This window comes from Babylonia areolata, chromosome 7 (assembly GCF_041734735.1).
Source record: "Babylonia areolata isolate BAREFJ2019XMU chromosome 7, ASM4173473v1, whole genome shotgun sequence".
In the NCBI taxonomy this organism is placed as follows: domain Eukaryota; kingdom Metazoa; phylum Mollusca; class Gastropoda; order Neogastropoda; family Buccinidae; genus Babylonia; species Babylonia areolata.
The window spans coordinates 53928484-54000572 of record NC_134882.1 but is presented as its reverse complement, the minus strand read 5'-3'; the positions used below and the strand labels follow the sequence as shown (position 1 = coordinate 54000572).

Sequence of the window (72089 nt, the reverse complement as noted above, 5' to 3'; positions counted from 1 at the left end):
GTAGAGTTGACTCTATCAAGATTTTGCGCCTTTTAAATATTAGTAGTAGTAGTAGTAGTAGTAGTAGTATTTTTATGTATTTATCTCTTTTTTTTTCTTCTGTTTTTCTTTTTTTTAATAATTTTTTTTGTTATTTTTACTTCTTTTTTATTATATTATATTTTATTTTATTATTATTTATTTATTTATTTATTTTTATTTATTTATTTATTTACTCCTTTTTTTGTTGTTGTTATTTTTACTTCTGTTTTTTCTCAAAGCCTGACTAAGCGCGTTGGGTTACGCTGCTGGTCAGGCATCTGCTTGGCAGATGTGGTGTAGCCTATATGGATTTGACCGAACGCAGTGACGCCTCCTTGAGCTACTGATACTGAAACTGATACTGATACTGATATTCGTGAAACCTGTTATCTCATTCTTCCTTCCTTCCTTGACAAGAATAAGTGACCAGCTCAGATTGTTAGCCATAGATGTTGTGCTATCCATCAACACTATACTATGAATACTATACTAAGTATGAATAGTTTCAAATGGCAAAGAGGCGTTTCTGACATTTCTACACATTCTGGGTTAGTTGTTGGTGCATTTTGTGCTATCTGAATCTTTTTTTTTCTGTTCAGATGATACAAGCATTATTTCGTTTACTTGATTACAAGTCATGTTCTGTGTAACCTTGCCACGGACATTGTCGCCATGTATTGTTCTGCCTTTTGCCCACTTTGCTGTGTTGTTGGTGGTGTTGTGTGCCCCCATGGGACTTTCTTTGAATAAATCTTGACTTGACTTGACTTGACTTGGCATTATATTTTCCTCCATGAATCAAACGAGGCATATAGTCTGCTGATAATGCCCTGTGAAAGTCTGTTCTTCCTGCTTTGGAGCCACTGAAGCCAAACTTTGAGCCGAATGTAACTGTGTGAGGGATTGGCTGTGTGATGTGATGTATTCTTCAATGACTGGACGGATCGACAAAATGGTGGATGCGGACTGGGTAGTCTGCTTTGTGAAAAGCAATGAAACTTTTCTTTATGTGCCTATGATCCGAAAGGCTTTTTTTCTTTATGCGCCTATAATCCAAAAATGATAAGCTGACGCTGTTAATCAAAGATGGGGTGTTAGACTAGCGATGTGACCAGCTATGTGCGAATACTTTCATCATATGGCAAAACGAGCTGGCACAAATCCATGTACTTATGCTTCTGATAAAACGAAATAAAAACGAAGAGGACAGTTCTCTTCACATTACGCTCATTGTGTCGTGCACACACAATCCAGGCATGTGATGGAGTCTTGTGTGATTTTCCTTCAAGATGAACGTAGTTAGAGAACTCTCGATGTTCAAAACGGACAGGAAATTCTCTCCTGAATGAAGAAGACATCACTGACCTGACAGCAGACATTCTCGCTTTCTTCTTCTTCTTCTTCTTCTTCTTCTTTCTTCTTCTTCTTCTTCTTCTTCCTTTTTTTTCTTTTTTTCTTTTTCTTCTTCTTCTTTTTCTTTTTTTTCGTCTTCTTCTTCTTCTTCTTTTTCTTTTTTTTCTTTTTTTTTCTTTTCTTCTTCTTTTTTTTTCTTCTTCTTCTTCTTTTTCTTTTTTTTTTCTTTTTTTCTTCTTCTTCTTCTTCTTTTTCTTTTTTTTCTTCTTCTTTTTCTTCTTCTTCTTTTTCTTTTTTTTCTTTTTTTCTTTTTTCTTGTTTCTTCTTCTTCTTCTTCTTCTTTCGTTTCTTTTTTCTTCGTTTTTTTTTTTTAACCTTCCCTTCTACATGTGTTGTCACTGCGCGTGACTGCCAGGGGGACTGACAGCAGACATCCAGTCATCGTCAGCAGTGTCAGGTGTGTTTGCGGCGCTTTGCGTTTTTTGTCGGTTTTTTTTTTTTTTTTTTTTTTTTTTTTTTTTTTTTTTTTTGTGGGTTTTTTGTTCTTGTTGTTGTTGTTGTTGTTGTTTTGGGGTTTTTTTCTGTTTTTTGTTGTTGTTTTTTGTTGTTTTTTTAAGAAAGTTTCCGAAGTCAGGTCTTAGATATCAGAAGCAGGAACGTACTTGACGCTAAGCAAACTTAGCGCTGCAAAGATAGCCCCTTATCCTTACAGCGCTAATTAAGTTTGCTTTAACGTCAAGAGAGTTCCTGAATCTGTAGAATTGGTGAACAAAGGCAGGGTCGTCTGTAACGCTTGATAAACTTAGCGCTGCATAAACCTTAGCAGCACCGAGTGTGCTCAGCGATTAGAACTTTCCAAACTCGACGCTAATTCTTTCAAACCCCATAAGTCCTTGGTCAGATATCCCTCGTATTCACCACCCCCATCCAGTGGAATTCCTTGCCATATGAATCAAGACACTCCTGGTCCATTTCCACCTTCAAAACCAACCTCAAGACTCCTGTGTCTAAAACTGCCGTTCATTGTTCTCCTGTGACAGCGTGAACGTGTGCTTGTTTCTGTTTTCGGTGTGTGTTGTTGGGGTGTTGTTGTGTGGAGGGGAGGGAGGAAGAGTGGGACCCTTTTTTTTTTTTTTTTTAGTGTTGTAGTTGGGTTTTGATTGTTTGGACGTTGTGATGTGCGCGATTGGTTTCGGGGTGTTTGAACTGGTATTTGAGGTGTTTGCTGTGGATACTATTGAGGTGTTTGCTGTGGATACTAAGTTAAGTGTGTGCTTTTTGATGCAATGGACTGTCATAATTCGTCATGATTGCTTCTTTGTTTAGACCAACTTGCATGTTTTGATGGATGATATATAGATATAATTATATGTATGTAGATAGATAGATAGATAAGGGGGGGTGTGTGTGTGTGTGTGTGTGTGTGTGTGTGTGTGTGTGTGTGTGTGTGTGTGTGTGTGTTTTGATTGGATCTATTGCAGTTGTAAAAGCGCTCAGCGCAAAATCATTTGATTAGGCGCTATATAAATAAACTTATTGTCATAATCAGTTCCACAGGCTATAAACATTCTCAACGCTAAGCAAACTTACGGCTTGCCACGATCGCACTGTACTTGCAAGCCAGTGTGTGTGCAGTGCTGTCATGAGAGGCAGTCAGACGGGAGAGACGTGACAAGAGAAAACAATTCACTTTGTTTCAGCTTCGTTATTAACCCTCCAGCCTGAGCTTCTGTCCCTGTCCTCTCGCTTTCTGCCAGAACTGAATTAGTGATGATGCTGGATGAGGGGTTGTGTTGTTGTTGTTGTTGTTGTTTTTTTCTTCTTCTTCTTCTTCTTCTTCTTCTTCTTCCTGCAGTTGATTTCCCTTTCCATCATAGGTTTTCTTTCCGTCTTTGTCTTTTTTTTTCTTCTTTTTTTTGTATTATCTTTCACAGAACAATAAATACGCTTCAACTGGCTGGATGTAGGGTGTGGTCTAGTGTGTGTGTGTGTGTGTGTGTGTGTGTGTGTGTGTGTGTGTCTGTGCGTTTGTGAGTGTGTGTGTGTGTGTGTTTGTGTGTGTGTGTGTGTGTATTTGTGTCTGTGTGTTTGTGAGTGTGTGTGTGTGTGTGTGTGTGTTTGTGTGTGTGTGTGTGTGCGTGTGTGTTTGTTTGTGTGTATGTGTGTATATATATATATATATGTGTGTGTGTGTGTGTGTGTGTGTGTGTGAAATGAAACAGAGTGGAAGGGTTCAAACCCCTTAAGTTTTAGTACAGTTCGGTGCTGTGCTGTAAGTCCAGGTTTGTCGCTCCAATATCACAGATACTGGCTCGAAACCTTTGAGGTCTTTTCATATCATTCCCCAAATGTTATTTGTGAAACACTGTCTATTGATTCATTACCAAAATGAAAATGTCAGTAGTGGTTCATCCGCGAAGTCGCAGTTCCCCAAAGTATGAAAACAATCTGTTTTGGAGAACAACATCCCTGACAAATCAGACAGTCACCAACCATTGACGTAGACTGAAACAAACAAGGCCAACAATCTATGGTGAAATTTGTGTATAGCCATGTGTACTTGAATGAAAGTTCGAAGTATAACTTTTTTCTTTCTTTATATATATATATATATATATGTATATATGTGTATGTATATATATATATATCTCTTTTGTTATCGGCATAGTTTTCGGTACGTGTGTGTGTGTGTGTGTAATTCTTGTGACACCTGTCAAAAAAATGACACACCCACAGAAATGGAATGTGGCATCTTAGACAATGCGCCTTATTGGAAGCGATGAATCAGGGTTCGATTCTTATATGGACCGGGATTTTTACCCCCCCTCTCCTTCCTAACCCCACCCATAACTGGTGGTCTCAGGAGACGGTATTTCGGCCGGGTGAGAGGATAAACCGAAACTGAGTATCGATTTTTACATTTAAGTGTTATTGCTTACGAGAGGAGGGGAGGGGAGGGTGGGGGTGAATGGTGAGTTGGGGAAAACGGGGCAGATGGAGGGTGGAATTTGAAATGAATATTTAAACCGAAACCCCGTCGCACCGTGTTAAATGAACACTTACCTTACCTTACCTCTCTTGTCCCGTGACCCAGCGGGTCGTGGGGGGGGGGCACAAGGGATGCAGCGGACGTCACTCTCCTCCAGCCTGGTCTGCTCTCGGCCTCTGACACCAGCTCTGGCATCTTCAGTCCAGGTCTTGACGTCATCTGTCCAGCTTCTCCTTGGTCTTCCCCTCTTTCTTCCGCCCTCCACGGTGCCCTGCAGGGTGGTCCTGCACAGGGTGTTGTGGCGGGTCACACAGTTAACGCTCGTAAAAAGGACCCATGGTAAAAGACATGTCCCAAGAAAATATTCTGCTAAACGCCTTTCATACATACTTGAGGGCACAGCTTCAAGCTCCAGAAAAACCGACACAGGCTCAACATCAGAGGAAAATTGTTTTTTTCAAACAGGGTTGTTTCCCTCTGGAACAGTTTGCCCAACAACGTTGTAACTGCACCTTTCATCAACTCTTTTAAGAATCGACTCGATTGCCACTGGAAAGATTTGCCCACTTTGTACTCACTGCACCAAATTGTTATTAGGTGGTTTTTTACTACAACTATTTCCCCATACGCCAGCCACGCATGCTGCAATGCATATAGTTAATATCCACAGAACGACGAACAGGCCTTTTAACGGGGCCTCAAACGTCGTACAAGTCAAGTCAAGTCAAGTCATACATCGATATGGAAACAAACGCATGCAGACAGGAAAAGACAAAACTGGAACTCGCCGAGGACAGCAGAACAAAACATTGCATACAGAAATCAGTTTGGACAACAAGACAGTACAGGACGTACAATGCACTCGTTACAAAACAAAGCTATTCCACTTCAGTGGGAAATAAATGGTGTTGAACTGTGGCGAGGCGTTCTAAATAGCCACAGTTTCACACGGAGACATCTTTTTGCACAGAAAGTAATAGAATACAGAACTAATATCTACTTTTTAGAAGAAAAAAAAAATTTTATACTAGACATTTCTTCTTTTTTTTCTGTTTTCCTTTTTCTTTTTCTTTTTTTTATTTCTTTTATTTCTATTTTCTTTTCTTTTTTTTGGGGGGGGGGGGCGGCGTGGCGGGTGGGGGGTGCGGGGGGGGGTGGATGGAGTGTGGGGGGGTTGGTTTGTCTGCTTTTTGTGTTCTTGTTTTTTGCTCTCTCTCTCTCTCTCTCTCTCTCTCTCTCTCTCTCTCTATATATATATATATATATATATATATATATATATGTCTGTGTGTGTGTGTGTGTGTGTGTGTGCGTGCGTGTGTGTGTGTATGTGTGTGTGATCACTCTAAAACGTAATTCAAAGCGTTAGTCCTCCTACATTGTGTCTATGGTGAATCTGTAACTAAACCCCAGAAAAGGGAGAAAGGACGCCTGACAGACAGCACAGGGAGAGAGGGAGCGAATCAACTGTCCGCACATCTGAATAGGAGACCTTAGGGGGGTATACAGGGATCATGGTGTCTGACCTCCAATCCGGTCCGCCTGCTGGAGTTCGAATCCCGACAGACCCATAAGACAGACTGATTGTCTTGGGCCTCTAAACAGCTCAAGTACATCACGTGCTTTGTTTGGAAGTTTCTCGGAATTGCTTCCAGACCCTTGTTGGCTGGGAAGGATATATGATGATTATACTCACATAGAAAATTGCTGATACTGCTGCTGCTGCTGTTGCAGATGATAATGATGGTGGTGGTGGTGGTGGTGGTGACGATGATGATGCTGGCGACGACGACGACGACGACGACAGTGATGATGATGATGATCATCGATGGTGAAGATGATGACTGATCAGTAATCGATGATGAAGATGATGGTGAGTGATGATGATGATGTTAGTGGTGGTGGTAGTGGTGATGATGACGACGACGACGACGATGATGACGACGATGATGGTCGATGATGATGATGATAACGATTACCATAATCATCGTCATCAACATGAACGCCTTGCTGAAAGCTGAAAGCGCCGACGGGATCAGGGGAGACAACGATGAGCCATCATGGGATTTATTTCCCTTCGCAATTAACCACGCCCCCTGTATGTGTTATACGATCCCAGCTGTTTCCATTACCATGCGCGATGAACAACTGAACTCGATATAGGGGAATTATGTGTGCAGCCCGTGTTGCTGATGGTATCATCCAGGACTTTATGTGCGGAGGTTCCTTCACAGATTCTTCGCCGGCAAACGGGGGGTTGTGAAACTGAGCTGGCTGGCTGTGGTCAGTTGCACAAGTGCGCGCGCACACACCCGGCTACACTCCATTGTTTTGATGGTAGCCGACCGCCCTAAAATACACACAATTAGCAACAACAAAAAAGGGAGGGGGGTGCGGGGGGTGAGGGGGGGTTATTATGTGTTGTTGTTGTTGTTTGTTTCTTTGTTTGTTTTTTGTTGTTGTTTTTTTTGTTTTGTTTTTTGTTTGTTTGTTGTTGTTTTGTTTTGTTTGTTATGTTTTGTTTTGTTGTTGTTGTTTTGTTTTTTTTGGGGGGGGGGGCTTTTACACCAAAACTTTCTTGGCACAGCCACATAGATCATGTTAGTAGGCCTAGTTATTGTCTGTTATATCAAGTTGCCCCTTCAAAGGGGTGTTTAAAAAAAACACACTTGCACATAGGTTATATTCATTATCCTCGAAAACAGTTATATTTTTTGTCCTCTGTGTGTGTGTGTGTGTGTGTGTGTGTGTGTGTGTGTGTGCTTAGATAATTATAATAACGCTTACATCTGTCTTAGTAATTGTTTTAATGCACGATTTTTGTTATCCAAGTATTAGCAATGATTTCGTTTCTTTTAATGATAGTATTATACTTTTACTTCTCTTATCATTCGTTTCATCATTTTCTTTCTGATTCTTGTTCTTCTACCTATTTAAATTATCCAAATCTTTTTTCTTAGAAATTCAGACATATTTTAAATTGAATACACATCCTTACAGACACTGACGCACACGCACGCACGAACACACACACACACACACACACACACACACACACACACACACACACACACACACACACACACACACACACACACACACACAAGTGTCCAAGAATAAGCCAATTCGTCTTTAACTCTCTCCATACGAACGGCGAAAGAGAAGACGTTAACAGTGTTCCACCCCAATTACCACCATCAAAAATATTGCAAGCGGAAGGCTCTTACACTGAAGAGGTGAATGTTGACAAAGAACACCACAATTCTGACGACGGAAGCTAAAGGTTGGGTCATTCAGACACCCACTGGACATCCGAGGGGTCTGTGCAGAGGAGAAGAGAGGACTGGCCGTACTGAGTGAGTTAAAAAGCGCAATGACCAGTTTCCACAGAACACGTATTTGTCTTTGGAAGATGTTTTGAATAATTATCCATTACTCTGACAATTTTCTGAATGTTTGAATCAAAGTCCAGTTTGTATCTACCTTTGATTGATTATGTTTGTCAAATTATAATAAGCATGATTTATCCTGCCATAGGAATGGTTGAGATAGTTATACTTTACTCTCGGTCAGTCCAATCTTTCGCAGCTCTTCCTTTTAACCTCTGATGCTCGATGTTTCTCTCCTTCCCAGTCTCAGTCATTCCACCATCTCTTTTCATCACCCCCGGCCCCAACACGGCACGCATACACATACTACATTCCCCCCCCCCCCCATCCCCCGTCTAATATCACTTAACAATGAAAAGACGTTAAACTAAAGAAAGAAACACACACACACACACACACACACACACACACACACACACACACACACACACACACAGATGTGCGCGCGCGCGCGCTCACGTACATTTTTATTCTTCCAGGTCAATGCTGTTTATTATCTCCACACCAGTGTTCTCCACTCTGTACTCGGCCATGTTCTGAACCATTTCTACCGTGTCTCTGCCTGTCTGTCTGTCTGTCTGTATCAGTGTCTGTCTGTGTCTGTGTTTGTGTGTCTGGGTCCGTGTGTCTGTGTGTATCTGTGTGTCAGTTAATGTGTCTGTGTGTTTCTTTTCACTACTGATTGACTTGTGATATTTGACGAGGGAAAACAAAGCAACTCACTGGGGAGGGAAAATACATTCTACGCGTAAATAAAAAGACTTGTGTACTGAAAAAAGACTTTTGTACATCTAAACTATAAGAAACGTTATCACAAATCATATTGCTCAGCATAGTTGAACACACACTATGTTTCGTGTGTGTGTGTACGTGTGTGTGTGTGTGCCTGTCTGTCTGTCTGTCTGTCCGTGTCTGTCTGTCTGTGCGTGTACGTGTGTGTGTGTGTGTGAATATGTGTAGCTTACATGCATGCCTGCGTCAGTGTGTGTGCGTGCGTTTTTCATCAGTGGCAAAGCTTATGTTCGTTGTTCATGATCATGAAACTCAGAAAAGCGGGCTTCGGTCTCAGTAGCAAAGTTGAATGCATTCTGCTAGATCACGTTGACGCGCTGATACCGTTGTGGTCAGTGCACCGAGATAGCGCAGCCCGTCTGGCGCCTACAACAAAAGCGCAACGCTCTTCGCCATTTCTGTTGCATTGCCACGTGCATCTCCGTCGTCTGTCGGCCGTAATGTCACCAGCTGTGCCATCAAATTTGATCTGTTCCTTTAGCGATTGTGACGGTTTTTAGGTCTTCAGTTGCAAGCGAGCACTTGCGCACTGGTGTGTCTGTGTCTGTGTGTGGAACTGAGCTGTGCAATCACATTTTATGTGTTCCTTTATCGATGTTGTTGTTGTTGTTCAGTGTGTGTGTGTGTGTGTGTGTGTGTGTGTGTGGAGGGGTGGAGGGGTGAGAGAGAGAGAGAGAGAGTGCAGTTGTGCACGTACGTGTTGTGCGCATTTTATGTGTGTGTGTGTGCATCAGTGTGTCTGTCTCTGTGTCTGTGTCCCCCTGTCTTTGTCTCTGACTTTCTCTCTCTCTCGATTAGAAAGGACTGATTGGACTGAAGAACAGGCAATGTCTAAAATCTTATTCGTTGAATAAAAAACGTTTTGTGTTCTGAGTTCTCTCTCTCTCTCTCTCTCTCTCTCTCTCTCTCTCTCTCTCTCTCTCTCTCTCTCTCTCTCTGTGTATGTGTGTATATTTCTCCGTGTGTGTGTGTGTGTGTGTGCCTGTCTGCCTGTCTGTGCGTGCGTGCATGCGCGTGATAAAACAGAAACTCATATTTTGTACACGCGTGTTGTTGCACCGTCAATCACACGCGATTTTCTTTTTTTTTTCTTTAATTTTGATTTCCTTTCCCATCATTTGTAGCTGCCGGCGTTCTTCAAAGATGACATTTCGGCAATATTTATAATGATCATTGTTGTTGCTTTTTGTTTGTGTGTGTGTGTGTGTGTGTGTGTGTGTGTGTGTGTGTGTGTGTGTGTGTGTGGCTGTCCGTCTGTCTGTCTGTCCGAGTCTGTGTGTGTGTGTGTGTGTCTGTGTGTGTGTGTGTGTGTGTGTGTGTGTGTGTGTGTGGCTGTCTGTCTGTCTGTCTGTCCGAGTCTCTGTGTGTGTGTCTATCTGTCTGTCTGTCTGTCTGTCTGTCGGGTGTGTCTGTCTGTCTGTCTGTCTGTCTGTCTGTCGAGTCTCTGTGTGTCTCTGTGTGTGTGTGTGTGTGTGTGTCTGTGTGTGTGTGTGTGTGTGTGTGTGTGTGTGTGTGTGTGTGTGTGTGTGTGTGTGTGTGTGTGTGTGTGTGTGTGCCCGCAATGGCGGACGATGCGTTCTCACCGCCGAAGTAAGCGGCCTGAAGTTCATACAAAGATACCGAGGCCGATATTATAAATATGCTGTTTCAAAAAGTAATAAATGTGTGGCTCGCTTTTTGTGTTTTTTGAACATGTTCTCTTACAGCTTACAGCTGGGCCAACAGCACAGTGAGAGCTGTATGATCGATGGCTTATCCACTGCAATGGGAAGCCCTTTACAGCTAAGTAGTACTATGTGAAGGACTATGACTCAAACTAGGGACACGACTGCACTGGCTCTTAGTGCTGCTGCCTTGGAGTGTAGTTGGCCTTTGGGCAAGACATCATCTCCACAATCAATAATCAAATTCTAGAACAGATAGTTGGGACAACAGTTGCCTCTTCTGCTGTTCTGATGGTCATAGTCGGACACGACTTCCAATCATGCAAAGCTGAAGGCACTCATCGTTGTTATACGGCCTGAAGAGCAGCGAATTCATACTTATTCATATGTGTCAGGGGCTCGATCGGTCAGGTATAGGAAGGCCGCGGGGCCCACTCCGCTCCTGCCGCCGCTTACAGTTAACCTTCTCCAGACTCTTCTGCTGTGCCCCATGTTAGCATGATAATAATAATAATAATAATAATAATAATAATAATCAGTTTTCATATAGTGCTGAATCTTGTGCAGAAACTTTTTTTTCTTTTTCTCTTTTTTTTTCTTTTTAATCAAAGCACTTTCACCCCAATCAGCCACACGCATGCATAACTCTAGACATATGCACTAGATATTAGTGCCGATGCTCCAGACTAAAAAAAAAAAAACACCTGAAAACAAGGAAGAGGCAAGGAAGGGGGGTTGTCTTGGGAAGAGGTGGGTTTAAAGCCAGACCTGAAAGAACTGAGTGCGGAGACCTGACGAAGCAAAGAGGGGTAAGCTCATTCCAAATGCAAGGTCCAGAGACAGAGAAAGAGCGGCAGCCGACAGTGGAGTGTTTGAATCTGGGTATGCGTAAACAGAGTGGATCGTAAAGAGCGAGATGGGGTGTAGATGTGAAGGCAGCCACAGAGATAGGAAAGGGCAGATTTGTGGATACATTTATAACATCTGATCTTGTACTTTATTCTGTGTGAGACAGGGAGCCAATGGAGATGTTGAAAAAGAGGAGAGATGTGCTCAGATCTTTTCATTCTGAGGACAAGTCGGGCAGCGCTGAGAGTTTTGTATACAAGCCCACATTTTTAAGTATACATGTCGAACTCAGAACTGACACACTGACTTCATGCAACAACTACAAGGTTTGTGGGATATTTCAATGCAGCTGATCCCTTGTTTCACTAAAACAAAATAATAATAATAAATTACAGCTGATGAGTTCAGTTTCGAGGTAGTGCCACGAAAGCTGTTGCATGATTACTCAAAGGAAGAGATCACAGCCGATGAGATTTAAAACTACATGTCTCAAGAGCTGACAGCTTTCAGGACAGGTGGTACACGATGGATGTGTGTGTGTGTGTGTGTGTGTGTGTGTGTGTGTCTGTGTGTGTGTGTGTGTGTGTGTGTCTGTCTGTGTGTGTGTGTGTGTGTGTGTGTGTGTGTGTGTCTGTGTGTGTGTGTGTGTGTGTGTGTGTCTGTGTGTCTGTCTGTGTGTGTGTGTGTGTGTCTGTGTGTCTGTGTCTGTGTCTGTGTGTGTGTGTGTGTCTGTGTGTGTGTCTCTGTGTGTCTGTGTCTGTGTCTGTGTGTGTCTGTGTCTCTGTGTGTGTGTGTGTCTGTGTCTGTGTGTGTGTGTCTGTGTGTGTCTGTGTGTGTGTGTGTGTGTGTGAGTCTGTGTCTGTGTCTGTGTCTGTGTCTCTGTGTGTGTGTGTGTGTGTGTGTGTGTGTGTGTGTGTCTGTCTGTCTGTGTCTGTGTCTGTGTGTGTGTGTGTGTGTGTGTGTGTGTGTGTGTGTGTGTGTGTGTGTGTGTGTGTGTGTGTGTGTGTGTGCTCCCGCGTGTAAGTTGTGTTCTTGTCCTACTGAACTAAAACAAAACAAAACCAAACCAAACCAAACATGATTTCACGTCTGTGATGGAAAACAGGAGAAAACCAAGGAGAAAGGAAGCTGCTTCTCCTCCAGGGCACATTGTCAGCTTGAACACAGACATGATGTCAACAAAACACAGCGATCACTATCGTCTGGAAAGTTTTACTGTAGGGAAATGATAGTCCCTTGCATCCTCGTATTCAGTCTGTGTGTGTGTGTGTGTGTGTGTGTGTGTGTGTGTGTGTGTGTACACGTGTGTGTACACGTGTGTGTGTGTGTGTGTGAAACAGCACAAAAATCTTTACATGCCATGAAATGTGTCTATACACACGCACACACACACACACACACACACACACACACACACACACACACACACACACACACACACACACACCTTATATCACACTGAAACTTCAGAAGAAAGAAAACAGGTTCTGCACTGAATAATGTTACCTGACAAGAAAAAAGAAACAAACCTCCTGCGGAGATGAGAACATGTCCCTTTTCCCCAGACTTCGTACCTTTTGGTGCTGTTGCTTTTCACCTCATTTCAGACACCAGCAACGGGACGACATTTCAACAGTCTTAGTTCTTTTAACGTCATCATATGTTGTTTTGGGGGGTTAGAAAATATATATATATTTGTTGTTTTTTTTCTTCTTTTTTTAATCATGTTTTATCATGTTAAAGACTCCCCCCCCCCCCCCCTTTAATTGATGAAGAACAGGAGTCAGAGATGCCACACTGTGCATGGCACCATCAATCATGAAGGGAAGACGGGGTTGTGTGTAAGATCGCAGTGTCGGTCGTTTTTGTTGTTTTTTTCTTTTTGGGTTGCTTTTTTCTTTACTTTCTGTTCCCCGCCCCCCCCCCCCTCCCCGCCCCCATTGAACACCAAATCCTATTATTGCATTTGACTCTATTGTATTATGTTTCATCATAACAGAACTCTGGTGAAATTCGGGCTGATCTGAGTCCTCCGGGGAGAGGGCTTCACCACAGTGCAGCGTTACCCGTGTGTGTGTGTGTGTGTGTGTGTGTGTGTGTGCTTCCAGTCTGTTGTCTGCATCTGTGTGTCTGTGATGGAAAACAGGAGAAAACCAAGGAGAAAGGAAGCTGTCTTACTATCAAAGTGGTTTCTTTTTGTTCTTTAATAGGATTTCGCCAGGGACAACCCTTTATTCTTTTTTTTTTTTTTTTTGTTTGTTTGTTTTTTGTTATTTTTTGTTGTTGTTGCTGTGGTTTCTAACTTCTTTTACGTGCACCAAATTCCATGCTACACACGAGACGTCACTTTAATATCATCTCATCCGAAAGACAAGCACACCGACCACCGAGGGAGAGGGGGGGTGGGGGGGTAAAAATCCCGGTCCATGCTTAGGATTCGAACCCATGGACACTGACTTCCTTGTGCGGCGCATTCCCACAGTCCACTGCCTCACAACCCCAATCCACAGTTCTGAACTCGTCCACTGCCTCACAACCCCAATCCACAGTTCTCAACTCGTCCACTGCCTCACAACCCCAATCCACAGTTCTGAACTCGTCACGCTCAAAACGCGTCAATGATAATTAATGATTGACTTGTCGCGAAGTGTTCTAGCTTTGAGGCAAACTTGCATCCGATTCCGATTGTCTCACTAAAACAAATTACAGCTTAGGCAATGAAATTTTGACGCAATGTTAATTGCTTGAGATGTCCTTTGGCGCTGTGGTAAAAAAAATAAAATAAATAAAATAACGGTCAAGCATTAAGTTACAGGGATTGTTGTTATCAACTGTTGGCATGGGCATGTTTGTTGTTGTTGTTGTTAATGTGTGTGTGTGTGTGTGTGCGTGCGTGTTTGAGAGTGTGTGTGTGTATGTGTGTGTGTGTGTGCGTGTTTGTGAGTGTGAGTGTGTGCGTGTGTGTGTGTGTGTGTGTGTGTGTTAGATTAGGGGGTGCAAGGGGTGGGAAGTTATGGGGTTCACATTTTGTTTTTTCTTCCTTATCATTTTGGGTTGGGTTTTTTTCCTACAGAAGCAGCATGTTGGGGCAGTTATGTATTTTGTTTCTGATCTGCTCTGTCTCCGTATCTTTGTTTCCATTTGTGTTGTCAAGGTTTTTCTCGACATCTTTCTCCCTCCTGTCACCCCCCCACCCCCCCTCTTCAACTCTCCAACCTCCCTTCCCCCATCCTCCACTCTACTTCATTCGTTAATATTGCTCAAATCTTCGTTTTGATGTTTACTCACATACTTTTAGAAATGCGAGTGTAAGCTTCGTTTTCCACTCTTTATACATTAACTGTCTTTTTCTTCTTGTGCTTCTGAGCCCTCTCATCAGCAAGGTCAGTATTTTTGTCATTTTGTTTTCATGTCCAAGCTCTGTCTACAGAGCACCATCACATAGCCTCTTGCACTCTGGCCCAAGAAAGATCGTTGGCTTCGGAACAGGCAGTCAACTCGTCAACTGTTTCTTTCTCTCATTTCTTTATTCTAACTACAAAATTTCTCTTTCTTTTTAGGCGGCAGTGTTGGGGAATGCAGGGGGATGGTGGTGGCTGGGTTTCCCCATGTCATTACATTCATATAACGTTTCTATGGTGTAAAAACTGCTTGCCTTTTGACATTGTGGGTGATGGTGAGTTTTATTTATTAGTGACAGTGCAAAGTGTGAACGTGCTACGTCCAGTTGACGAGTGCAGTGGCTGAACGATCAGAGCTGTGGATTCTTTCTCCAGTGTCTGAATTCGATGTATACCTGGTTTCAGTGCACCTGGTGGGTGAAGGGTGGACATTTTTCCGCCCATCTCACACGTCATCATTAGTCCTAGAACCGATTCACCCATACCTCATTCTGCTCACGAAAATTTAAATAAGAATTAAGTTCTGAATATTCATTATTGGAAAAGGAACACACACACACACACAAAAGAAAAGGACAAGGTCTTCCCACAAGAAAAAGTTTTAACATTTTAGTGGTATGTGTGAAGATTCTCAACACTGACAAGTTAAACCGTCCTGCAACTTTCTTTTCTGAATTTCTGTTTGTGGAGGCAGCTTCCTGGGTTCAACGAGTTGTTTACTCTGTAACTGAATGATGTATGCATATGGAAAATCTTGTTGGCTGCTTGTGGAAACCAGCTGCATGCCAGACAGTACTGGCATGAGATCATGATTCTTCATGCTATTGTTTCCTCAGGCAGAGGCTCTGGGTATGTGTTTCCCCCCCTTCTTTCTAACTGAATACCACAGAATTTTACAGAAAGGCTGAGGTGACTGTATTGTATTTAAGATAGTCACATCTGACCGACCATCACAATAGCAGCAGAGAAGGCAACTGCTGTCCAAACTATCTGGGCTAGAATTTGATTATAGGTGTCTTGCCAAAGTTACATCCTCACTCTCACCAAGAGGCTTTTAGGACAGTAGCATTGGGAGCTGAGGCGATTACTACGTTTTAAATATAGGACTTTTCATCTTGGAATTCTAAGGGACTTCACTCCTTGATCTTTTCATCTGGAGTGCTTATCTTGCAGCCCAATGATCTGTGCTCAGCTCAGGAGAAAGAATCATCTTTCCTGACTCTGAAATAACTCATCTCCTGCAGAGCCTGTTTAAAGTTCTCACAGACTGATATGTTATATACAATATAGTGAAAAATTATTTTTCACAATATTTATAATCATTCATAACAGGCAGGCCTCTTATCTAAATATTACAGCAATGATGTTGAAGATAGAATCGATCACAAGCGACAGAGTAACTTATTATATTTGGCCCTGTTTGATGCCGTATTAGAGGGAAGGAAAAAAGTGACAAGTCAAAGACACAAGAGTCAGCTGCCCAGGAAAAGGCCAGAAGAAATGGAAATAGAACAAAGTGGAAAAATGGCCCCCAAAACAAAGTATCGAGGTAGAACGGACACCCGACATGCATTCTCCATCAAGAGAACACAAGCCCCTTTCAGAAAAAAATATGTATTTATTTGTTGTTCATAAACATTACACAATAGACAATACAAACCATACCAGCTTTGCACAAGTGAGAGAAAACAGTTATGGATAACACAAAAACAAAAAGCGCACACACACACACACACACACACACACAAATCAGCCACACATCATTCACAATGTTGTATGTATACACTTGCTTAAAAAATAAATATCTAAAATCAAATAAAAATGAAAGAAAACATTTAATGACAAAGACGATGCACCATAAAAATCAGTGAAGTTACAATAACCTACCACTCTTTCCCATGTAATTTTTACAGCATGAGATGACTGTTCCTCTTGATGGCCAACAACAAAATAAAACAAACCTGTTCCTCTTGATGGCCAACAACAAAATAAAACAAACCTGTTCCTCTTGATGGCCAACAACAAAATAAAACAAACGTGTTCCTCTTGATGGTCAACAAAAAAACACACACACAAAAAAAACAAAAAAAAACGACGATCACACCACATCCTCACTATTTATGAAAACAAACACTGGACACCGACACAGAACTTCACAACTTACGTTGGTCACATGCTGATAATCGTCACCAAGAATAATGAAAACATCTGCAGAAATGACCTTGTGGGCGTATCTATTTCCATGTGGTAGTGCACCAAAATGCAGTCAACACCATAGATGTCTATACACCTATCAAACGGCACCCACAGCATAGCCTTTTCATGCAGCTAACCCAGCAAGACCAAAAGAGAGAGTCTGGCACTGTACAGTCAACAGTCTCTAGAGGTGATGACGGACACACAAGCTGATGACTGAGTCCTTTATGTCTTCTTCTTCTTCGGCCGTCCACGGTTGTCTGGAGTACCGTCAGCTTTGCGCTTCTGAGCACTCTGCACAACACAAAAACAGACATTTAACTCTGTGTTCATTATGGCAGACAGTGTACACATACAAAGAACATTATGCTACAAGGGGCAGGGAGAGGTGAAGACTTATGTACAATATATATGAGATGAACCTTCAGGGCGCGGATTGGCCTGACCAGTCATCTGCGCACCCACAGAGCCCAACCCACCCACCCCCAGGATGACTAGATGGTCCTCGTCGATCCCAACGGACGAACCACACATGAGATGGTAAATTCCCTTCACCAACTCCATTTGAAATACATATGTTCCTAATACATATGTTCCTAAATTGTTCAACAACACAAACAGGAGACGGGAATTAAAATTAAACGTTATGTACGAGACTGTTTTCACTGTTTGTGTGAATGAAATAGTTTTTCTTGCTAGATCTTGAAACAAATACTTCTCACTTGCTCTTTTCCTTTATCAAAGACTGGTATTCTGATAACAAATAATCAAAATAGGGGGGAAAAAACCATCCCTGTGACCAACTAAAAATGCAAATATTCTTCCAGGCTCTCCATTTTTATAAATGTCAGCTTTATCATACACTGCTCCATAACTCATTGACCAAATGCCCAAGAAAGTGATTAGACATCAAATCCCAATTCATCTCAACTAGGGAAGGGAAGTAACTCTTGTTAAACTATGCAACTTATAGAGTTTGGGTGCAGTTCAAGCACTTTGCAAGTTCTATTCATGCTCATAGCAAGAAAGTTGCGTTTCATATATCAGGCATGAGATTGGGAAATTATGACTGAGTTTGAAAGGTGGGGGTCTGGGGGCGAAGCTCCCTGAAGCTGAAGGTTTTTCTCAATTTTAAACCATAAAACCTGCACTTGCAGGCCACCAATGCTGCTGAGGTATTCCAACCCACAGAAGACAAAAAATCAGTCCAGTTCTTCCTAAACTGTAAAAGTCAGCCTTGGGGACATGATTTTAAAAATCTTGTCTCGTGTGTGTGGGTGGTGTGTGTGTGTGTGTGTGTGTGTGTGTGTTTTCAATGCAACTCTCTGTGTGTATGTGAGAGAGAGAGACTGACAGGCAGACAAAGAGACTGAGAACGGGAGTCGGGCGGAACATGGGAGGAAAGAGTTAGTTCATGTGTGTGCATGTTATGTGCACTGCTTTAAATACAACTCTGTGTGTGTTAAACTCTTTGTGCAAGTGAGTGAGTGAGTAAGTGTGTGTGTGCATGTGTGTGTGTGTGTGTGTGTGAGAGAGAGAGAGAGAGAGAGAGAGGCTGGAGAACTGTCCAGGAGAGTTTCCTCTGAAAATTGGCCAGGGTCCTGGGTGGCAATGCCCAATGGCCAAAAACGAAATTTGTGATTTTTAAGAGGTTTGGGGGGCCTTTCTTGTGTGTGTGTGTGTGTGTGTGTGTGGTGTTTTCAAAGAAAATGTTTTCAGCACACAAGTTTGCACTGTACCGATATAACTGACCATCTGGTCTCTTCAGCTGTAGTCTCTGTTCCATTGAAAGGCATGTGTGTTGGCTGAGGAAAGAAAGGGGGAAGTGGAATGACTGGAGGGACGAGGGGGTGGGTCTGTCACTGGTTATATCACTTTCAGCAGTCAAAGATTCTCAGCTGACACTGTGGTCAGTGTCTTGGCTCAATGCCAAAGTTGCCACAGTCATTAACAGTAGTTTTATCTCTCCCTCCTCCCTGTATGTATGTTCAACTAAACTGTGTGTGAGGAAGAAAGAGAGAAAGAGAGAGCAAGCCAGCATGAGTGCGCACACACTTGCATGTGTGGTTTCATTTCAACTGGGTGTAAACAAGAGAGAGAGGGGGTGGCAGACAGAGAGAAAGAGAGGGAAGATGGTGGGTGGAAAGAACGCAAGTTGTATTTTGCACAAGTATGCACTGCTTTCAAATTCAACAGATCTCTCTGCGCGCGCACGTGTGTGTGTCTTCACGATAATTCTGTGTGTATATGCAAGAAAGAGACTGAGAGAGAGGGAGAGACAAAGAGGGAGAGAGGGACAAAGAGACAGAGAAGGAGGGGGGGGGGGGGAATGTGGAAGGAAAAAGTGCAAATTTGCATGTGTGCATATAAGTGTATTGCTTTTAATACAATTATCTGTGTGTGTGTGTGTGTGTGTTTTCAATCTCCATGTGTGTGTGTGTGTGTGTGTGTGTGTGTGTGTGTGTGTGTGTGTGCAAAAAAGAGAGAGTGTGTGTGTGACGTGTGTGAGTGTATGCGTGCATGTGCATATTATTAAGCTCTGTGTGATTATGTGAGCGCTCATATGTGTGCACACGTGCAATTGTGAAGGAGAGAGGGATAAGATAAAAAAAAAAAAATTAAAAAAAAATGAGTATGTGTATATGTGAGTGTATTCATGCGATTTTTTTTCAAAGAGTGTGTGTGTGTGCGCGCGCGCGCGCATTCAATTCAGCTCTGTGTCTGTGCGTGCATGTGTAACTTTGTTAATCTGTAGGTCTCAAATCTAAATAAACTGACTCTTGCCATGAACTGTATGTATGGCAGTGTCGGCTGTGTCAGAAAAAGCACTGACGTCAATTGCTACAAAGTTTCTGTTTCAATCACAACAATGTTACTTGTGTAAAAGGTGGCAAACATTTTAGCTTTTGCTGAATGAACAGAGGGTCAAGCAGATTTACCCACGGCCCTTGTGGTTTGACAGGATGTGTATCTGTACGTGCGCGCAAGTTTGTGTGTGTGTGTGTGCGCCGGCGCACGCGTGCACGCTCGCATGTCTCTGTGTGTGTGTGTGTGTGTGTGTGTGTGCGCGCGTGTGTGATCAACTGCATGTATGTGCATATGCACGCATGCATGTTTTTCAGTGATATCAATGCGTGTCATGTAGGGATCGCCTTTCGCTATCGGCATTTTGACAACTTCAATCGACCGGTAGGAAACTTTCTGACTTCGATTTTGCTGCTCAGACAAGTCACTGGATCGCCGCTCAAGGGGTCAACAAACGACGCTTTCGAAAGAGCATTCCGTTTTCATTTTTGACAGATCATCGGTAAACGATACAGAACGGCCCATCAGCCCTTCTTTTTCTTTTTTTCTTTCTTTTTTTTTCTTCTTCTTCTTCCAGAAAACGAACGCTCCGTTTTTAATGTAAATCTCAAAACAGATTTCTGTAGTATAACCAAAATTGGTTCGGCGATGAACAGATCCAGATCCAGATCCTGTGCCTAGACTGAACAGTTGCACCCATACAATCTGACACCAATCGCACTTGGCTTTGCCTGCGGCGTCGATTTTGTCACTGGCGTCGCCTACCCATGAAGTTATTTTTTGTTCTTCAGTTCTGTTTTCACAGCCTCATCTTGCCAGGCCCAGTTCCACTTATTTTTCACTCCTTTATCCATCTCTGCTGCAAAAATCTGTTCCTTTGTGAGTTTTCTCATTTTGTCAATGATTGAAGACGGTCAACGAAATCAGGCATCTTTGCAAGTTGTGAAGCCCGCGAGCAAGTTTTGTAATCCTGACCGAATACGGATAAACTGAATGATGACAGAGGAGCAACGGAACACTTATTCTCAATTGGTTCACTTATCCAAACATGGGGCATTTTAGCAAACGCTGTGGGTCTGTCTTGTTGATCGGTCGGACAACGTTCGTGCAACTTTCGTCAGTCGGAACCCCACCCCCCACCCCCCAATTTTCTCAACAGATTTACGCAAATGTCAAAAATGGCCTCTGGAGCCAGTTTTCGGTGGGAAATCTCATGCCTGAATATGTGAAGTATCAAACAAACTGTTCCAAAGCGAATTCAGTTCTTCTGATCCTGACAATGAAAAACAGAACCATCATTGTAAACACTGAGGCAATATAAGTGAAAGATCAACGCGAACTATCATTCTTGTAGTTTATAAATCATCTAAAAATTTCTGTTGATACCTCCCAGACAGGGAAGGCTGCACAAGCTGTCATCCTGGCAGTGCTCAAAGTGTTCAAGGCATGCATGGTTAATCATCTTTTTTTTCTTTTTTCCCTTTTACCCTGAAACCCACCGTTGAATCTTGACACATACAAACTTTTATTTGTTCACTGCAACAAACCCCACCCTTGAACTGTGACGCACGCACACACACACACACACACACACACACACACTATTCCACCCATTCAAACATTCTTTCATTCACTGACACTTGCCTTGGGTGTGAGGGACTTGGGTCCACGCTTCTTGCGCTCCGCTTTCTCCCTCTCCTCCAGCTCCATGTTTTCACGCTCGATAAGTGTGATGAGGGTGTTGCAACGTCGCTGAAGCTCCTGTGCACAGACAATCACAAATATGTATTTTCCTGCAACGCAGAGCATGGGTGGGCACTACAATGAGACACAGCAAGCATGTTAATGTGGTCTGTTATCTCCCGGTCATCTTTTTTCTCCCGTCATAAAGCAAAATATCAAGGTGACATTCCCATCAAAGCCAATGATAAAGACATGAATTATACTTATGAAAAGAAAAAAATCCTCTGTAGGGTCTGGCATGAATCTTATCAATTCAGTCAGAAAGTCACTTCAACCAGGTAACATTCAGGAATGAAAAAGTAAAATGACACAAAACAGATTGATTTGCAGATTCATTCTAAATAAGATCATTCCTTCTCAAGTATTCCCTTTAACAACTGCTCAAATCAAGCTGGTTAAAAAGAACCCAAAAGAGCTCACAAAAACAAAAATGTTGAGGACTGGATTTTTTTTCATTTCTTAGGGCACTGTCTGGAAACACTTCCAATATTGTCAGACTGTTCACATTATCCAACAGAACATTGTTTCAGTGCTGGTGCCAGCATTTTCCTGGTTTATGTACACAGGAACACACACACACACACACACACAGATTTAGGGAATAAGAACATTCAGAGACACAGACACACAGATTTAGGGATAAGAACATTCACACATGAACAAAGACACATGCAGAGGAAATAAAAACAATCTTTTCTCATCACCAAAGTATCGGCAGACAGACAGGCAGGCAGGCAGGTCTTTACTAACCATGGCTGTTCTGGACTTGATGAACCAGTCGAAGCGGAACTGCGGGGCCTGTCGCACCGCCTGCCTCAGCTCGTCGTACACATTCTCCTTGTCAAAGCCCAGTTTGTGCAGCATGCACACCAGGAACCGGTCCTCTTCCTCCGTGTAGTTCTTCCCTTTGTTGGTCCCATACTGGATGCGAAGCTGGTAGAACGGCGCTCGATAGCGGGCCATCTTGGGAAAAGAAAAAAAAAGAAAAACATATCAGTATCATCTACAAATTCATACTGATGTGTTAATGTAAGCAACTTGTCTACACAACAACATTCTGTTGTCTGCTGATGCTTGTATGAAACAGAATGAAGTTTTAATCTGTGTGTAATTATATATTAAACATAATAATAATAATAATGGATACTTACATAGCACACTATCCAGAAATCTGCTCTAGGTGCTTTACAAAAACGATTTTGATAACATAAAACATTATATTTATGTTACATACACACACCAAAATGTGACCACACACACACACAAACATCTGCAAATATAAGTACCAAGCATGAATAATTTTTTTTTTTTTTTTTAAAGAGGAAGAAAAACATCACACCTGAAAATTATACAAACTCCTGATTTCATTTCCTTCAAAGAAAAACATACCAGTATGACTTTTTTTTCTCCACATAAATAACAATCTCCTGTGCACAGATACTTGTGGAATGACATATCTATCAACCACCCACTGGCATTGTATTGTACTGTATTTCTCTTTTTGTCATAACTGATTTCTCTGTGTGAAATTCGGGCTGCTCTCCCCAGGGAGAGCACGTCGCTACACTACAGCACTACCCATTTTCTTGTATTTCTTCCTGCATGCAGTTTATTTGTTGTTCCTATCAAAGTGGATTTTTCTACAGAATTTTGCCAGGAACAACCGTTTTGTTGCCGTGGGTTCTTTTACATGCTCTAAGTGCATGCTGCACACGGGACCTCGGTTTATCGTCTCATCCGAATGACTAGCATCCAGACCACCACTCAAGGTCTGGTAAAGAGGAGAAAATATCAGCGGCTGAGCGATGATTCATGGCAGACGCGTTACCTCTAAGCCATCACTCCACTTGAGCATCCACAATAACATTTCACCCATCAAAACTTATCAACAAACACAAAATAACTTACTTTAGCATCCAGCGCTTTCTTGATGCCAATGCGTCGCTGGATACGCGTCTCTCCACGTTCAATCTGCGTCATGATTCGCTCGATGTCCTGAAGCTCGTTGCAACGGTCCCAAAATACAGTGGAGTACTGCATCACCTGCCATCCACAGTACAGGATTCACGATCACAGTTGTCATCTTCACAAACATGCTCACAGAAAAACTGTCAAATACGCACATAAATGTGTAATGACTAGACTTCAAAAAGTCAACATTAATGCTGCTGTGTGGATAGTTTTTACACACACACTGATGTCAGTATGTCTATGGGTCAAGCAATAAACTAAGACACAGACACGTATGCATGCATTTGTGCTCATGACCAGCTCAGTTCTTTCAAATTCTGTCCCGAACCCACAACAGCCACCTCCTCCCAATTCCTGATATATACTTTAATCTCCCTCTCTCTCACCCCCACCCCAACACACACACAGACCTAACTACACACACACAGACCTAACTACACACACAATACACAGAGAGCTAAGGGGAAGTGATGTACCTCTTCTGGTGTCTTGCCTTCCACCTCCCTGGCAATAGCCTCAATGTCATCACGCCCAAACTTCTCGTTGGCCTTGATGAACTGCTGGAAGTCACGCTTGGTCCAGCTTGTGAAACCCTTGCAATACAACCAAAGAAAAAATATTCACTTTTACACTTATAACAGGAGACAGAACGGATTCACATTCACAAGGGCAGTAATCTGTACAGTGCAGAAAAAAAAAGATACCTATTTGATCTTAAACAGGAATTATTTAAAGCATATATATCAAGTTGTTACTATTTTTTTCAACTGTTACATTTTATGGTTCACTGAGTGTCTCTGCTGTTACAAATATGTCTACCCTGTTACATAGGGAAAATCATTTACCAAAATTACTTTTCTTTGAAAAGAAAACAGAAAAGAGGGTTATTGTCATAACTGACTTTGTGATAAATGTGCTGAACTGATAATGCTGTTTTAATAACCCTTGCTTTTTCAGAGAAAAGTGTCATGTTTATAAGTTTTTAATATTTTTTGCTTCATATTTATAACAATTATGTATTTTTCTTTGTTCAACAAGCAAAGTAGCTATTTCTAAAGAATATTATGCAAATTTACGTTCTGGAAACAGCAAAGACAAATTTGTCATCTTAGTCAAGTTCAAGGTCATATAGTTTCCTTGCACGTTTCATTTCTGGGTTACCGTGTTTTCTGGATACTCAAATGAATGCCAAATCCATCCCAGATAATAAACACTAACAAAAAAAAAAAAAAAAAAAAAAAGTTTCAAAAGTTTTCTTCAGTGTGATTTGCAGACATTTTCTGAAAATGCCCCACTAATCAATGTTCAGCTATTGTCCAAAAGCAGACAGGTGTCTGACAGTACTGTGGCCTACCTCTCTCAGCAAGTCCTCCTTCTCTGTCAGCTCCTCCTCTGCCAGGGGTTCTGCTTCGTCGATCCTCACCTGCTCCTCCTTTCTCACTCTGTCGGCATCAGCACCCAGGTCAGGGTTTTTCGGTACCTACACGTAGGACAAGACACACTGACAGGTCACTTAGCATTTGGAGCTACCTCCACATAATATGGACATCGGTACCTACACGTCGACAAGACACACTAACAGGTCACTTAGCATTTGGAGCTACCTCCACATAATATGGACATCGGTACCTACACGTCGACAAGACACACTAACAGGTCACTTAGCATTTGGAGCTACCTCCACATAATATGGACATCGGTACCTACACGTCGACAAGACACACTAACAGGTCACTTAGCATTTGGAGCTACCTCCACATAATATGGACATCGGTACCTACACGTAGGACAAGACATACTGACAGGTCGCTTAGCATTTGGAGCTACCTCCACATAATATGGACATCGGTACCTACACGTAGGACAAGACATACTGACAGGTCGCTTAGCATTTGGAGCTACCTCCACATAATATGGACATCGGTACCTTCACGTAGGACAAGACACAATGACAGGTCACTTAGCATTTGGAGCTACCTCCACATAATATGGACATCGGTACCTACACGTAGGACAAGACATACTGACAGGTCGCTTAGCATTTGGAGCTACCTCCACATAATATGGACATCGGTACCTACACGTAGGACAAGACATACTGACAGGTCGCTTAGCATTTGGAGCTACCTCCACATAATATGGACATCGGTACCTACACGTAGGACAAGACACACTAACAGGTCACTTAGCATTTGGAGCTACCTCCACATAATATGGACATCGGTACCTACACGTCGACAAGACACACTAACAGGTCACTTAGCATTTGGAGCTACCTCCACATAATATGGACATCGGTACCTTCACGTAGGACAAGACACTGACAGGTCACTTAGCATTTGGAGCTACCTCCACATAATATGGACATGACAGTCTCCCATTTCAGGTCAATTAGCAATGGGTTCAAAGTGTCAGATATTTTTTTTCTGATACTGAAAAGTTTGCAGCCAGTAACTAGGGCCGCCAAAATTGAAGTGAGTACCTCATTACTGAAACATAGTAAATCAAAGGGAAACACATTAGACAAAAAGAGAAGTCAAAACTGCCAACCCATAACTCCATAAAAAAAACACTGAAATACTCCTACCAAGGAGAGTTCAAACTTACATCCAGAACAGACTCATAGATGCACACACAACTTGACTCATCCTTGCTCACATGTTTACTCACCCTGTATCCAATGGACTTGCGGTAGAAGTAGATCTCCTTGTCCAGCAGTTCAAACAGGCGTGGAGGGTAGAACTGAAAGTCCTGAATGTTGGGCTGCTTTGGGGGGCGTGGCGCTTTGGGTGCCTTGGGCTCACTGACACGCAAGGCCTCTCTGAAGTAGGCGTCCACTGCGTAGTTGGCTTTGCGCTCTCGCTTTGGGGGCTCAATCCACCCACCTAGAGCGCCCAGTTTCTGTTTCTCACGGTAATCTTCCCCTTCAAACTGGTACACAGAGTCCTGCGTGTCCATTGTGAAGGTGCGAAGACTGCTCTCTCCCAATGCATCCATCTTCTTGTTCAGCTCATCAGTCTGCACAACACAGTTCATGGACAGAGCTTGTTATCGCTATGACCAAACTATTTCTATACACACTACCTTTTTGTGCCCATCAATAACCAAATTACAGTTGTGCTCAGGTACTAGTAGCAGTACTTATTTCTATGAAAAACAAACAATACTTTTCGGCTGACTGATAATGCATGCTAAGTCCTCTACAAAAGGCAGCTGTAGTTTTTAAATTGTCAATAAAAACCAAAAAAACAAACTTCAGTAGCGTTGAACCAGATAGTTTTTGTTTTGCTTTTCTTGTCACCAACATCTTTTCAAATGGTTGTTTGACACTATTTCTAGCCACCACCACTACCCCTTCACTTCTTATGGTCTTATACATATATTCCCAAGACCAACAATACACAAACATACACTTCAAATCCAGATCAGTGGTTCGTGTCAGAACCCAAGAGGGGCAAAACTGCCAAACCTTTTGTTCTCCCTTGGCGATGATGGACTCAATGTCCTCCTCAGTGATCTCACTGTCCTTGGAGGCAAACACATGACTGGCACCATGTCGGATCATGTTCAGCACTTCATCTTTCCCCAGTTTGTTTGTGGTGTTGTCTACCAGTCGACCTGTCACATGAAACCACACACTTCAACATCAATGTGTCTTTGTCGCTTACAAATTATCATGAAAAAGTGTTTATGTACTATCTTCGTCTGTAATAATAAGTTTTGAATGCTCATATGTTGAACAGAATGCAGAACAGAAATGAGTGACAGCAGAGAGATACAGCAGAGTTCAGACACCCCATACCTGCCACTCTGCATGTATGTGGAATGAGAGGTGAGGAAGCAAGGGTGGGAGGGGTGAGGGGGGTGGGGGATAGAGAAAGTGGTCATGAGTGTTTCATATAATTTGTAACTTTTCCTTTCATGTGAAGTGCCTCAGGCTCTAAGAGAGAAAGAGGGCGACAGTTTTTGTTTTGTTTTTCTTAAAGGACATTATTTCACATCATTATCAAATTTCATCGTACCTTGCTGTATAACAACGTTGTCCAGGCGGAGCTTCATCTCGGCCCGCTCCACGATGCGCTCCTCCACCGTGTTGTCGGTGATGAAGCGGAACACCCTGACCTGCTTCTTCTGACCGATACGATGGGCACGGTCCTGCAAAACAACACACCCCGTTATGATCATGCAACAGTTCTCATTATCATTTCTACAACCCTGTAATAGCAGCCTCTAAATATTCCTCTGACACAAGATCATGAAACAGAAGCCCGATTTCAATGAAACTTAAATCCTGTAACAAAATCATCATTGTAATTCCCACAATCCTGCAACACAAGGAACCTTGTTACAATCCGCATGATCCTCTAATTCAACAAACCTCATTACGAGGAGCCTTCATCTCATAACGATTCCACTGTATCTTCTACTATATATATATATATATATATATATATATATATATATATATAATAATTCCCATGGGTTCTTTCTTCTCAAAGCAAGTAAGTCTTCATCACTTGTTAACTGTCAATGGTCAATTGAATCTCAATGTTCAGCCTGGCACACGATCAGTTCTTATGTAAAGGCTGGGGGAAGGTTAATCAAAACAGTGGAAGAAAACTGAGCCCAGCATTCCAATGCCAAATCCCAGACACAATGGATGTGAATTACCATGGCCTGCAGGTCCACCTGGGGATTCCAGTCCGAGTCGTACAGGATGACAATGTCAGCAGTGGCCAGATTGATTCCCAGACCACCCGCACGTGTGCTCAGCATGAAGATGAACTTGCTACTGTCAGGGGCGTTGTACTCCAGAATGGATTTCTGCCACACAAAACATGATCTTGTCCCATGACTACATGTTCAAAGTGAAAATGAAGTAAGTGGGAATCATTCTGACTGACCTTCCCATACACAGCCTCCGACTTGCACTGGGAATGAAATGTATGATGTACAAGGAACATGCATTTCTCAGTCATAAAAAATGGTGAAAGAGGTGAATGAAATGTAAGTGAGGCTTAAGAGATAAAGAGTGAGAGAAACAGCAAGTATAAGCATGTGCATGCTTTTATGACCTGTGTGAACAATCGACACATAGTTGCCGCACACCACAAGAAGACCCTGCCACCTTCCAGAGACAAGGAGAGAAAAAAAAAACATTGACCACACCGCATCCACATGTCTTGCTTCATAAACTGAATGGTCAAGAAGTGAATTTGACTATGACACAGTTTCAGTTTCAAGGCATAAGATCGCACAGAGCCATATATTGAACACATCTGCTGTACAAAAAGATAATAATAATAAAGAAAAAAAAAAGGAAAAAAAGAGCAAATACCTGACCTTTGCATGATAAACCAATGCCCTGATCAAGCCTTGAGAGCCTGTCCAAGATATGTATAAAATAAACTAAAATGAAATTAAATAATATGGCCCCCCCCCCTCCCCCCAAAAACAAAAACAAAAATACCCACAGAGCATTTTAAAGCACAGGTACAAGAGTAACCTCAATTAAAACCAATGAAACATGTCTAGACCCTTCCTTCTGACCACGCACCTGTCTGTCTTCATGTGGCGTCGAGCCATCAAGTCGGCAGTAGTCAAAGCCCCGCCAGAAGCAGTAATCTTCCAGAATGTCCAACATTCGTGTCATCTGACTGAAGATCAGCACTCGGGAGTCTGATCCACATAAAAAACAACAACACATTATAAATCAATAAAAACAAAACCCCACTTCGCCAACATTTATGAAAAAGTTGACAGACTTTTCTTTTCTGTTTGCAATTTTGACAGCTTGGCTTTCCGTACGATTCTTATCTAAACTTCCACAGTCAGTCTCACTAGTTATAGACAGTCTGACAGACAAAAAGATGAATCTGGTCATTCATTCCATTACCTCCCATTCCCTTAAACCTTCATGTGGAGAGTCAATAGTCATTATTTGTCTGAACTTAGTATTTTCACAATGACAAAATGACACCATCAATCATTTTGTAAGCTTATGAGTTAACTGTATGTGCATGCAAGAGAGAAAGAGCCTTTTTTTTTCAGGAGACATTACAAAGAAAAAAGTTTAATTTACTCTCTGAAGTAAAATCAGCCTCTGTTTGAAAAAGAAGCCCTTTATGGCACAAGCAATAGGGCGCAGTACATCCAAACACCATACCTAACAAGTTAATCTTACAAGAAGAATTGCAGCCAACCTGTCAAAAATTGTCCATGACAGTTTCTCCTTTTTTTATGCAGACATCAATGTGATCAAATCTAAAATATTTCAAATCAAGCACAATGCTGGTGATATTCCATGTTTGTACAGTCTTATACCTTAAAAACCTTAAGGTTTCATGACAGTAAGTATTCTATCCTATTCTGTTATATTCCTACACACATACATTGACCTACACCTTTACACATGTACTGACCATTTTCCTTGAGGCGTGGCAGCAGTTTGTCCAGAATGGCCATCTTGCCACAATTCTCCACCAGGTGATAGTCTGTGGTGTAGGGAGGCCCTGATAACAACAGCCACAATCAATAACTCCATTAAAAATAAATCACTCAGTGTACTGGGAAAGGACGCTGCATGATGTGGGATGGGGTTGGAGGTGTTTTGTTTGGGTTTTTTGTTTGTTGTTTTCTTAGAAAATAATTTTAAAGTTGAAATAAATGTTATCACATGTACCGAAATCATTTGCGGAAGAGGTTAGGAGTGACAGGAAACACCCTCCTAATTTAGCTCAAATGTGTGCAGAAAAGCTGGTGTCCTGGACTGACTGACCTGGCTCCATGCCATCAAAGAGGTAAGGGTGGTTGGTGCACTTCCTCAGCTGCATGAGGATGTTGAGCAGGCGCATCTTGTCCGACTTCCCTGCACCGTTGACAACGTCTATGTCCTTCATCAGGATCTTGGTATACCTGTTCAGAAAAAGACATTTCAATTTCCATGTCTAGATGTTTGCCTGTTTTTTTTATTTTGTTACTAAGTTTTAAACCACATTTCCCTCACTGAGACCCCAATGACTGTTTTCAGTTTACATTTCAGATATAAGGATATAAGGTAAGGTAAGGTAAGGTAAGGTAAGGTAATGTAAGGCAAGGCAAGACAAGACAAGACACACATAGCTGTAAACATATAAACATGACCAATCACTAAAATGTGCATCACAATAATTTAAACAACAAAATTAATGTTGACTAGATTATAAAAAAAAATATTCATAAAAAAAAAAAAGCAATAAAGCGAACAAGACTGATCCAAGTATCCTATACCTGCTGAAAATGGGCACACAAGTCTGGTCTACGCACACACACCCATGCACTTGTCAGGCCAAAAGAAAAACTTAACTTTCACAAAAAGCAAGTTTAACGTTAAGTTTACAATGCAGAAACAAAAGACGACTCAGAAGCACACCACATCGACGCATCCACCCATTCATAAGCCCTAACGGCAGACAGCCCAGACAGACACTGCTCACTCACAATTCTCTCTGCATCTTGCTCAGGCCCACGAAGATTTTGGTCTCCTTCTTCGGTGGCAGTTTCTTCTCCACATCGGCCTTGATACGACGCAGCAAGAAGGGGCGCAGCACCTGAATATTCAAACTTCAGTGCTACAATCATCATTCATTCCCAATATCTTGGAAGCCTCGATTCAATAATGTGGAATAAAGTCACTCTAACAACCTATACCTGAGAAAGTAATAAATAACAGGTCAGTTTGACAAGAGGAAGTTCTGAATGATAAATACGTCTGACGAACCAGAAGAATGATAAATGCTTGTCATGAAAGAATCTTTTAATAGGGAAAAACATTTCAAAGATAAGTGCAATTCTGTGCATAGTCAAGCCAAAAAAACCTAATTATCAAATTTTCATAGCATTTGACTCTGACATCTTCACAAATTTGTATCTGAACAATCCCAAGACAGTAGTTGCATATTTTGTGAAGAGACAGACAGAGAGAGTGTATGTGTGCATGTGTGTGCGTGTGGTGTATGTGTGTGTGTGTGTGGGGGGGGGGGGGGGAGAGAGATGTGCAATGCGGTGGGGCTGACTGAAATGGAGAGGCACGTAAATTTCAGTAATCTGTATATTTGTATATAGCTATTTCCATTTGGTGCCATTTATCTTTTTATTTTTCTACTCATTTTATTTGTTTGTTGTTTTTTTCTTATGTGCTGCTGCCAAAAAGAAAATCTCTGTACCAAAGTATAGACAATAAAGTTTGTGTATTGTGTATTGTAAATACCAGCTGTTCTTTACTGGATATATAATGCTGCTTTATAATCTTTGAAGATGTCACACAGTATAAAATCTGTCCATCTTTAATGGTAGAGCAGTTATCATAGTGAACACATACACAAAAGCACTCGACACATGCAAGTTAGCCTGTCTCTGACTAAACACTGAGAACAAAGAAAACCAGGCTTACATTGTGCAGCCTTTCTACCATCTGGTTGTTGTCCAGGCAGTTCTCTGTGTTGAACCAAGCATCAAAGTCCTGCAACATACGTTGGAACCAAATATCATTCAGAACAATGTGCCTATATTGAGGGTACAGGTGAAAATCTTTCACCTTGAACACCAACTTTGAAAGCTCCAGAAACCAACTGCAAAAACATGACTGCAGGTCAACAACAAAAAATATATCACCAGCTAAAACGATTTTGATCAAAGCCTTATTCATAATACAAAACATTCATCAATCTACTTCTCAAAGTATCACACACAAACTTACAATGGCTGACTGGTTTACAGGACTATTTTCAACACAAGAAGTGAACTTTTTGTCTGTATAATTTTCAGATTTAAGTGCTTCTTGTGTCTTGCAGAAAATAAATCAATACTCAAACAAATAACGTGACATTCAATCATTCTTTTACCCTCACATTATACATTCTATTTGCACTGTTTCGAGAATTCAAACCTTTTCCAATACACATACTTATCTCCACTTTCTTCCCAGCAGGAATATTTATTTTGTATAATAATAACAACAGAATCTATATTTTCAAAAAAGTCTAGCATAGAACAAAGGCCAGTGCACTTCCCTTTCCAATCACCTGTACTTTTTTTCTCTGAAAGTCAACTGCCTTTTTTCTTTAGTCTTTTTTTTTTTCTCTTATCAAAAAGTCTTACGTCTGCATTGTTGAAGACATCAGGGAGCAAGAAGTTCAGCAAGGCCCACAGTTCATGCAAGTTGTTCTGGAGGGGTGTCCCTGTCAGCAGCAGGCGGTTGGTGGACTTGAACTCTCGCACAATCTCTGACAACTGAGAAAGAAGCAAGAGGTGAGGCAAGGAGTGCAGAGGTCCCAAACACACTGTTTCCTGCTGCAAAAACACTCTGAAGCATACTGGAGCATCTTTGCATGACATATGTTTATGGGAAGTCAAGAAATCATCGCTACTAATTCGTTACATTTCCCTCTTGAACTTACTGATCTGAGATTTTTTGGAATACCATTCTCTTCTTTAAACTTTATATTACTATCAAAGTACACCAAAACAATTTCCTGAAGAATGTCAATGCAGGTTTTCTTTTCAAACTGCCAATACACAGCGAAAATGTCTTTCCAAAAGTTCCATTTAATAAGTGGGACTATTAAACAAAAACTAATTTCTGCATTTCTACAGTATAAACCACAAACCTTGGACTTTTCATTTTTGATTCGGTGGGCCTCATCAATGCAGATGTACCGCCAGTTGAACTTCTTGAAGACTATCTTCTCCTTGATACACATCTCATAGGAAGTGACACACACATCCCACTCTCCTGGCATCATCACCTCACGAACAAATGTAGCCTGCAGACAAAAAAAACCCACACAACTGTACCCTAACAGACACATATCTCGGTCTTTTTTTTGTATACATTTCTCTCTGTTTTATTCAATAGGAAAAAAAAGGAAGAACAAAAGAAACAAGAATTTACACAGCTTCACCTGTACCCTGATAAATACAACTGAAGTGCACTGATGTCAACAATGGTGACAATGTAAGTGGTCGTCCTTATGATAAGCCTGAGTGTGTCTCAACGCCAAATTTCTGTCTCCATAATGCAAAAACTTATTTGGATAAATATGGATGGACACAGTAGTAAAAGCACTACTGAATTCCTGAACATGTCAAACTTCATGCCACATGTTTGTTGTTTTAAAGATTTTCCCATGTCCATGTTTCACTGGAGGTTTTATCTCTTCAGGCTTTTCCACTAGCAACCTACAGTTAATCAATTTGAAAGATATTTTAATTTTTTTCCCCCATATCATCCCGCCATTTTCACTCATACAGTCAAAAACTGATGAAAAAGATTTCTTCCCCGAATGACTTTCTAACAGCCAAATATGCTGAAATAGCTTACGGTTTTTCATTCATGCTGTGTTGCATCCTAAATAACTCAAGTTTATTTACTTTCATATAATCTACTTGTACATTTTAAAATTCTTGAAAGGCACCTGACAACAAAACACACAGACTGACAGAATCAGAGTCCTTCACCTACCCTCTCTTCAGCATCTCCGATGAGACAGACGGCACGCAAGGTAGGGACCCAGCGCTCGAACTCTGACATCCAGTTGGCCAGGGTGGACTTGGGGCAGATGACCAGGTGAGGCGAGGAGATGTTTCGGTAGTGCTTCATGTAGCCCAGCAAGGAGATGGTCTGCAGTGTCTTGCCCAGACCCTGAAAGACAGAACGGCATAATATTGAAAGGTGTTATATGATATATATATGATATGACATATGATATGGATACTTATATAGTGCCTATCCTCATTTGGAGACCAAGTTCAAAGTGCTTTACAAACATGGGGTCGTTTGCAAAAAAGACTGAGTAGAGCCAACTGACGGCTGCCATAGGACGCTCATCATTTCATTTCCTGTGTCATTCAATCACATTTCAGGCACGCACACATACACACGCAGACTGACAGATGATGAGATAAGATAGGGAGTCAAGAGGTGTGGTGTGGCAACATGACAGACTTTAACAAGAAACAAGAGTAGAAGGCCTGCACAACTGCTGAAAAAAATGTTTGTCTGTGTGCATCTTTAGCATGTTGTGGACCTTGCCTGTGCAAGTCGTTTGTCACTGCTGAACCTAGCTTAACACACTGTATCCCATGATTTCTTTGGGTGTACTTGTGTCAATTGACAGGGAGCAAACTCAAAGGCGGGACAGATAAGTCTGTGTTATCACAAGCATAGGTAAGGAAGAAAAATATTCAAGTCTGTTCTCAATAAAACATACCATTTCATCAGCCAAGATGCCGTTGATGCCATTCTCATACAAAGAGATCATCCAATTCAGACCTCGAACCTGGTAGTCTCTCATCTCACCTGCTTTGACATCTGTGAAACAATTACAAACATCAATTATACACCAACCTTCGACCACACTTTTTTTTTTAATGTTCAGAAAGAAAAACAAAATAAAGCATTATGTTATTTGCAGATTATGCAATAAAACAGCTGGTTAGGATAGTGGTTCCGAATGAATAGATGAATTAACATCACAAACTAACCTCCACAAAGTAAGTGAAAAGTCAGACAAAGCCATGGGCTTTTTACAGTATTGGCAAAGAAAAGAAACATGTGAATGGGAATGCTTGACAACAAATCTATAATTAGATCAATATAGCTTTAATAGTAAGGCAATGGCATCAAACAAAAAAAACAACCAAAAACAAAAAAATCCAAACATACTCAAACACTGCAAATCATTACCACTCCTTGGAAGACCTGCATTCCTATATGCCAATTAAATCTTCAGAGTATGTATATACATGTGCTTATTCAAATGTCAATGTACATAAATTATTCTTAACACACTAACTGAACAGTAAAGAACCTTCAGCGCAAAGTATTGTAGCATATAAAGAGACTGTGAAAAGAATACAAAAGAAATGGAAACTCACACGAAGGAGACTTCTCGAACCGAAGTAAGACAGACTGAGACTTGCGGCTCTCTGACAGCAGCTCTTCATCCTCCTCCTGCTCTGTGCGTCGATGGCGATGGCTAAAAGTGGAAGAGCACTAAACTTAGAGAAATATTCTCCACATAAACAAGCAGCATCATTAAAATTTAGACATACATAAAATAAAGAAATGCTCCCAATTAAACTGTAGTCACACTCATCATCCTTATATTATCCATCAAAAGTTCCATCAAAACATGATTCTGCATTAACGGTCACAAGCATGCCCTGCAGTCTTGACACTGAACTCTAGCGTGCTTAAGTAGCAGCAATCACAAATATTGGTACCGTGTAAGTAGAACCATTATTACTAATATTACTTACATATCATACTGACAATACTGTAAGCCAGATCAACATGACACTTCAGAAAGTACTGATATAGCAATAGGTAAATAAGCCTGTTTCAGCCTGTTTCAATCAGTTTTTTGCAGCACTTCTTTCAACATGTGATAACATTTGAAATAATTTATCACTTTTTAGTTTGTTGGTGATAATTTCAAACAATTAAAATGAAGCAGACTTGTCTTTTTTAGTTTCCAGCGTGTCCACTATTATCACAAATAGCGTGGGGTGAAATGCTTCAACATTTTTTATGACCACATTTCAACAAAAGGTATGTTCTCATTCAGTAACATGTTAATCATATACTGGTAATGGAATACTCACTCCCCAGCTGCAACCAGTTTAGACTTCTCATCCATTTTCTTGGTCAGACGAGGACGGCCTGGTTTCATTTTCAAGGGACTTGTAGGTCCCCCACCCCCTGCTTGAGCACCGGTGGACATGAAATGAGCAAACAACTCTGTCTGCTGCAGCAGAAAGTTGAAGCGGTTGCTACGATTCTCTTGCTGGAAAACAAAGCAATGATAAGAATTTTTGTTAATCTGCATCAGTATTTCTTTTCTTTTCTGGTGAATGATAATATGCCTGCAGCTATCTTAAAATAATGCACACATAACTATACAGTAAATTTGCATACACAACTGTACACACACACACACACACAAACATATATATATATATATATATATATACTATTTGCACACACAGTCGCACACACACACACACACACACACACAATAATTATATCCTAGTCTAGCACTACACTTGGGAAGTCATAAATGATTAATACAGCCATTTGTTTATTTAATAACACTTATACAAGACAAAACTCAACCCAATATACTTTCCCAAGTTCCTGGCACAGTAATGCTCTATTTTAATGGTCCCTAGGCCATAGCACAGATTTATTTAGATAAATGTATTGAACTAAACAATATCAGTGCAAGATTCATTGTGAAAGCAGAAACATGTTGAAATTTTTACGTAACTAACTGATGAAAAGGCATTTCAGTCTTTTACATTATGACCAAAACATGTCAAACCCATATGTCTACAACAAATGATTCTAAATACCTAAAAGTCAAACTCAAACCTGCGGGGAAAAAACACTTACAATTTTTGCCTCAAAGTCCCCATCTCCTTTTTCTGCACTTGTGTCAGCTTGAGCTTTTGGAGGGGTTTTCAGCAACACTGAAGGTCCGGCAATGGGGGTCTGCACACCATACAATAACAGAACATGCATCATTTCACTTTAAACTTTCAATATGTGTAAAGTATTTCAAGGATTTTCCCACACTTCAATCAAGACTATTTCCTTTCAAAAAAGGAATAGACAGCTTGAGAGTTCCATGCTTACAAGACTTATAGAGGTGCATCACATGATCTGTGCTCTCGAAGTTGATTGGCTCTCCAAACTCATGACCAACAAAGCAGAAAGTGTGAAATAATAGGCTTTTTTTCTTTTTTTTTCTTTTTTTTTTTTGACTTTTAGCTCCATATTTTGGTTTTGTATTGTGCAAATGATGGCCCTTCACTGTACAGTGTTTGGTTGTAGCAATGAAGGCTATCAGCTGAAGAAATCCAGAACAGCACCTTTACTCACACTGTGTTGATCACCTTTTGACATTGTCCACGATTTTGAGTAAATTTGGATGCGCATGCTCAAGATTCAAAATGGCCACAGAACTCTCCGGCATTCTATTCTGAATTCTAACAAACTAAATAACAAAATAAATAATTCACTATTGTCACGTACCCAGTGATTATTTATATATATCACACTGCCACACCAATCCCTTTCTACAATAAGTTAAACTGCTAGTTAGAACAGCAAATTAACTTTTTCAAAATTCTTTTCAATAATGATTTGCAAAATTATAAAATAACACTAACACTGTAACAGACTTATACTATTACTATTTAATTTAATTATAAATATGTACTACCAGTGCCTAAGCTACCATTCATCTACATTATTGTTCTATCAATCTATTTACTTTTTTTTAAGTCTTGATTCAAAATTAAAGACAGTCACAGTGGTGATGAAGAAGCCACACCTTGACAGAGGATGCAGAGGGAAGACTGAAGAGAAACTGGGAGATACTATAGTGTGGCCAGAGGATAAGAGCTCAGCCAAGTCAATGACTACCTTTTCTCCCTATATAAGTATATATTATGGTATTTTTTATGACTTGAGAGGTGATCAGATTAGTGAGATGATCTTGTAACCAGACAAGAGATGTTTCCCCCAGAGACCAAAGCCACTGTCAGTCTACAAACTTGTAGCACCGTGAATCAGCGCTTCGGTGATGAGATTCGCAAGAGCCATTCATAAGTGTGTTGTATCCGTGTGTGTGTGTGTGTGTGTGTGTGTGAGAGACTCCTTTCTGAGACGTGTGTGTGTGTGTGTGTGTGTGTGTGTGTGTGTGTGACTCCTTTCTGAGCTTGTTTCTTAAATGAAAGCATGCTTGCATTCTTGTTTAGTTGTTGCCAGAAAATGAGTAGTTAGGGTGAGGAGTACATGCACAACGAAACAATGCGAAGCAGGATGCAAAGTCACTCTGTAGGCTACCTAGCCTTGACTCAAAAGAACCTAGCCTCTAAAAAGTCAATTACTGCAAGGTGGGGAAAAAATGCATTTTACTAGCATGTATCGGCCTTAGTTGCTTTCGTTTTCTCCGCGTAGGCGGATAGTAGTTTGCACAGGACAGGAATGTCAGACCCCTGCCGGAGTCTGCACTAGTTGGGTCACGGTTAAGTATGTGTAATTAAAAGCATTTTACTAGCATGTCTAGCAATCACCTCGCCTAACTAGCATGTAAGAAACAAGCCTTAGATATCATGATAAAGTATATACTCTTCATATACTCAACTGGAGGAGTTTTGGAGTCAAAAACTCTTACCAGTCAAACTGCAACAATGTACGTGCACTGTGCGCGACTATTGTTTAGAACAGAGACGACTATGTCAGTATGTGAAATATTTTCGTCATACGGATAATCATAAAAAAAATCAGTGGTTGTCTACGGCATACTCTAAAATCGACATAAATCCAAATAGATCGCTGGAGAGTTCTGTGAAGTAGGCTAATGTTTGGGCCTAGATTTATTTATATAACAATTAACATCTTGACAAGTTGATGCTTTAATTTCTTTAGATGGGTCGACTTCAAGTAAACATGAAATTACCTTTATCATATTATATATATATAGATATAATATATATATATATATATATAAGAAAGAAATCGTCCTTTGATAGTATCACATTTGTTTACCTATTGTCATTAAACTTCACTTCAGTGCAAATTATGCCATGTGTACCGACTACCGGTATACATGCAAAATTGTGGTCAGTTAATTTCAGTCACATCATTACAGACCTGCTGTTCCATTGGCTCATCTGGACTTTCCTGTTCAGAATCCGACATATTGTATTTTACACTGAATCACTTCAGAACCATGAAATAATGAAAATTATCGGCTTTGAAGATTGTCTTGAGTGCTTTCAATCGTTTGGCGGGGTAAACGACAAAGACTGGATGAGAATGAAGCGACAGATGTCACGTGACTTCCGGTTCCGGGTTAAACGATTTTTTTACCCGTCCACTCTTCTATGTTGAAGTAAAAATTACAATATTACAATGTACCCAAATAGGTATACCCGTAAAGGACAAACGTGTGCACCATTTCTGGTTCGTGACACATGCCCTCCAGTGGCTATCATCTATCCGTATGCCCGGAAACCAACATACCATGATTCTAACGGACTCAATGAACCTCATACAGAAAATTGAAAGCAGAATGGGAAGCCCAGAGTGGCATGAGGCAATGCGCAACTTTCAGATTTAAAAACTTATATCGGGTCATACTGCCCGGGACATGCAGCTGTTAGGGAAATGCGCGAGCTGAGAGACTTACTGGTAACGCAACAATAACGAGCGGCCTGCATCTAGGAAAATAGGAAATCCTCAGAAAAGTCAAAGAATGCCAAAAGGAACAGGTACAAGGCCATCACAATATCGATCGCCTCAAAGTAATAAAGGTAGAGAGAGGGAGCGGCCGTAAGTCTAGCATGAAAGGTAGACGGTGCACGATGCTTTGCAAATCAAACGAATGTCGGCATCATTTCCAAACCAACACTGAATAGGTGTGGGTAAAGCGTTCTTAACGGTTGCATTTCACAACTTAACGTCTGCTTTGACTTTCAAGTTTTCAAATATCTTAATGAATATCCATTTCCGAAGAACCCGCCAGTCTAACACTGCTATTTCTCAGTTGCCATTTCCGCGCTTTTTCTTCTACAGCCGACCACAGCATTTTTAGTGAACATCTTTACTACAACCGAACTACCACTACCGGATATCTGTCCAGAACAGCTTGACCTTAAGCGGGCTTATTGCCGATAGGTCGTTAAACTCAAATCCACCTCAGTCTTTCTTCTCCGTCTTCCGCGGCGCACCACTGCTGACCAACGGTTACAAACGTGCTCTCAAACTGATCCAAAAACTCAACAGAAGCTAGTTGTTGGACTTGAACTTTGACACATTTGCGCGAATAGTTGATTTGATCGGACTGATGTGTCAGTTGAATGCGTACTACCTGTGTTGGGATAATTTTAGAAAGCTTAGCATATCGGTGACCGATCAGGACGTCAGTTTCAGGTTGACAGGAATCTGCAAAATAGTGTCGTATGCACTCAGACCAAACGATATTTTGACGCGAGTCTGATTCAGAACGATGCTTCACACGGCGGTCACTGAGCATCTCAAAATGGGGTGTTTGTGTGGGGTGTGTCAAATGTCTGTTGTGTGCATGTGTGATCAAAACCGACAATACAACAGTCTGATGCGATGTTCTAATAATAAGCTACGTTTAATGAGTTACAGACCTGCTTCTCAGCCACGGTGTTTTGCGGTCTACATGTACCCAAAGCCATCGTTCGCAATTAGACTTGCCTGTTCGCATTTACCCTCAGCCACCCCTGCTATTTCAAACATCGACACAAGTTTGATAAGAATGAGCAGACGAAATTTTCCTGGTACAACGAGTTGGAGAAAGCCTACATGTCATCATTAGAGTACACACCGGCTGAGGTGGTCGCTTCAACTAACTCAGTGGATCGTTCTCAATTAGGCATACCTACCCTGTTGCATTTCAACAGATTTCAGTTTTTAGGTTTTTGTCATAAACGGAACGTCCGTTTTCTGGAGAAAAAAACCCAAACAAACAAAACAAAAAAAACCACGCCTTCCCGTTCGTGTCAGCTACATATTCGATGGCCAGTGAGACCTGTCTGTCGTCAGTCCAAGAGAGCTATGTACTAAACTACTGTGCCCACCTTCCTGCCTCCCCTACCTTCTTTAACCCCTACCTCACCCTTCACACCCACTGGCAGAGCTGTACCCACCTTCCTCCCTCCCCAAACCTTCGTCCACCCCCACCTCACCGTCCACTCCCACTGGCAGAGGTGTCAAAATCACTGCAGCGCTATCCCGGTCCCCTCACCACCACCCCTCCTCTATACCACTACTCTCCTGTACTTGACTACGATCCCTCTCTCTCTCCCCAAGTCTCTGTCTCTCTCCCCAACGCTCTCTCTCTCTCTCTCTCTCTGCCTCTCACCTCTCACTCCCCCTCATCTCGGTGTTAAGGTCCTGTGTGCTGATAACAATATATATATATATATATATATATATATATATATATATATATATAATTAAAAAAGGAAACCGCCATTCTGTAGAATCATATATTCATAACTGAAATCAAGTCAACACAAACATAACCTCCTCAATTTTCCTCCCTTCCTTCTCATCCCCTCACCAGACTGCACCCCTCACTCACTCCTTGCTTCCTTCCACCAGGCACCACCTCCCATTTGCAGACTTGCTTTCCCACCCCCTGCACCGCGACCCCCTCCCCCTGTCCCCTCTTTACATGGACAAATGATGAAGACACTACACATATGAAATAAAAGGACAGTGTGGAAATCGTGGCCTGTTTGGCATCATGCCAATAGGTATACACTCAAGCCCCGTATCTAAACAACCATCATGTTGCTGTAACGGCTGTCTGCACCACCTTCCCTCTCACGAACTGTGACCCTTAACTATCTTACATACACACACTCACACACACAGAGCATGCACGTACACACATACACACACTCTCTCGCTCTTTCTCTGTCTATCTCTTATATTGTGTGTGTGTGTGTGTGTGTGTGTGTGTGTGTGCCACAGTTTACTAAGACAAATGATCTAGATTCTTTCAGACAGCTTGTTTTGTTTTGTCTTCACAAACAGTCCTTTGAAATTTGCACCCCTCAAGCGCCTTCCTGCCCTCCTCAACTTCTAGAAAGAAGGCCATGATATCTTTCAGGTTTTAGACCTATATGACCATCGTTCTGTGTGTGTGTGTGTCGCCGGGGGAGCGGGGTGGGGTGTGTGTGTGTGTGTGTGTGTGTGGGGGGGGTAATAAAAAAAAGACCATACTCTGTATGGTCAGCTGGGCTAAACTAAAATCATTAGTACTAATAGTGATAGTATTAATGTGAAATCTGCAATAGATAAATAATACAGGCACACTTGAGGAAGTTGAATCACAGCCTTGGACATGCTTGCTTGGTGCGCATTTTGAGGAAGAGTGTACTTTTTTTTTTTACAAGAATACACCAAATACAAATTATATACGGTAAAAACATGACTGGGAATGAAACAGTACCTTACAAGCAGCTATTTGATCTTCATTCATTGTTAAGGTGAAATATTTTCCACCATTTGTATATTTGATCTTCTTTCAAAGTTAAGATGAGTTATTTTCTACCATTTAAAATCTTTAATTCCCTCCGCTTGCGGTTCTTTCACATGTGGGAACAGGGATTCAGGATAAGATATAGATAAGAATCATATTGTCTTTAAATGCACAGAAATGTGTCTTTTGGCTCGAGTACATGTGACATTAGACATGTAATTAAAGCACAATCATTTTTAGAACATGAACATTGATGAAAACATGCCACAAGGACTTTTTGACAAGGTAAGAAAAACCACGTCATTGACACTGAAATAATGTATTGGATACGCTAAAACTGTGTAAAGCGCAATCAGGTACCAAAAAATTTCCAGGGCGAAGGCTTCAATGAGTTATGATAAAATTGATAGAATTACCAGTTGTTTTTTAAGTCACGTCACAATTCATCATTTATTTATATATTTATTCATTCATTTTTTAAGTTCCATATTTTGATGGATTCGCGCATGGAAAGATTGATTGATGGACTGGAAAGAAATTTTTGTTGTGGTAGTTGTTGTTGTCATCTGAACCTCGTATTTATCTGAAAGTTAGGGAGATTTAAAAAAACAAAAATGCATATTTTCGGATCACTTGATGTGGGTTTGGATCCAAAGCTATTTTAAGATAGTTTACTTCATTGTAACTACAAGAGAGATGTCATTCACTCACTTTCTGTGACATACATTGTAAGAATGAACTCATCTGTTTAGTGTTAAATACAGTTGCATCTCGAAGGGAAGGGTTCGTATAGTACATGAAGACCTTTGCTCTCCTTGAAGCAACGAACCCAAATTATTTCCGTGCTTTGAAACAGACGATATTTAAGGGACATCACTCTTGTAAATAATTATACTGGTATTAGGGCATGTTGGTACACATTTATATATCGGAATATATAAAATGAAATTAAAAAGAGAGAGAAAATGGTGACAACTGGTGGCATGAATATGAAGGCTCTTTTTCCCAAGAAGAGAGAGACAGAGAGAGGGAGATGGGATACAGACTGACTGACAGAGACATAGAAACAGAGAGGGGGAGGGGGAGGGAGGGTGTGCAGGGGGGTCGGGGGGACTGGGGGGGGGGGGGGGGGGAGAACACAATAGAGATTGAAAGACCGCAGGAGAATAAACAGATAAAACTGATAGTTTGTTTTGTTGAAGGTCAGTGGACGATCGAGTAAGCAGTTATTGACGTCAGCAGAAACTGACAGCTCAACTACTTTACGATTAGTGCAGGATCGCCTGGAAACCTGAAACTGATTCCTTTTGTTCTTTCTTCTCAGTTTCTTTCCTTTCTTTCTTACTTTGTCTTTTTAACAGGGGGTCATCCTCGGTACCATTTTTTGATTTCGTGCCACATGCGGCTCCTGTGTCGGATGTCATCAGTAATCATGTGATGTCGCATCAGAGTTTTGCTGGTGACACTCAACTTTATCAGTCGGCTACCACATCCCTGTCAATAAAGGATTTGTTTTCGTCTTGTTTAGACGAGCGGGGACACTTTAACTTCTGATCACAATTAACCTTCGCTGGCTATCGTGGGTCGTACACGACCCAGAAGGGTACAAAAACGCAAATATCTCAGCCAATTCTATTTTTCTACGAAATTTCAGAAATGCTTCCTACACCTAAAATGCCAATTTTTGCCAAAAAATGAAAAAAAAAAATCACCAATTAGTTAATGAGTAATTAAAGGTGGCGTTTTAACTACACACGGACGCTTGTGTGGGTCGTGTATGACCCATGCTTTTTAAAGAGGAAAAAACGTGGTCACCCCTCGAAAGCTCGTGTGGGTCACGCACAACCCGTACCTTTTTAATAGTGATTCCAGAAGGTTTAATTTGCAATTAGTGAAGGAAAATAAAGAAGTTTTACTTTCAATAGCCTCGATCACTACCCCACTACTCTCGCACTATCCCCCCCCCCCCCCCCCACCTCCTCCCTGTCCCGTCCCTTTCGCCTGTCCTCAGCTATAACCCCCTTCCACCCCTTTCTCTAACAGCATGTACCTGTGTGACTGAGTATCTCTGATTGTGCGTGTATAGGATGCTATGAGTCATCTCTCTCTCTGTCTGTCTGTATCTATCTGTGTGCATAAGCAGGGTTTGTATGTATGTGCATGTGGTGTTATGCATTTGTGTGTGTGATCAGTTGTGTGTGCGAGTGTGTGTATGTGCGTTTGTGTGAATGCGTGAGCATGTGTTTCTTCTTAGTGTATGTGTTCATGGGAGTCTCTGTGTGTGTGTGTGTGCGAGCGCATGTGTGTGTAATCAGTTGTTACGGTATGTTTTCCTTTTCTATATTTTGTTATAAGCTTTGGAGGAATATACAAAATTTTGTCTCTTTACAAAGTATGGGTCGTGCACAACTCACACAAGCTTTGGAGGAATATACAGGTTTTTGTCTCTTTAAAGGTATGGGTCATGGATGACCCACATGAGCTTCCGTGTGTAGTCAAAAGCGACAGGTTTATCTAAACTAGTTTCGTAACTTTTTCTCCCCATCCATTCCTCGTCTTAATTTTGTTCAAACAGGTTTATGTGAATCGAATGTTTGAAATTGTCTCCAGCCTCTGGGCGCTACTTCTTTATATTTGTGTTGGCATCTTCCTCTGCAGTATTGCTGATGGTCAGGATGACTGTTTCTCCATGACACAAATACACCCACATAATATGCACTCGCGCACCAACACACATGGAAGTAATGTGGATCCAGAGAACAGACATGGAATGGGCTACCTCAATCATGCTGACACTGTTTGAATTGTTTTTGGATTAGTGAGGAACTGCGTGTACTACATCTGTGGATGACTTGAAGGGATTGAAAACCCTCGACACTTTATGAAATCAATATGAACATTTTCCTCCCCTTCAGTCAAGTTTCACTACTGAGGGTTTGTTTGTTTTTTTGTAATATCAGCTTTTCACTCTTGCTCCTTGTTAAAATGAACAGATGCCAGGATGGAGCCGATAGAACTGAAGGCTGCAACTCAACAGAATCCACAGTTCTTAACTGTTCTCAGTTCCTTCAGGTGGAAAGATTCTTTGTCATTGTCACTGAATACACTGTCTAAATTCTGACATTAGATTGACCATTTGTAAAGGGAGTGTATGTGTGGTTGACTTGAGACCTTTCTAACATTGGAATGTTTACCAATAATTATCTTAGGTCAGTATATCTTATTGTATTGTCTTTTCTTGATGTTGTCAGTATTGCTTGAAAGCTTAAGATCTGTGGACAGGCACTATGTAAGCAACCCTTAACACCAGTGTCTTACAATTATCATAGGTCAGTATGATTATTTTTATCACAGCATCTTTCCTTGATGCAGTCAGCATTGACTGAAAAATATGGATATGTGAACAAGCACGATTATAGGTAGCCGAAGAAAGGTATCAATCATACTCACACACGAACAATACGTTTTAGTGGATTTTTTAATTTTTTATTCTGTTGTCATTCTCAACAATTACTCTGTCCAGCATCCATGATTATTATTTTCAGGACTCATCACAATGACTGACAAGACATACACAAGAAATGATCATATCATTTTATACAGCAACAATGAATCATTTTCTATTACACAGAATTCTGAAATGTACATTTACAAAATCTTGTCATTTAATCACATGAATTAAGTAAATCGATATTTTACTTGAATGATTTCTATTAATTCTCTTTCATGTTATTCACAAGTAATCATTTCCATCCCCATTAGATATCTTGACAATTTCATTCCAAAATCCCTTTTATTTTACTTGCTGTGTGTGCTTATGTGTGCGTTATTCCTCCATGTCCATGGTGCATGTCTTAAAATGTATACTGTATGCTACAACCAAAGTTTCTAATACATAGCAAAATGTGTTTTGTCTTGTATACACCACCATATAAATGATTCAATGTCTGACTTTGTTTCCAATATACAATATCCTGTTTTGTCAGAGGTGTAAGCTAAAGATCTGAACAACCCAACATCTCTTAACTTGACATTCTAATCCATCAATGTGGAGATCAGTTGCCAATCATTCTGCCACTGGGAAGAGTACAGCTAAGTCATAACTTCACCTTCAGACAATTATTCATAGGCACTGTCAGTAGGCACTTCTTTGTCAATTAACTCACCATGTATGTGCCTTCAGAATCATAATGCAACACTGTACAAAATCCTTAAAAAGAACAAAAGGAGACATGCAATGACTTATCAAAAAGAGGTTCATTAGGCACACCTGCAGTCCATTGCTGAATCCCCCCCCGCACCCCCTAAATTTTCAATTCAATGTGGCACAAAATTTGAGCAGAGCGGAAAACAATGTATGCACTGCGATATCACAAACTGAATGTTCCACATTCGTTTTTATGTTCTCTTCTGTTTCAGTTTTTCTGTCCAGTAAGTTGAGGGGAAAGACAGAAGGGAAAGAAGTTAAGGGGTACCAGCATTTTCAAAAGCATACACTAAAATATATTTGAAAGAAAAAGTTCCAAAGCATTATTAAAGTAGACAAAGGAAAAACTTTAAGTTTGGTCTTCTTGTTATGTAATTTCTTAAGTTATGGACATATCACAAATTGCTTCTAGATTTCTTACCTAAGAATGACAATATACCAAACCAAAAAAAATGGACAGGGCTTGTAACAATCCTGACCACCTGACAACTGTCCCCAGAACCTTTAAGAAGTCCACAGTATTTACTTCACACAATTGTGCTTGATAATGGTAGAACCAAGTAACGCTGTACAAAATTTGCACTAACGTGGAGAGATCATTCAAGTGGATTGTGCCGACTGCGCTGTACTAGCACTGAACGGAGATATCACTGGTCGCTGTACAACTGTCCATTTCCAGAAGAGCTTTCCGGCAAGCCTTGACAGACTTCTTATCACCGAGAGCCTCGTACATGCGGCTGGCTTCCTTGATGAGTCCTGCGCGCTCCTCAGAGCTGTGCATCAGGGTTTGAGGCAAGTGGCGGCCTGCCAACAGCAGTGCTGTGGCCTGCTCCCTCTCTGGTACTTCACCATCTGACCAATCACCTGAAGCATAGAAGACTAACCTGAGACATTCAGTCCATACTTAAGCAGAGCATTTACTTTACCCTTCATCTTTTTTGTGTGTGCTTTTATCAACCACTTCTGTAAGGACCGGTTGTACCTGAATTCTAAAATTCTATAACGAGGGAGAAAACCTAGTTTGACCATGAGTGATATTTAATACAGAACAGTTTATGTTCCCTGAAATTGTGTAGGACAACAATAAAATGTGTCAAATTAGTTGATTCTCTTCCTGTTGTATTTATCAATGGTAATATCAGAGAACACTCTCCACTCAAAGGAGAGGAAGGTAACGTAAGCAAAGAGAGGAAGGGCAACTACCCACTGAATGGTCATCATGTACAAAGAGAACCAGGGCAACTACCCACCCAATGGTCAGCATGTACATTGAAAACAAAGGCAACTGATCACCCAATGAGCATCATGTAAAAATAGAGTAAGAGCAACTACCCACCCAATGGTCAACACATTATGAAAGCTAAAGACAACAAGAGCAACTACCCACCCAATGGTCAACACATTATGAAAGCTAAAGACAACAAGGGCAACTACCCACCCAATGGTCAACACATGAAAACTTAACAGCAAGGGCAACCACCCACCCAATGGTCAACAAATCATGGAAACTGAAGACAGCAAGGGCAACTACCCACCCAATGGTCAACACATGAAAACTAACAGCAAGGGCAACTACCCACCCAATGGTCAACACATGAAAACAGCAAGGGCAACTACCCACCCAATGGTCAACACATGAAAACTAACAGCAAGGGCAACTACCCACCCAATGGTCAACACACGAAAACTTAACAGCAAGGGCAACTGCCCACCCAATGGTCAACACATGAAAACTTAACAGCAAGGGCAACCACCCACCCAATGGTCAACAAATCATGGAAACTGAAGACAGCAAGGCCAACTGCCCACCCAATGGTCAGCACATTATGAAAACAAAAGACAGTAAGGGCAACTACCCACCAGGGCAAGGCTTCAGGGCACGTCGACGGATGTTGCGATCCAAAAGCTGCTGCGTCCTTGCTGGGTTGGCCCCTGCCATCATGCGTGCTGTGGCTTCATGCAGAAACACCTGCCAGAGGAGAAGAAAACTGGCTGCAATTAGTCACAAGAATCATCTGCATTCCAGCAACACTCTTCTTCTTTCGTATCTGCCCACCTTCATCAAGCTGAAGATTCTGGCAGTACGACATGCACACAGTGTTTGACAGAAAGCGAGTGGAACAGACACAATGCCCAGAATCGAACACACACCACAGAAAGAAAAACCATGATGTATGTAAGCAGTCAATGATCTGTCTATCATTAGGAAAACGCACAAAGGACTGTACAAAGGCAGGTATTTTTGGATTCATTTGACAGTTTCTTTTTAATCAGTTAAGAAAGTTATGTGTAGATCACATCAAAAAAGAAAGGAGAAAAAAAGTTTTAAAAAAAAGAAGAAAAAAAAAAAGAAGAAGAAAATATAAAAGGTGCATACTTTTCAAAGAAACTGTCCCTCTTCCAGGTTTAGTACATACTGTGGTTTTGAATACAGCCTTGTACGGCACATACTGAAAGCACACGCTGTTATCTAATTTGGTCCTTGAAAACCATGAACCTAAGACTTTCTCCATGATGAGAAAAGGGAAAATAATGTTGCTATTGAAAAAAAAATCCTTCATGTAAATGTGGGATACTAAAACATTACAGCATGCACTTGATAAAACTGTCCTCCATTTTATGTATCAACCAATCCCCACCCTCCTTACTTCCCACCCCAATTTATCAACATCTTGTCTGTACACTACAGGTGTGTAAACTGACAAAACAGAACAAGGGCCCCACCCTCCTTACTTCCCACCCCAATTTATCAACATCTTGTCTGTACACTACAGGTGTGTAAACTGACAAAACAGAACAAGGGCCCCACCCTCCTTACTTCCCACCCCAATTTATCAACATCTTGTCTGTACACTACAGGTGTGTAAACTGACAAAACAGAACAAGGGCCCCACCCTCCTTACTTCCCACCCCAATTTATCAACATCTTGTCTGTACACTACAGGTGTGTAAACTGACAAAACAGAACAAGGGTAGGGCAAATCGCAAGCAAAATGAAAGAGATTATGAGACTGTGCTGAATTTTCTCACCTTTGACAGAGCAGCCTTGTGATTGCATGCAATCTTCCTCAGGCTGGTCAGGTCTTGCTGAAAGGCAATGAGCTCCACCTGGCTGGCCGGCCGGTCCATGGGCTGGGATATCTCCCACAGCTGTGTACGGGTCGTCAACAGCCAGTCACACAGGAGCAGTTGGATGGACTGAAAACATAATTGTTTTCTATTATTATCACCACCATCAGTATCATCTTTGTGCTTGGGCCACAATGGGTCATATCATGGCTGATACACTAGATACTGATCCTGCAGAACCCGGGGAAAACCTGGAAAAGAATGTTAGGAGCATGAAAAGCCCCATTTACACACAAACCTTGGAATGCCCCTGACACTGACAATTCCATCAGGTTTCCGCCTCAGGAATTAAAAAAAAAAAGCAAAAAAAAAAGCCATGAACATAAACATAATCAAAAGTAATACATAAAATTATATATAACAGGGGCATACAAAACCAAAGTTTGCTAATACACAAGTCACAAGTCCTTGCTGCTAAAAAGAGTATGACATAGCAAGAGTGCCATTAAGTCTAGAAAAAGGCCCCCAAAACATTCAAGACTCTCAAGAAAAAAATTACAGGTGAACAGACCAGCAAGGCTTTCTGGAAAATAAAGGAAAAGACAGAAAAAGAAGGAAAATCATGCCAAAATTATGAGTCAATGAAAACATTCTATGCCTCCGTGTGCACTTGACTCATTTCAATGCTGTCCACTTTTGGATGCTGCTGTCCCCTTTAGGGGAGGGAATGTGCATGCACGCAACAAATGCACACCAAAAGTTTTGTTTTTCATACACACTCTAACCAACTAAATCCTGTTCATCAGATTTTCAAACAAATCAGGACTGAAATTACCGGCTTTACTTACTGATGTCTTTAACAGAAAAACAACGCCTTCATCCCCCAACAATCGCTGCTTCATAATTTGTATATATTCTCTACTGTTGCATTGAGAGTAAATACAAGAGTACAGCAGATTTTATCTGCTTTTGTAACCATATGATCTTTGTTGGATATGCCAAAAACTACATGAGAAAAAATGCTTTTCCAATGCTATTGGTTAATCAGATGTTTCATTCTGGTATGCAAGAGTTTTGAGAGAAGCTACTTGTGCACTTCTTTATCAAAATCTTTCAATAACGTGGGATAAAAGCAGTACTGCTGTTTTCAGGAGAGTGTTATAGTCCACACAGGACTGTCAGCTGTAAGGGAGGATGTACAGTGTGTGCAGCAAGATTGAAAGTTAAAAAAATCACAAAGCAGCAACAATGACATGATAAGTTGACAACATGCAGATTCTGTATCTGTGAAATGTGCAGCAACAGGAGACTCACACCTGAATTGAGCCATTTCATTTTTGCCCAACCTCAGTGTTACGTAATCACCACTGAATGACTTGATGAAGGACCGCAGATCTAAACCTGAGCCCTGTTCATCACCTCTTACTGGAACAACTGTCCAATCTGTTCATCACCTCTTACTGGAACAACTGTCCAATCTTGCCCATCCAATCTTCATCCTCAAGTTGCCATGCATTTGTCAACAACATCCCATTCAGTGCAACTCCATGGACAAGCATGATGATGCGCAGCTGGCATGAAGGTATGTGTGACTTGGTATTTGCACTGCAGATGCATTGCATGTGTCTGACTTGATGCAATGCAACCTCAATGCACAACCACGACACACTGATCTCAGCCGCTCTGTCATCCTGGGGCTGGGCCTTGACGCTCTGCTCGCCACGACCTTGACAACCATGTGACTGTCTTATTTGTAGCTCAGATAATCTGACAGCCACGACAACTCTTCTTGACACCACAAGCTAGTTTCTGAGGACTCAACCTCCATGAAATCCAATCATGAACATGGCCCAGCCAACCACAAGGGCCCATTATCCTGATTTTTTCCTGCCATGGCATGGTCTTCTGAACACCCTGTGAAACAAGTTTCCAACACACATCCACTAAAAGCAGCAGTCCAAGCAAAGTACACACAGCAGTATATATATGTGTGTGTGTGTTGGAGCAGGCAGGGGAAAAGAGTAGTAAGAAAAGAATAAAGTTAAAGAAAACAACAGAACAAAAACTGTAGTCCATGTTATGTCCTTTTCCATCTGATACACATACACTGTGGGAGAGTTTTTTTTATTATTTTTTTTTTTTATTGCTATCATTGTTCTGCTGGTGTTTGTTCTGAATCATGAGACCATGTGTATGTTTTTCCCTGCAGACAAATGAATCTGCCCAATGTATCAAAAATGAATTTTTGTTGTATCTGCAATGTCATCCCATTAGAAATACATCCTTTCACTTGCAAAGTACAGATTATTTGTTCATACAAAAATTGGAAAGGACTGCATTTCATGTTATTTTTCTTCTTTGTCATTGTCTTTATATAAAAAAAACAACAAAACAAACAAACCCACCTGAAATGCCGTTTCTGATAACAAACAACAACAATTACCTTAATGGTCGTCTGTTCTTCTTCAGCATAAATCAGCTTGAGGCTCTCTCTCAGAAGGCGACCAGCACGGTCACACTGACGCAAGCAGAGGCGAGCGCGTGCGACATCAGAAGACTGCATGACCACGGACTTGCGAGCTTTGTACGCCAGATACACAGCCCTTGGCAGAGGATCGCTGAATGACAGCAAAGCCACAATGTGATATAAAAGCTGACATAATGTCTAAACATACTTTTCCATTTTGATACTGCCTTCTTTCCCAGATAATGAGAGCAACTGTATTTACAGAGTATAACAGATTGAGATTTTTAAACTGGCAACATTCATACAATCTGAAATTAACCAACTAGTAGAGCTCTTTAAAGTTATGAAATATACACATATAAGGGATGAAAAGATTCATAATTGAAGACTAAGAACCTTGAGAAAGAAAACCATTGTTTCCTTTGACAAAACAAGGCAGTGGACTGGGGTAAAGTAGAGAATGTAAATCTATGCCATTATGTACACTGTGGTGCCAAAGCTTTCACTTCTTGACAAACACTCTGCACTGGTGGTCTTATACATTACCTACAAAATCAAACATCTTTTCTTTCCTGCCTGAAGGTGTGCATTGATGACAATCATACCAGTCATGCATATGACATTTTATGTTTCAGGTCAAACACTCACACCAACCCCTTGTGATGCAGTTGTGGGACAACAGCGCCTGCCTAACACTGCACTGAAAACAGTTATTTTGTATACTGGGCACAGGACAATTGAAACACTACTGGAAAACAGTAATTCTGTATACTGGATGCCCAACAAATGAAACAACAGTACTCTTTATCAAGAGCACCCAGCGATTTAAACTCACAACCTTCTGAATGCAAACCTTGGTGATCCACCACTGTGAGGAAAGTGAAAACTGAAGCACTTGCAGGTCCAAACTGAACGCAACCACTGAACAGAAGCAGTCAAGCCCTAAAGGGGGAACTTACTCGGATGCCTGCAGCTGGGTGGGGAACATGTCCAGCAGGAGGTAGAGCTGAGCTGCCTTCTCGTCGTCGCCATTCAGCCAGCAGAAGGCCACAGACACCACCCCGGCCCACCACTGCACCACTTTGTCCACCACTGAAACATACCACCAGTCTTTGTCAACAGCATGCAAAGAGAGAACTGTAGAGATGCTAACCCCTGTCAAGTGTTTGTAGGAACAATCAGGAAATTGGGTAGGAACATTTTGAGTTTGGTAGGAACACACAGGCTCTGAGCCACATCAGGAAACATACAATTATCATTAAAAAAAAACCCAAAAAACAAAAAACAAAACAAAACAAACAAAAAAACAAAAAAAAAGAACAAAAACAAAGGGCATACAAATATTTGATTTAGCCACGTGCTTTCTTTCTTTGTGCCAACGACTGAGCTGATTGGTCCACCCAATGCTGCTTCAATGCAAACATGCACGCTATTAGCTGATCATCATCACCTGAGACCAAGGTTAGTAGTGACTGCCCTGGCCTCGTGATCGATAGGTCTAGAGAGTTTGGGCAATGTTACAAAAGGAAAGTACATGACCACGCTATGCAGTAAAAAATGAACTGGTCAGAACGATTTTGATGTTGGCGTAACGTCGGAACAAACTGCGATTGAGCGGAACAAAATACGGCGAAATAGTAACAGTTGGCATCTCTGGGACTATAACATACCGCTCACAACCAGTCTTTGTGAACAGGATGCAAAGAGGGAACTGGAATGTACAGCTCAAAGGAAAACCAAATTTTATACATGGCTGAAATATATCAGCATACATTTCAATGCATGCATGTAAGTGATTTCATTTACATATAATTTCAATGTGTTGTAATGAAAAGATAACAAACAGAAAGACAGGAGAAAAAACCTGAAAACAGCGAATCGGTGATACTATCAGGAATTGAAAGAATTCAGTATTTCATAAATCAAGCTATGTTCCACAATTTTGGGGAGGAAAATGAGAGTTAAATGTAGTTTGTATGATCTTACCAGGTACAGATTTAAAGCATGAAGTAGCTGGTGATGACATGCTAACAGTAGAGCATTCCATCAGCATGTACGTGTATTCCATAACGTTCAACGGCCTGGATTTCCTGGGGGAATAAAATAATCAAATATTATAGATTGAAACAAGTCTGTAATTCCTCCAATTTATACATAGATGTCATTATTACTTTACATGATGTGGAAGACCTCTGGCTGATACGCAAGAAGAGGCCACAACAGATTACAGTATAACAAATCTCTAGGTCAAGCACAAAATCTGGACTCTTCAGTCGACTATTTTCCGGTTTCCACACCATTTTTTTGTTTTTCCAAGTCAGCTTTAGTATAGCATTTTCAGCGTTCCATGAAGATACAGCGAGAGAGACAAATACTAGGGAGAGGAGGTTATCAGCTGTAGCTACTTTTGTTTTCTCTGCAGGTAGTAGTTTGCAAAGGACAGGAATCAGACCCCTGCCGGAGTCTGCACTAGTGGGTCACAGTTAAGTATGTGTAATAAAATACTGATTAAGAACAGTACTCAGTTTTCCTATGTATTTGTTTCTAAAGGATTTTATTAACTTCAGTAACATCTCTATCAACTCACAACTCAGTGAAAAATTCTTTAGTCTCTCTCTCTGGGGGAAGGACAAGTGAAAAAAACATAAGATCAAAATGTATACTCACCCAAAAGGATCTTGTGGTGACAACAAAGCCACCATGCTCCTTTCCAGCAAATGTTCTCTGAAGGCCTGTGTCACTCTGGCCAATGGATCCACTGAAAACAGAAACAAAGCACTTTACAAAGACAAACAAAAAAACACTGATGACAGTGTAACTCGTACTAGACTGTACTGTGTGCAAACTTTAACTCTCTCTGAATCAAGGCCAGTCATTGCGTGTGTTTGTGTGATTGTATGTGCAAGTGTGATACTCTGTGTGTGTGTGTGTGTGTGTGTGTGTGTGTGTGTGTGTGCCAGTGCATGTGAAATGCACATTGTGTGACTGTACGAACTGTTTTGCAGTGTGTGTGTGTGTGTGTGTGTGTGTGTGTGTGTGTGTGTGTGTGTGTGTGCGTGCGTGCCAGTGCATGTGAAATGCACATTGTGTGACTGTACAAACTGTTTTGCAATGTGTGTGTGTGTGCGCCAGTGTGTGTGCGCCAGTGCATGTGAAATGCACATTGTGTGACTGTACGAACTGTTTTGCAGTGTGTGTGTGTGTGTGTGTGTGTGTGTGTGTGTGTGTGTGTGTGTGTGTGTGTGTGTGTGCGCGCCAGTGCATGTGAAATGCACATTGTGTGACTGTACGAACTGTTTTGCAGTGTGTGTGTGTGTGTGTGTGTGTGTGTGCGTGCGCCAGTGCATGTGAAATGCACATTGTGTGACTGTACGAACTGTTTTGCAGTGTGTGTGTGTGTGTGTGTGTGTGTGTGCGCGCGCGCGCCAGTGCATGTGAAATGCACATTGTGTGACTGTACGAACTGTTTTGTAATGCAGTAAAAAGATTTATTCTCAAAGCATACACAACACTGGTAAACTCCTCACCCGCCATGCTGCTAGAGTTTTATTGTTACTCATATACATTTCTAAAGCCCTGCTAAAACAATCTCAAGTACATGTTTTATTGTTACTCATATACATTTCTAAAGCCCTGCTAAAACAATCTGAAGTACATGTTTTATTGTTACTCATATACATTTCTAAAGCCCTGCTAAAACAATCTCAAGTACATGTTTTATTGTTACTCATATACATTTCTAAAGCCCTGCTAAAACAATCTCAAGTACATGTCTTATTGTTACTCATATACATTTCTAAAGCCCTGCTAAAACAATCTCAAGTACATGTAATTATCATTCCAATAATATGAAAAAAAAAAGTCCAGAGTTCTCACCTTTAGACCCCATGCTGGACAGAACAGATGTGGAACTTGTACACACAGGCTTGCAGTGGGCAAAGAAGCTGTGACCTTCGGAATGGAGCAACCACTTCATGTTGGCTGGCACCTGCTCACTGTTTCGGGTGCAGACACCTTGCGCCCGCCGCAGGAAATAGTGCTGTGGAAAAAAAGAAAACCCAGGAAATGTGTTACCTTGGTGGTCATCAAAGTCAGTGAAATATATTTCTTTGGACTGAACTTTCCAAAGTTTTTTTTTGTTTTGTGTTTTTATTAATCACACAGAACTGCCAGATTTCTGAGGATGCTTTTCCTGAACAAGGAACACAAAGTTTGTGAAGATTTTAAGCCCAGCAAACCAAACGACCAAATGAAAGCTGAGAGCATATTAAAAGAAAAAAAAAAAGTCACATGATATATTCAAAAAGACCAAATCAAACTGCAAACCACGCCAAAATGAAGCTGCTAAACAAAAGGCAACTCTTCTGTCTTTGCAACTGTCTGTACCCACGGTGAACTTCAAAGAGGACTTACCGCCAAGAAACTGAAACATGAGGGGAGAGCCGCCTTGGCTTGTACAGCGCTGGTGGCATAAATTTCTGCCAGCAGCCATCTGGAAATGGAGTCCCTGGCCACCTCCGCCATGTTGACGGCACTCAGCGCCATGTGCAGGCCTGACAGACTGCTGCCTTGCTGGTGACCTGAGCAACACACAACATTCACCAGGTACACACTCAGTGCAATCCATGATCATGCACAAAACACACACACACAATACATATATATATATATATATATATATATATATATATATATATATATATATATATATAGACCTGATCAACACACACCATTCACCAGGTACACACACAGTGCAATCCATGATCATGCACAACACACACACTATATATATATATATATAGACCTGATCAACACACACCATTCACCAGGTACACACACAGTGCAATCCATGATCATGCACAACACACACACATATATATATATATATATATAGACCTGATCAACACACAGCATTCACCAGGTACACACGGTGCAATCCATGATCATGCATAACACACACACATACACTATATATATATAGACCTGATCAACACACAACATTCACCAGGTACACACTCAGTGCAATCCATGATCATGCACAAAACACACACACACACTATATATATATATATATATAGAAAGAGAGAGAGAGAGAGAGAGAGAGAGACCTGATCAACACACAGCATTCACCAGGTACACACTCAGTGCAATCCATGATCATGCACAGCACACACTATATATATACACTATATATATATATATATATATATATATATATATATATATATATATATATATATATATATATATATATATATACCTGATCAACACACAGCATTCACCAGGTACACACAGTGCAATCCATGATCATGCACAACACACACACACTATATATATATATAGACCTGATCAACACACAGCATTCACCAGGTACACACTCAGTGCAATCCATGATCATGCACAAAACACACACACACACACTATATATATATATATATAGACCTGATCAACACACAACATTCACCAGGTACACACTCAGTGCAATCCATGATCATGCACAAAACACACACACACTATATATATATATAGACTTGATCAACACACAGCATTCACCAGGTACACACAGTGCATGTCATGATCAAGCAAAACATACATACACACACAATATATATATATATATATTGTTTAGTCAACATGTGCATACATCAGTACATCATGTACACACATCATGAACAAAAAGGGTTGAGACACTGAATTCTGAATCCCATATTGTTGCCACTGACATGGCGTTGAGATTTTTACTTTCAAAACATGCAAAGCTCTAATTCTTTTATCTTAAGTAGTTGTTCACCTAGATCTTTCTTGATGTCATATCAACAAGGTCAGGGACTTACTGAAATAAATGGTAAAAGAGTGAGTGGAGGTCAATTCCGGTCAATCTAATAACACGCTACCTGTAAGGTGGAGCTGATTCAGCTGATGATAAACAAGGGCGGCCTCACAGGCCGACTCCTTCACATCAGCTTTGGACCCCTGCAGGTTCTCTGCCCAGGTGACAAACCAGCGCCCAAGGTACAGGTTGTACAGCCCGTGACGGAACAACTGCCACATGACCCCCAAGGTAGTGTCGCTCCTGGATGTGGGCAGAGGCCGACCAAGAGACTGCAGACAGTGGTGGAGTTGTTGACCCACTGAGCAGTAGTTTTCCTGGAAGCACATTATGATTAAGACATCATGAAAGACGTCCAAGCTCCTGCTCACATCCAACACAAAAAGGATTTTTTTTCAATCAAACTAACAAAAAACAAAAAAAAAAGCAGTGTACAAATTCTCAATTGTACACTACATCAGAAATGTGAAAAACAAAGAGAAGAACTCATTCAGGAGTAAAATCCTGCAAAAATAGGTGCACTTCAAGATGGGAATTTGTTCGGATCATAAATCAAAACCACTAAGCAGTTTACACCTTAAGTGCCAACTCCACCCAACCTTTATGCTAAGTCTTACATTGTCTAAAGTGATTCTTAATCCGAAGTTGGAAAAAAGTCCCCAGATATAATTCTATACACTGTCAACTCCAATGACAAAGCCAGCTCTGCAGAGCCTTTAAAATGTGCAAAGCAACTCACTTTTTCCAAGTCCACCTGCGCCTGACGCCGATGTCTCCAGTAGCTGACTGAGGCAGTGGTGTTTTTGCGCATCACTGGCTCTCCATACACCAGCACCTTGGCCAGGACCACCCCCACCACCACAGCATTCAGCAACCACATCATCATCCGGGGAAAGAACCATGATGTCAGCGTCTCCAGCCAACCTGTCAGATGCACAGGATGTAATAATAATAATAGTAATAATAAATGTACATATGTAGTACTAAATCTTGTGAAAAAAAAAATCAAAGCGCTTCCACACTAGACACCCACAAATCTGAATCAAAAGGATTAAATTTTATTACCCACCTTAACCCCCCCAACCCACCCCCTTCCCCCTCTAAAGTCTGCAATTCAATCATAACAGAAACCGTCTTCCTCCAACTACAACTTGTGTGTATGTCACTCAGAAAATGATGAGTTAATCAGGTGATGATGTGGTTTCGAGAATTCGCCCTCGCTGGCCCTGTCATACAAAAAAAAACCACCGATAGAACATGACCTGGAAACATTTGGAAACTGACCCATCGCTGACTGGTCCTCCATGCCCTGCAGTGTGCGGCCAACATGTCCCCCCGAGTGCGGCGCTCCTTGCAGCTGGGATGCAAACAGCAAGTTGACTGGGTTGAAAGCCAGGATGCCCAGCATGAAGACACACAAGGCCAGACGGGAGCGGTCCAACATGCCCTGACCCACATTCACACTGTTCGCATCCTCCTGCATGGAGTCTGTAATCAACAACAGGCACTGTGGATTAAAAAAACAAAACAAAAACAAACCACCACCAAAAATAACCAATAGTGAATCATATTCCTGTGGATTTTTAACTACTTCTGTCTCCCCCCTCACCAACTCTGTTTCCATTTTTTTAACTTCACACCTATAGAGCCAAGTTATGCTTGAATGCACCCTATTCCTGAGAACCTTAAACACCGAATCTCTTTCATGAAACCCAGTTCTCATAGTTTCTTACACCATCTAGCGGCTACTCTTAACAGGCCCATTGCTGTAGGTCCACTATCACATAATCCCATGGGACAGACAAGTCAGTTTATTAAGAACCAATCTGTCATGGCTTCTTTCACTAGGAAACCGGATTTCGTTTTATCACTAAAAATATGCAATGTACACTTACTGCCTTTCAAATCTGTAACTCATCAATCTGATTATTCTGACTTAACTTCAGCAATGCTGTGATAAAACAAACAAAAAAAAAGTATACATTTCTCCCTTCTTATGGATAAAATAAAACAAGAGTTAAGAAATTAGGCGAGATCATAACACAAAATACTCAACACAGCAAGTCATAGCTAAGTGTATAAGCTTACTGAACTCTAAAAATCAATGAAATGTGAAATTCTCAAAACGTGAAACGTACTAACCCTGCAGTTCATCAAAGCCCGGACTGCTGGGAGCAGAGTTGTCGCTCTGCGGCGGAGAACTCATAGGGGAGTCATGATCAGAGCTGGGCGGGGTCAGTGCCATTACTGTCATGTCCATGTTGTCACTCAGTTTCAGCAAGTCTTCCATATCTGCCAAACAAGCCAAGAACAGTTGACAATCAAAAGTCTTGGTTCTGATTGAGTGGAAATCTCTTCACATCTGTTTTATGCATGCACTGGGAAAAAAAAAAAAAAAAAAAAAAAAAGCCCCCCCCCCCCCCCCCCCCCCCAAAAAAAAAAAGAAGAAAAAAAAGGAAGAAACCAAATTACATTATTTTTGCTCTGGGGATGAATGAGTCAACATAGAGGTAAATTTCAAGGATTGGTTCCATCATTTCTTTCAGTTACAATGAAACTTAATCTTGACAAACATAACTTTCTTGAATTAAACTCAAATTCATTTAATAATCATCATAATAATTAGTATTTAAATAGCGCTGAATCTTGTGCAGAGACAAATCAAAGTGCTTTCAAACCAGTCATTCACACGCATGCATCACTCTAAACTTGAGAAACTGAAGACAAAGAAGAGGCAGGGGAAGGAGGCTATCTTGGAAAAAGGTGGGTTTTAAGACACTTGAAAGAGGTGAGTGTGAAGACCTGACTTAGCGAAAGAGGAAGTCAATTCCAAAATCACTTGAGAGGTGAGTGTGGAGACCTGACTTAGCGAAAGAGGAAGTTAATTCCAAAATCAAAGTCCACAGACAGAGCGAGAACAGCGGCTGACAGTGGAGTGTTTGAATCTGGGTATGCGTAAACAGAACGGGTCTGAAACCAATCATAGAGAGCGAGATGGGATGTAGAGGTAAAGGCAGCCACAGAGATAGGAAGGGGCAGATTTATGGCTATGCAAGTCCCTTAAAAGCAACAAGTAAAAAAAAAACAACATTGTGTTCCTGTGTCAAATATGAAACAATATGTTATCGATTAGCCAGACTTTTCTGGAAGCATTCTCTTATGTGCCAAAAGCTGTAATTACATCTGATGAACAGTTTGAACAATTCAAAGTCCTAAGTTGTCTGATAGACAACTGAAGCAAAAGCAAAACCCTTACAGATTTACAAGTCCACTTACTCTGCTTCTTGATAGCGATTTTGAGAGCCATGTTCTCCTGCTTCAGTCGGTTGTTGCTGTTTTGCAGGTAGTGTATCATGTCGATGGCTTTCCTCAAAATGGCCGATTTGTTGAGCTAGCAAACAAAAACAGTGCACAACTAGTAAATAAATCTGAAGCTTGCTTATACATTCATAAAGTTAGCATTGTTTAACATGGGTGTGTGTATATGTGTGCTGCATATGTGATGGCACACTTATGGAGAGGGGGGTAATGGGGAAAAGGACAAATAAGACAATGCAAAATAAATTGTTAAATTATAGTTTGCATTGAATTTGTATCTCTCCTTTCAAACATTTGTTTCATGATCAAAAACCCTGTCTGTTTCTATTTCCCCCAGTTCCATTTTAATGACTGATGCAAATAATATTCAATGTGATACAAGAGACAGACAGGCAGATGGGAAGACATTTTATGAGCGTGCAAATCTAAATTATGCTATCAAAAAAGATGGGGTCTGCTATTCAATTAACTATTGAAACAAGTCTCAAGTATGATCTGTGAGCTTACAATGCACATGAATCCGCAGGCATGAATTTTCGTCTTCCAGTTTGTCTAACTATACTGCATGCAGAAAAAGCACTTTCACCTCACTTTTGTGATAGTATAGCATAAAAGCCTGTCAACACACCTTAGCTTCTTTGCCAGCAACCAGATCTTTCAGTTCCACTATCTTGTCGTTGATGCTCAGGCGGTATCGTTTTTCTATAGCGTTGTGTGCCGTCCTCTTTTCTCCCTTGTTCTTCAACTTGGGCGTGGTATTCAGTCGGTTGATTGGCATCTTATCACCATCCACTACTTGTACGGGGATGCTGGTGGTGAGGATTGTGTTGCCATTAGTGACCAGTGTTTGTACAGGACTGGTGGAGACACTGGGGACAGTGGAAGTGGCAGGCGTTGGGGTGTAGGTGGCGGGTGCAGCTGCCAGGGTCACTGTTGAGGTGTCGGTTGTTGCCGGGGTGCTGCTGCTGCCAGCCAGTTTCAACAAATGGGACTGCAGAAGCAACTGGGAGAACACAGCAATACGCCAGGGTTATTACTAAATATATGCTTTAAAAAATTCACATAAGGTGTTTTGCGGATGACTTTCATGTTCATTGTCTCAACTGTGCAAGAGGGAAACCATTTCATCTTATCAAACAAAAAAGTCTGGTGCTGCTCATTCATTTTCAGCCTAGTATATGTCACTACCACATACTGTCCATGTGTGTGTGTGTACACGTGTACGTACGTGTGTGCGTGTGTGTGTGCATATATATATATATATATATATATATATATATATATATGCATGCACATGTAAGCTGTCCTTGTTATAAATAAATGCGCATATTATTGCTGAGAATAAGGTTAGAGAAGAAAAGTGTTTGGGATGGGTGGGGGGAGGGTACGGACTTTTACAAAACTGTTCGTCTGCCATTTAAGAATATCTAAATGTATCTTTATTAGTATTCTGAATCATTCTGAACTTCATGGCCACTTGAACCATGCAGCTTACACATTCATCAAAACCTAAATTAACAATCACAACTACTTAGCCCTTTCAGTACTGCAAGGATTACTGCTTGTGCAACCTTCTTGCCTTGAAAGTTTAAGCAACATTTATATTAGATCATTCAAAAACTAAAATAATGACCGTCTGCACAGACCAAGCATCATCTGTCAATAGTAACAATTCTTTCTGTCAGTTCGGTCTATAAGCCGCGACTTTGTCTCCCAGCTTCAACCTCTGCAGCTTATACAATGATGCGGCTTATCGGAGGATTTTAACAATCCCAGGAGTGTCATGTTCTCGTCTATTCTTAGCTGCCCTTCAACTCACCAAAATCATGACTTCTGTCCATGAATTTTTGGATGAGCTTCTGGTTAGTGTGCTAACTGTTCACGTTTTAAAAATAAAATCCGCACACATTAAAGCCTTCAGATAAGCATTCAGGTCTACTCTGCTCAAGCGCGCACCCTCATCATGCCGAAAATGCGACGTAATGCCTATGATGCAGCCTTCAAATTGAAGCTGATCGACCTAGCAGACGACAGTGCATGCGACGAACCAGCAGTGACTTCCACCTTGCGTTCATGTTCATCAAGTGAAAGTGAGGCTGAAGTCAGTGACAAGATGGCGGAGGAAGCTGTGCTGGGTCTCTTCAACTCAGACACTGAAGACAATTTCAGTGGATTCAGTGAGCAGGATGATGTTGAATAAATTTGACTATCCCTAAATTAGGGATCTTATTTTCATTGTTTATTTTATATTTTTTGTGACACGAGCAGTATTTTCGCTTGCTTTTCTTTGTGTTGTTTCCGCTTGTGTTTATTTCATAACCTACAGTATTGACAGCTTTTCTGTAGTATCGGTATGTGTTCCGGTACCGGTAATAAGTGCGGCTTATAAGCCAGTGTGGCTTATTTGTGTATGAAGTTAAATGTTTTTTTAAATTAGTGGGTGCGGCTTATACACCAGTGCACTCAACAGACCCAACTTTACGGTACATTTAAGAACAATTTGCTTAATACTTGTTGAGAAGTAAACCATAACTTTCTACCTATGAGCATGAACAAAACCTGCAAATACAGAGTTTGAAAATGCTCGAACTGCACCTGAACTTAAGTTGCTAAGAAGTTTATTAGTCCCTTCTGTTTACATTTAGCTGACATATTAAAAAAAAAAAAAAATTATGAACCAGGAGTGCAAAAATATGTACACTGGTACCAGAAAACAGCCTGGGTGACGGATGGAATGAACTAAGCTATAGAGTTAATGAATGAATAATTATAATACTAATTCAGGAAGACCAGATATGACAAAACTCATGAACAGTGGAAGAAAAATGTAATTGAAGTTACCTGCTGCAACTGCTGAAGACTGACTTGGCCAGCATTCTGAGCAGGCGTAGCTGCTGGTGCTGCAGTGACCTGGGGTGGCTGTGAGCCAACCACTTGCACCTGCTGAACGGGCCGGGAATTCAGAGACACCGGGGTGCTGGCAGGCGTGGCACTGGCCAAAGGCTGCTGCAGTATCAATTTCAGCTGATGCTGATTGGTTCCTGAAGTGATACCACCACCACTCTGAGCTGCCTGTGTGATTGTGGCCATCGCCTGCTGTAACTGTCTCTGTTGTTCCTGCTGCTGCTGTTGTTGCTTAAGGAGTAGATGCTGCTGCAGCTGCTTTTGTTTCGCCATTTGCACTTGCTGCTGCAGACGTGCTGCTGCCTGATATAGCTGGGTTGCACTCTGAGTGCCATCATTTAGGTTCAACAGTGCCTTGGAAAGCAGAGTGACAGTGGGATCCACTTCTGTATCTCCTGTCAGAATACTGGTCGTGCCGTTGTTCACAGAGTCCACAACACTCTCCCGCTTCAGCTTTGATGCCTCTTGCAAATCCAGTAATGATTTCAGAGCATTCTGAGACAGCTGAGTTCCGATCAGCTCACTGGTTGAAGCCAGGGCTGTCTGTGTCTGTGCAAATGCAGGGAAAGATAGTTCAGGTTCTTGTTTGACCACTGGTTCAGGTTTGACCACACAGGGTGTGGAAACAATGTCTGAAGCACCAAGATTGCATGTGGCATCCTGAAGTCCATCTTGAAGCAAGGATGTGTCAAACAAATCTGCAGCTTGAGGAAGCTCTCCATTGATGTACTGGATAATATCAATGTCTGCAAATAAAAGATTGGAATTAACTTCTTTTTTTTCTTCTTTTTTTTTTTTAAAAGACAAGATGGCAAAAAAGAAAATAAAAGGATAAAAATGCAATATCCACATTTCTTACCCTCCACTCTACTGTGTGAATGACGGAGTAAATGTCCACGCCTTGTTGAGAACACTAATCATTCCATCTTGAGGGGAAAAACTGTGGATATTGCTGATAAAAATTTTAAATGGCGATGACCGAATGGTCAGTTAGAATATTCTGGTCTGGAAACACAATACTCGGCACCCATTTAGTAGATGGCATGGCACTGACAGTGACAATGATTTTTTTCATTCTTTCTCCGACCCTCCCACTCCAATGCTATCTAAACCTAAGCCATTCTGCTCAAAGTGGTTCAGTATATACGCAGGCACAAGACCTTGAACAAAGGTCAGGTCAAAACTATTCTTCATAAAAGTCAGTTTTAAGATTTGATATTTCACACAAATTTGCTGTAAACTGCATCCACATTTTTTTCATTTTATTGTAAATTAAATGTGTGAAAAAACAGAGTCAAAGCTAGCCGAAAAAACAAAATACTCCTACTTCAGTCAAGACCTTGCTTGAGTCATTTTGTAAGAAAACTGAGTCAAGTATCAGACTCAATCAACTTGAACCTGTGACCTTAAAATCAAGGTAAAAATGATCATACTGGTTAAATTTCTATTTCAATATTCCAAGCCACTGATAACCTATTAAAACTATTAATACGAAGAAGTGAAAAACTATATGTATTAATATCTATCAAAAAGTATCCATATCTATTAACTTTGCATATATATAAAAACTTTTTTTTTAACCCAACTCTTTTCACATTCACTAAAACTATGTATTAATATCTATCAAAAAGTATCCATATCTATTAACTTCGCATATATATAAAAACTTTTTTTTTTAAACCCAACTCTTTTCACATTCACTAAAACTATGTATTAATATCTATCAAAAAGTATCCATATCTATTAACTTCGCATATATATATAAACTTTTTTTTTAACCCAACTCTTTTCACATTCACTAAAACTATGTATTAATATCTATCAAAAAGTATCCATATTTAACTTCGCATATATATAAAAACTTTTTTTTTAACCCAACTCTTTTCACATTCATTAAAACTGGGTTTTAGTTTCTGCAGTATCAGGCTGCCAAAGCATGCAGACTGATGCATCCTACACCACATCTAAAAAAAAAAAAAAAAATTAAAAAAAGGAACTTATGAAGGTTTAGGGGATAAACATTGTGACTTTTAATAAAACTTGTTATGTGGACTGTAGGGTAATGCTTAATAAAGTGAACTGTTGGAAAATGCTAGATGATAAAAATATCATTTATCACTGAATGTCATATAGATCTATATAATTTACTGATATAGGTTGGTTATGTACAACTTTTAACTATAAATTAAGATTGGCAGCTTTCAGCACTAATACAAAATTTTAACCCATAATTCAAGTTAACTTTTAGATGTGCACTGCTTGAAGGCACTGCTAAATAACTGATCTGTGTTGTGTGGTATACATGTAAGTCTGTACCGCATCTGATCTGTGCGGATGCAAGATAAGAACTGGTATCGTGCATCATTTCTTGTGAACCCTATAAATATCAACTGTATGTTACAAATGCACCACTTTTTAGTGTTAAATAGTTTAACACAACTCATGAGAAAAGCATATCGACCACAGAGGTCGATAGGATAATACCTATTTGATCTGACGCAAGCAAATATGTGATGCGCAAGTAAAAGTAGCATACCAACATTGCTATTTCCATCGGCTGTATGTTTTCGGAGACCGTTTAAATTTATACGACAAAAGATGATCGAATGAATGCTTTGCCGAAAAGATATTCGATCATAAAAGATCTACTGACTATCCCTCTGCAGTGTCTGTCAGTAGGATTTTGTACACGACAGATTTGTTTTCAGCTGAGCTGAAATATGAGCGCATGCGCTCAAACACAAACAAACCTCAGGAGTGATTTCAGACGCCAGACTCACACCACTTATTCTTTTTATTATTGAAAATCCAAGGCATGATAAATGCAACAAAAAAGTGAAAACGTAGCTTACCTTCTACTCCACCAAAACCACCAGAATCAAACTCGGTAGAAGTCAATAAATCGGATCCAAGATCAGGAAATGTATCAGCATCAACCGACCAGTTCATCTGATCAGCCATGTTGATTTGCGTCTGCTAGTTGCGCCACGAGACGTCAGCCAATCGGCGTTGAGCGGAGCATCGGATGATTTTTCGTCACAGCTCGTATGCTTATTATTTATGTAAATTTACCGGAACCAGGTCATACGAGAATTCAGGCCACATACGAAATTGCCAAATTACATATTTCATTTCCGATAAAAAGTAGTAGTTTTTACACGATGGATTCTGCGGGATGGAGGTGGGGTTGGTAGGGCAGAAGAATGCTTCATTGAGCTATATTTATATTCCAAAACATAATTATGCGTGTTCTTCTTTCTTATTATCGCCTATTCACATATTGCAATTTTAGACAAGAAAAAGTGAGGGGAAAAGAAAGAACACACAGACACACGCATGGCACACACGGCACACACAGATAAACACACACACACACACACACACGCACAAACACACGCACACACACACACGCGCGCGCGCGCGCGCGTATGCACACAATCTTACATAGGCCAAAAGGAGCGAGAACGATCAATAACTATGTAAGTTATAGACCGGCTTTGGAAGAAATTAAAGCAAATCTGTCTAAAGGCCCGTTTGAAATATTTAACAATAACAATTCGAGATCGTTAATAATAATTGAAAACTACCCATAAACGTTGATAATCTCGCCGGACTCTTGGTTTTCACATTAGTTGTGTGTGTGTGTGTGTGTGTGTGTGTGTGTGTGTGTGTGTGTGTGTGTGTGTGTGTGTGTGTGTGTGTGTGTGTGTGTGTGCGTGTCTCAGTGTCTGTGTCTGTGTGTGTATGTCTGTCTGTCTGTCTGTGTGTCTGTGTCTGTGTCCGAGTCTGTGTGTCACTGATTGTGTCAGTCACCGCAGAGTGTGTGTGTACTGGTCAATGAGTGTCAGTGTGTGTGTGTGTGTGTGTGTGTGTGTGTGTGTGTGTGTGTGTGTGTGTGTGTGTGTGTGACGGTGTGTGTGTCAACTGATGTGTGTGTGGGGGTGGGGGGGGGGAGGGGGGAGGGGGGGGGGCGGGTGGCGGGGGGTGTCAGTCTGTGTCTGTGTGTCACTGATTGTGTCAAAGAGTGTGTGTGTACTAGTCATTGAGTGTCAGTGTGTGTGTGTGTGTGTGTGTGTGTGTGTGTGTGTGTGTGTGTGTGTGTGTGTGTGTGTGTGTGTGTGTGTGTGGCGGTGTGTGTGTGTGTGTGTGTGTGTGTGTGTGTGTGTGTGTGTGTGTGTGTGTGTCACTGAGTCAGTGTGTGTCCGTCAGTGTGTGTGTCACTGAGTCAGCCGGTGTCAGTGTGCACGGCATGCATGCGTGCGTGTGTGTGAGTGCGAGTGTGTGTGTTGCGTGATATGCGTGTGTACGTATGCGTGTGTGTTGTGATGTTTCACCGACGTGAACGCTCGTAATTCAGTCCAGCAAAAAAACAACAAACAAACAAAAACAAAAACAAAAAAAACACTTACCCAAAACACTGGCCATTACTTCGATGCACTTCAGTCACACTGACATACACTCACACACAGCTGATCGACAACAGTGCCACTGTCAAGTCACGTGCTGGGAACGAGTATACTTTCTCGGATCAGCCGGTCAGGACGGCAGAGACGAACTGACATGCCCGCTGCCAGTGCCAAACTGCAGTCTGGGCAGTTCTGATACCGTGTGGCGACTGACGTGGGAGTCTCCCTGGGTGGCACAGCTGTTGCGCAGATACTGCCCAGTGACTCTTTTCTTTCTTTAGTTATGACTGAGTCTTAGGTTTTACGTGTTTTCAGTCACTACTAGTGATGATATTAGACGGGAGAAAATTAATGATGTGTAGACCATTTTGACGGAGAACTCGGTGTGCGTGTGACTGAGTTCACCGGAGGCTAATTCAGTGTGCAGCGTGCGCGCGTGTCAGTGTTTATGTCACAGTGTGTGTGTGTGTGTGTGTGTGTGTGTGTGTGTGTGTGTGTGTGTGTGTGTGTGTGTGTGTGTGTGTGTGTGTGTGTGTGTGTGTGTGTGTGCAGTATGTGTGTGTGTGTGCAGTATGTGTGTGTGTGTGTGGGTGTGTGTGTGTGCGTGCGTGCACTGTGCGTGCGTGCGTGTGTCTGATGAATGATAATAATGATGATGATGATACTGATGACGATAGTAGCAGTAGTAGTAGTAGACTGCCACTGAGCCATGACTGGTGCAGTCTGTCTGTCGGACTCAGTGCGTCAGTGTGTGTGTGTTTGAGGGGGGTGAGGGGGGGGGGGGCGGTGGGTGTGTGCGTGCAGTGCGTTCGTGTGTGTGTGTCTGTGTGAGCCTGAGTGCCAGTGCCAGTGCCAGCCTGAGAGTGTCACAGTGTGCTAGTGTGTTGGAGGGGAGGGTGGGGCAACGGGAGAGGGCTCAGTGACTAGCATCATGTCATTGACCCACCAAGTGAACAATGTGAATTACTGATGTGCCATATGAAAAACAATTAATGAGGGCTCAAAATCAGTGCACGCCCAGCAAGGAAAGCCAGCTCGCTCTCACTCTGTCTCTCTATCTGTGACGTGACAGCTTCATACACACTGACTCACACACACAGGTACACGTACATACTGTACACACCTACGTACACACGCACGCACGCACACACCGACATGAGTACATCCGTCGGCGCATGCGCCGCGCATCTCTAATACTTGAACACACACGCACATAATAGTCATAGTACACGTACCCACACAAACACATGTACATTCACTCCGGCCTCACACACACTCAGTCACACAGACACACACACACACACACCGCCGGCCGCTGAGACACACTGAAACACACACACACACACACACACACACACACACACACACACACACACACACACACATTCACACACCTGACACACACTCACGCACGGACACACAGACAGACAGACAGACAGACAGGCTGAGACACACACACACACACACACACACACACACACACACACACACACACACACACACACACACACACACACACACACCGCTGGCGCTCGTGCGCATACGGCGCACACTCACACACACACGCACACACACTGACACACACTCTCTCTCTCTCTCTCTCTCTCACACACACACACACACACACACACACACACACACACGCACACACACTGACACTCTCTCTTTCTCTCTCTCTCTCTCTCTCTCTCTCTCACACACACACACACACACACACACACACACACACACACCCTGACACTACATGCACAGACACATAAAAGAAGCTATTGCAGAGAGCTTGTGTGGGAGGAAGTTCCTGACCGTCTTTGGGCTCCAATTGTCTGCCGGCTATCCAGGTGTAACAGGCCAAACTCTACCCCAGGCTAGTTTATACCCCTGGTGGTGGTGTGTGTCCATCGAGATCGATGATGACCATCGTTGTCATCCACCTGGGGGATGGGGGGAGAGTGGTGGTGGTGGGGGGGGGGGGGGATGCTCATGAATCTATCTGTGAGTGCGCAGATGGCTGAATAATCCAATCTGCGCACGAAATGTTCGCTGACAGTTGGGGCAGACAAAGACAGGCATATCATTGTCAGGGAGCTTGTTTGCCCGTGACTTTCTGGCCTGCCTCTTCTGAACAGCTGCAGCAGTCCTGTTGGCCTCGCACAACTTGGCACCTTTGTGCACAGCAGCGCGCCATTTGTCACGGTCCGCTGCAGATTCCTCCCAGGAGTCAGGGTTGATATCAAACGCTTTCAGAGAGACTTTCAGAGTATCTCTGAAGCGCTTCTTCTGACCTCCGTGTGATCTCTTCCCTTGTTGCAGCTCGCCATAGAAGAGCCTTTTCGGCAGCCGATGGTCTGGCATGCACGCCACGTGTCCAGCCCAGCGAAGCTGGGACTGCATCAGGATGGTGAAGATGCTGGGAAGGGTGGCTTTTGCGAGCACCCCCGTGTCTGGGGTCCTGTCTTGCCACTTGATGTTCAGTAGCTTCCTTAGGCATGTTGTGTGGAAGTGGTTCAGCTTCTTGGCATGTCGTTGGTACACTGTCCAAGTTTCGCAGGCGTACAGTAGTGTGGGGAGAACTACTGCTCTGTAGACCTTTAGTTTGGTCTCAAGACCAATGCCTCTTCTGTTCCAGACATTTGCATAGAGTCTACCAAAAGTTGCGCTTGCTCTTGCAATCCTGACGTTCACTTCATCGTCGATGGTCGCATTTCGTGACAGTGTGCTGCCAAGGTATGTGAACCGCTCCACTGCACTGAGTCTCTGACCGTTGACTGTGATGTTGGGCTCAACATGGGGTTTCCCTGGGGCTGGCTGATGGAGAACTTCAGTTTTCCTCGTGCTGATGGCAAGGCCGAAGCTGGCAGTGGCAAATTTGTCGACGCTGAGTTGCATGTCAGCTTCAGATCCAGCGTTGAGGGCACAATCACCCTGGGGTAGAGTAGGATAGAGGGGAGGAGAAGACTAGAGGGATGGGTAAAGGGGGAGTGGGAGGATAGAGGAGGGGTCATGGGGGAGGTTAGGGTAGGGGTAGCATCGGGGTAGGAGTAAAGGGGGACTGGTATGGGGGAGGTAAGGGGAGGGCTAGGATTGAGGTAGGAGGGAAGGGTAGGATAGGGGGAGGGTAGAAGGTAGGGGCAGGATAGGGAGAGGCGTAGAAGTTAGGGTATGACAGGGGACGTCTAACGGGTGAGGGGAAGGAGGGTATGATAGGGGGAGGGGGGAGAAGCGAGGGCAGGATATGGTGAGGAGGGGAAGGAGGTTAGGACAGGGGAGTTGCAGAAGGAAGGGATACAGGGAGAGGGGTAGAATGAGGGTAGGGTCGGGGGAGGGAGAGAAGGTAGGAGTTTCAGTTTCAGTAGCTCAAGGAGGCGTCACTGCGTTCGGACAAAACCATATACGCTACACCACATCTGCCAAGCAGATGCCTGACCAGCAGCGTAACCCAACGCGCTTAGTCAGGCCTTGAGAAGAAGGTAGGAGTAAAGGGGGAGGCGTAGAATGGAGGGCAGAGTAGGTGGGGGTGGGGGTGGGGGTGGGGTGTGTGTGTGTGGGGGGGGGGGGCGGGTGGTGTCGGGGGTGGGGGGTGGGGGTGGGGGTGATAGGTGGTGTTCCCCCTTGATGTGTACCCCTTTAAGATTACCCAATCCT

At 41.7% G+C, this 72089-nt stretch overlaps 2 protein-coding genes across 3 annotated transcripts; both read right to left on the bottom strand.

Annotated features, from left to right (window-relative positions):
- Positions 1-16072: 16072 nt before the first annotated feature.
- LOC143284119 (SWI/SNF-related matrix-associated actin-dependent regulator of chromatin subfamily A member 5-like) lies at positions 16073-39054 on the bottom strand. 2 transcript variants are annotated; one of them, XR_013055493.1, is made up of 24 exons: positions 38877-39054; positions 36609-36707; positions 35819-36000; positions 35090-35190; positions 34423-34523; positions 33675-33854; positions 32821-32976; positions 32312-32443; positions 31605-31673; positions 30653-30762; positions 29952-30088; positions 29596-29685; positions 28731-28852; positions 27845-27997; positions 27196-27328; positions 26643-26791; positions 25844-26191; positions 24528-24653; positions 23650-23766; positions 23111-23245; positions 21953-22165; positions 21104-21220; positions 16496-16948; positions 16073-16457 (listed from the first exon to the last, which is right to left on the bottom strand). XR_013055493.1 is itself a non-coding variant. In XM_076590773.1 (23 exons), exons 1-23 carry the CDS (start codon positions 38922-38924, stop codon positions 16880-16882), a joined length of 3087 nt encoding a protein of 1028 aa, XP_076446888.1. In that variant the 5' UTR covers positions 38925-39054; the 3' UTR covers positions 16074-16879. The 2 variants fall into 2 exon arrangements, 1 of the variants encoding a protein (XP_076446888.1); XM_076590773.1 differs by having other exon boundaries at positions 16074-16948.
- Positions 39055-45716: 6662 nt separating this feature from the next.
- Positions 45717-67052, bottom strand: LOC143284118 (sterol regulatory element-binding protein 1-like). Its single transcript, XM_076590772.1, has 17 exons — positions 66894-67052; positions 63979-64787; positions 61766-62140; positions 61096-61210; positions 59962-60111; positions 59104-59307; positions 58559-58743; positions 57884-58136; positions 56403-56569; positions 55866-56028; positions 54657-54747; positions 53976-54079; positions 52949-53081; positions 51966-52140; positions 49484-49651; positions 48314-48422; positions 45717-47317 (listed from the first exon to the last, which is right to left on the bottom strand). The coding sequence occupies exons 1-17, from the start codon at positions 67000-67002 to the stop codon at positions 47082-47084; spliced, it is 3546 nt and encodes a 1181-aa protein (XP_076446887.1). The 5' UTR covers positions 67003-67052; the 3' UTR covers positions 45717-47081.
- Positions 67053-72089: the final 5037 nt, after the last annotated feature.

What these genes read in the sequence shown, in the direction of transcription:
- LOC143284119 (XM_076590773.1), bottom strand. Translation starts at nt 38,924, where the DNA reads ATGTCGGATTCTGAACAGGAAAGTCCAGATGAGCCAATGGAACAGCAG. An exon ending in GCATCTTGGCTGATGAAATG is followed by an intron (nt 33,855 to 34,422) that starts GTATGTTTTATT and finishes TCTGTCTTTCAG; the next exon opens with GGTCTGGGCAAGACACTGCA. An exon ending in AAGGCAAGACACCAGAAGAG is followed by an intron (nt 23,246 to 23,649) that starts GTACATCACTTC and finishes TGTGGATGGCAG; the next exon opens with GTGATGCAGTACTCCACTGT.
- LOC143284118 (XM_076590772.1), bottom strand. Translation starts at nt 67,002, where the DNA reads ATGGCTGATCAGATGAACTGGTCGGTTGATGCTGATACATTTCCTGAT. An exon ending in TTGCTGGCAAAGAAGCTAAG is followed by an intron (nt 61,211 to 61,765) that starts GTGTGTTGACAG and finishes TTTGTTTGCTAG; the next exon opens with CTCAACAAATCGGCCATTTT. An exon ending in GAATCAGCTCCACCTTACAG is followed by an intron (nt 56,570 to 57,883) that starts GTAGCGTGTTAT and finishes TGTGTTGCTCAG; the next exon opens with GTCACCAGCAAGGCAGCAGT.